General features: G+C 44.0%; 2 protein-coding genes, 1 long non-coding RNA gene and 2 pseudogenes across 3 annotated transcripts; 3 read left to right on the top strand and 2 right to left on the bottom strand.

The window, feature by feature from the left end:
• Positions 1 to 6,276: 6,276 nt before the first annotated feature.
• Positions 6,277 to 8,759, top strand: LOC148639812 (uncharacterized). The gene is made up of 3 exons (XR_015930506.1): positions 6,277 to 6,821; positions 7,062 to 7,169; positions 8,578 to 8,759. It is a non-coding gene; the product is annotated as an uncharacterized LOC148639812 (long non-coding RNA).
• Positions 8,760 to 8,872: 113 nt separating this feature from the next.
• LOC148639811 (maestro heat-like repeat-containing protein family member 1) lies at positions 8,873 to 11,694 on the top strand. The gene is made up of 4 exons (XM_088620274.1): positions 8,873 to 8,965; positions 9,379 to 9,549; positions 9,781 to 9,860; positions 11,495 to 11,694. Exons 1-4 carry the CDS (start codon positions 8,954 to 8,956, stop codon positions 11,529 to 11,531), a joined length of 300 nt encoding a protein of 99 aa, XP_088476400.1. The 5' UTR covers positions 8,873 to 8,953; the 3' UTR covers positions 11,532 to 11,694.
• A 12,259-nt stretch (positions 11,695 to 23,953) lies between these two features.
• Positions 23,954 to 24,899, bottom strand: LOC148639810 (uncharacterized; annotated as a pseudogene).
• Positions 24,900 to 55,779, bottom strand: LOC148639809 (uncharacterized; annotated as a pseudogene).
• Positions 55,780 to 61,999: 6,220 nt separating this feature from the next.
• On the top strand, positions 62,000 to 62,992 carry LOC148639808 (fish-egg lectin-like). The gene is made up of 3 exons (XM_088620973.1): positions 62,000 to 62,105; positions 62,285 to 62,627; positions 62,715 to 62,992. The coding sequence occupies exons 1-3, from the start codon at positions 62,000 to 62,002 to the stop codon at positions 62,854 to 62,856; spliced, it is 591 nt and encodes a 196-aa protein (XP_088477099.1). The 3' UTR covers positions 62,857 to 62,992.
• The last annotated feature ends 9,097 nt before the right edge of the window (positions 62,993 to 72,089 follow it).

Here is a 72,089-nt window from a genome sequence, read left to right as displayed (position 1 = left end):
ACTCCAGCAGGTTAAGAGCTTTTAACCCCCTCTCACTGAACACAGTGTTAACACAATAACCGCTCCATCTGCCCAGGAGAAACAGGTCAAGAACAATCGGATCCGCGATACGGAGCCTCGGCAGGTCCCTACCTCGTCCGTAAACCACCAGGATCTTCAGTGAAAAGACAGAGAATATTGACAAGCCGTGTCGAGCTGAAGTGTTTTCTTCGCTACGAGCATCAGCGCTGAGCGACTCAGCAGCACCGGAGCGCTTTCCCGGACCGCAACTGTTGCGTCACAATCCCGATGTGTCGACGTCACGCTCACGTTTAATAAGTCATTATAATCACTATATTTAATTATAAAATTACATTTTTTATATGCTTTCTGATTTTTCCCAACTCTACCAACAGAAGCACTAATTGTCTGATTTCCAAAGTGTCAGCCGGAAAGTTTCAGAAAACACGGAGCGGAGCGTCTTGCTCACGATATGACGTCAGACACCCCTTCCTCCCTCCATCCAGACTCGCCTCTCCCTCCTCTCTCACACGACTCGCTCATCAGGGCTTCTACTGTCACTCCAGTCTCCTGCCAGACCTCTCCCAGACACAGCCTGCTCATTAGTCCTCCTGTGACCCAGACTCGCCCTGCAGATCTGCTCTCCGGCTCCTCCTCATGGTCACTCCGCTCGCTCACGCACAGACCTTGTGCTCTAACCAGTCCGCAGCGACACATCTGGTCTTGAAGCAGCTCGTCTTGCAGCGCCCTGCAGCAGCGCCACGGTGTGTGAAGCCCTGCGGCCGGGAGCAGCAGAGACCCGTCGCTGGGCCGCAGGAGGTCCGAGACTGACGGTCCTGCAGACCCGCTGGTTCTCATAGCGGCGGAGCGGGGCTGCAGGTCTGCCCTCGGCTCTTCTCCGCAGTGACAGGAGGCAGAGAGAGCCGCGCCTCAGGAGCCCCACACGCCTCCACAGGGATCAGCCGCAGGGAGACGATCGCTCCTCCGACACACAGCCGCTCACAAATAACGGCTGCGCTCCTCTCGCGCCCTCAGCGGAGCGGGCAGCCGCGAGCCGGAGCCGGAGGAGGCGGAGACGCCGAGCGCGCGGACCTGCGACTCAACCAATCAGAAGCCGCTATCAGCAGGGGGCGGGGCTTGAATGAAGAACAAGAATACAGTAGAAATATGTTAGATTATTAATATAATAATAAAACAGATGGATATGAAAATACTTGTCAGATACACCATGAGCTGGAGCCATTTCTGTGTGAAACAGCTTGTTTCCTGTCTTCATGACAACTTGTCCACATGAAATGAAAAAGAACTGAAGTTGAAATGGTTTTTTCCTCATTTGACTATAAACCCAAATGGCTGGAGGTTTAACAGCAGGATATGCAACATGTGTTTCTTCCAAGTGGTCATTTTCCTTCTGCTTCTAAAACCAACTGAACTCTGAGAATTTTTCTTTTCAGTACATTCATTTCACCAGAAGAGTAGTATCAAAAAGCAGCTGCACATAAAATAAGCACTTCTGTCAGAACTCGTCAGTTTCATCTACTGCTGAACAGGCAAAGTAAGCTTTCCTGCAGGCAGTCACTTTCAAGATTCAAGATGTTTTATTGGCCATATACAACAAGTGTGTTGGAATGCCTACTCGTTCAGCTGTACCCAGTAACAGTGGAGGAAAAAGAAATAACAAACAGACATGGGCAATACATTTAGACAATAGACATTATAACACACCCAAGACAGGACATAGTGCAAACAGTGCAGTACCTTAAAGTGCAGGTGCTAATTTGAGCTGTTTATGATGCGGACTGCCCTGGGGAAGAAATTGTTTTTGAATCTATTGGTCAGTGTTCTGACACTGCGATACCTCCTACCAGAAACCAGATTGTGGCCAGTTTAGGTCCCAGTTTCTGTGAGACACCCCCAGACTGTCCTGATTTGAGTCTCCTGTGGGACAGGTGGTGACTCGAGTTTGGCAGCAGAGCAGCTGTGTGCTGGGCTGATTCCTTACCTTGGCCTCGGTCTGGCTCAGAGCCCTCAAGCCCAGAACAGACACACTGACGGTCACACGCAGCTGGAGATCCGCAAACACTATCAGACCGATATCCAGTCCCTGCAAAAGCATCTGGAGACAAAGCGAAGGAGACCGTGAGTGAAGCTGAGGCCAGCCTCACACTGTGAGCTGCAGGTGAGGCTCTCCAGGCCTGCTTCTGGTGAGCCCTGCTATAGCTCAGCCCCAGTCCTGCTCCTGGATACCCAGGGCGTCGGTGAGGTTTCCAGGGGTCTTCGAAGCAGCAGCTCCTGAAGAGCTGGAAGAAGCTGTAAAACTGGTCCAATTAAGCCAATAATGAGCTAATTGAGGTCACTGAAAGTCCAGCTGGACTGAAATCCTGCAGACACACAGGAGTGGGGACCCTGGTCACAGGTTTTCATTCCTGCTGAGCTCTTAGTGTATCGATGGAGCCGTTTGATGAGCTGATCAGCTGAGACTCCAAGTTAGCTCTTCAATCGAACATCTACAGCCCTTTAAGCACCTGAAAAGGGGAGTAAAACACCAAACGGAAGAACAAAGACAGACAGAGAGATGCAGCGAAAGGGAGGTGGATTTTGCCCTGATCAGTTTTGGGGACCAGATTCTGGCTGAGAAACTTGATCGTTTGTTATATCAATGTTGTAAGAGAGCTTGCAGTTCCGTTATTTTAGGAAACTCTGATTATGGAAACATCTGTCCATTTTCACTTCATCCAAATTAGGGTCACAGGGAGCTTGAACCTGTCCCAGCAAGCAAGACGCTTGTCAGGATACACCCTGGACAGGACACTAGTCCACTGCAGGGCAGACTCACACAAACACAAACACAGACACGCACACTGGTGGTAGATTTCAGGAGGAACAAGGTCAAACCTACTCCTGTCTACATCCATGGGAGTGGCGTGGAGATGGTGGACTCGTACAAGTACCTGGGACGATAGACTGGAATGGTCTAAAAACATCCAGGCCCTCTATAAGAAGGGCCAGAGCCGACTTTACTTCTTGAGGAGGCTCAGGTCCTTCAATGTACCGTTTTTTGTGCAATATATGCCAGGTACCCGTGCAATACATTTATATTAATATCTATATTTACATCTATAATTATATTCATATATGTGTTCATATATGTTTTATATGATTTGTCTGGGTCCTGTTCTGTTCTAGTTTGTTCTTTGTGTGTCCGCACTGTGAGTAACTCTTTTAGTGCCCCTTCACTGTACTGATTGTATTGTACGTATTGTATTATTATTATTGTATCATTCGTTACACTGTGGCTGTGTAAAGCTGCTGTTGCACTGCAATTTCCCTCATGGGATCAATAAAGTATCTATCAATCACACGCTCAAACACACTCACAGACACACACACTCAAACACACTCACAGACACACACAAACACAGACACGGACACACACACACTCAAACACACACTCACAGACACGCACACGCTCAAACACACAATCACAGACACACACGCTCTCACACACACACTCACAGACACACAGAGACACGCACACACTCAAACATGTCACAGAGAATATTCCCAGAAGCCAGTTACCCTACCTGTACATTTTAGGACTGTGGGGGGGTGGGGGGTGGGAATGGAGCACCTTGAGGAAACCCACACAAACACCGGGAGAACATGCAAACTCCACACAGACCACAGCTCCAGAGTTGAACCCAGGGCCCCAGCACTGTGAGGCAACAAAGCTGTATTTAATTTAAAATCATTTCAGCATTTCGAACAGTAAAGGTGAATATACATCCACACCCACGCACACAGTACTCACTTGTATCTGTATCCAGGGAGCTGTGCTGCAGACAGTATTTACAGTCTTTCCTCACAGCTAACAAGACACGAGACACATTAATGTTTAGTGCACATGCAAGAAACAGATTAATGTCAATGATGAGCTCTTGAAACATCAATCTGAGCTATCTGGGATCAGATTTAGTGACAATCCAATGTGTTTTATACAACCAAACTGACCTAATCATTGAATTAACAGCTCAAATTCCAGGGCTGTTTGACACGGGTCCGAGAGAGGAAATACTCTGGTGGAGAAGCTGTCCTCACCTCCAGATATAATGAACATCCTCAGCTGAGACATCAAGCTGAGACACTGGCTGTGTGGGTGTGGAAACTCTCACTGGCACTGATCGCAAGGGTGGGCGCGTTCCCCTTGGTGCCCGTTTGGCTGCTGTGTGTCTCTCAGGCTGGTCTCCAGTCCCTGGTGGCAGCACTGGGCCCCACCCTTCCTGTGAAGCGCTTGCTGAAAATGTGAGGCAGCTGAAAAGAGCTCTTCCCATTCACACGATTCTTATCATTTGTGCACCAATAACACACAGAGGGACAGGAGCTGTGCTGCACCAGATTCTTCCAGGAGGAAAACACTCAGCCAAGGTATTGTACCGGTCAGAGGGACTGAACTGCTCGCCCTGCTAGTTCCGTCATTCTCACCAGGATCTACTCCTGGGGACTGCTCACCCACACGCTGCCTGACACTGGTCCACTGGGGCTGGGGGTCCTAACAATGTCAATGTAGTTTACAGGCATGTTCTTGCAGGTGAGAACCCCTCCATCACCTCATGCATCAGGTCCATCTTAAGCAAGACATCCCAGTGATTCTCTCAACGTTAGCGTGCCAGTCCAGATTTAAGAGACGAGTGCCTGAGGTTCAATCTGGAGCTCATACAGGACTGTGCCAGGATTTACTGATCTGAGTAGATCTCACAGATCTCGATTTACCGATCTGGCCTCACTTGTGAGTTTCGGCTCAGTGCTGTAGGGGTTCAGGCAAAGACCTTCAAGCTTGTGGTGGTGGAACGTCTGTTCCAGTGTGGGCTGACCATGAAAGACCTGCTTTGATATGACTGGAGACATAAGACTTCAAATCAGCTTTCTAGATGAAGTGAAAAACAACTGAGCCGCCTTGCAGTGAATGGAACATTTCTGAGCTGCTGTACATATCAGAAAGCACTCTGGATCCTTCTGGATTCTCTCAGAGGTTGACAGCTCAGGGGCTTCATTTTGTGTTGAACACTGTTGAAGAAAAGTTTAGAAATTGTAGAAGAAATGTCTTCACACAGGTTAGGTGTGGTCAAGCAGAGTCCTTTATTCATGTGCATGGGGAGAATATAACCATGCAGATCTGAGAGCAGCCTCTCACACAGATCTGTGAGTAACCTCTCCACCGAGATGATAAATGCTATGAGTTTTATTCAGCAGATTCACACAGGAAAGCGCATTCTAAGTTTCCATATTAGGAGTTGTTTTATCTCTTCAAACACTCACATTCTTCTTAAGCAGCAATTTTACCTTGTAGACAGACAAAAGGAAGTATATAAATAAAAGGTGTAAATGAGCTAGACATTCTGCTATTGTAGCATTAATATCAAAAAGTCAAATAATATGCTTGCAATTGTTCTTTCATACTGTTGCTGGGTAAAAGGCATTTTTCAAAGCCAACTAGTCACTATCTTTTAAACTTTAAAAAAGGTAAATGCTAAAATTCTTCCTCAATGCAGAGTTAGTCTTCTCCACAGCCTTCTCATAATGACCTGATTCTATACCTGATTTCAAATCACAGCGATTGATTGCACACGGGGTAATAAACTGCCTACCATTTATTTTAATTATGGTGCTCGTTTTCCAATAAAACCAAAAAAATAATCAATGAACAAAACATCTGATTCAGCATAATCATGTCTGATGTAATAAAGTTTATAAGTGTCAACATCATTAGAGATGAGGCAAAAAGATTTCAAATAGGATCCTGAACAGTGCTCCCAGGAGAAACAAATACAACTCAAATCTCCCTGAATGGGACGAGCCTTTCACTACAAACATGAATTGCCGGCGTGTTAAAACTGGAAAGGAAGATACAGGAGTCTCTCAAGAAACTGTCCCAGTACATGGAAATGTTATTGTTGGAGTGTGGAACAAGCTGCCCAACAGTGGCGTCTTTCAGGAAACAGCTGGACATGACTCACCAGTCAGGACAGGAGTGAGTTCTTTACACAAAGTATTGTAGGAGTGTGGGACAAGCTACCCAGCCATGTTACTGAAACCTCTTTTAAGGAAAGGAAGGATGCTGAATTGAGGTGTATCTGACAAGCATTTCCACTGGCGCCTGTGTTATTACTGTGTGAATAATTAATCTAAAATATTCCTACTGTACTATTGTTCATCATTCAGGCCCCGCCCCCTGCTGATCGCGGCTTCTGATTGGCTGAGTCGCAGGTCCGCGCGCTCGGCGTCTCCGACTCCTCCGGCTCCGGCTCGCGGCTGCCCGCTCCGCTGAGGGCGCGAGAGGAGCGCAGCCGTTATTTGTGAGCGGCTGTGTGTCGGAGGAGCGATCGTCTCCCTGCGGCTGATCCCTGTGGAGGCGTGTGGGGCTCCTGAGGCGCGGCTCTCTCTGCCTCCTGTCACTGCGGAGAAGAGCCGAGGGCAGACCTGCAGCCCCGCTCCGCGACGGGTCTCTGCTGCTCCCGGCCGCAGGTATTTCCAGCAGCAGTGTGTCAGTCTCACACACTGACAGCGAAGCTCTCAAGAGAGGTTTTGCCTTCAGACTCAGCGAGTCCGGGTTGCAGCGGCGATGGGCTTCAGTTCCCGCAAAGCACTCTGGGAGAGTTTGCTCCGGCCCGCAGCAGTGACGTCACGGAGGAAGGAGAGTTCCGGCGTGTCTGCTCCTGAGAGGGTGTGCTGGCTCTCCTGAAGCGTGTGGAGTGGGGATTGATAACACACACAGTGAGAAGGAGTGGGCACAGTCAGGGAAAGTGATCTTCTTCCTCTATAAGGTAATGTCTAACATTCAAATGCAGTGACAGCTGTCTTGTACTTCCTCTCCTGGGTTGCTGTGGATTCAAGAGAATAATCTCTCTTCTCTTGTTGAGGTGGTCCTGTCATGCTACAGTATAGTGTGAGAGAATCGTTGTCAGTCCTCATAGCTGTGCAGTAATTTCAGCTGCCCAGTGTGGTGTGTGGGTGTGTTTGCTCATTCTCCTGTGGACCTGATTGCCTCCCCTGTGTGTCTGCAGCTCCTCTCTAACACACTGAGCGCAGTGACGGATGAGGTGTGGGCCTGTAGGCTCACTCAGGACACAGTCAGAGTGCTCTGCTCTCTCAGCTCCACCTCTGAGGAGAAGGTGAGTCTCACAGAAGGCTGAGCTACATGAGAAGCTGGGACTTTTACTCACTAAAAGTCTTATTGCTCACCTAGTGTTGTGACGTAGTGGACATAGCAGGTGTGTCTGTAATGTGCTGTGTATTAGATGTTGTAAGGTGTGTGTCTGTTCAGGCTAGGTTCATACGTGTGTGCTGTTGTGTTGATGTGAGCTGTGAGCAGTGTTTGATTGTGCAGTAGCGGGGAGAGCCCCTTCAGGTTTCTGCGCTCTGTGCTCTGCTTCAGTGTGTCGTCTCCACAGCTAGGGATGCTCCCATCAGGCTGTTGAGGGCTGATTCCCTGTCATTAGAATCGGACGCTTTTTTCTGTTAAAATCATTACAATAAGCCCTGTACACGCCTCATGTCCCATGGCTAAGTGTTACCCTGGTTATTTTTTCCAATAATAAAATAAACTAGACCACAGGAATAAATTGTTTATTTTTTATTAACACAGTGAAATGTAGTGGGCTTATTGTTCAATTATCATAAAAGAATTTAACTTGACTAAAATAAGTAATACAATGACTTAAAATAAAGACTTTTTACTCATTAAACATGTACACAAAACCTTTATAAATATTACATACTGTATACATTTGGCACATATATAGCAATAACAAAAAAACAGCTAAAACAACATTAAAGGCTTGTCTTAATCACAACCCATAATTCTAATAAAATAAATAAAATGTTCAATAAGATGTTTAACAAGCAGATTGCAAACGACTACAACCAAGAGGAAACAAGTCAGAATAATTTGTCTCTTTAGCTACTGAGCCTCTTGTTTACTAATCATCGAGGGCAGATTCTTGTTTATGAAGAGGAGCAGCTGTTCGTGTGTTGAAGACAATATGTTCCTCTTCTCATGCAAAATGTGAGCTGCTGTACTGAATAGACGCTCGCTGTCCACACTCGTACAAGGAGCACCAAGGCAGACCTGAGCTGCTTCTGCCAAGGCAGGGAAACGGCTTGGATTGCTCTTCCAGAAAGCCATTGGCTCTGCGCTTCTTGGGATGAGTTGCTGACTGAGGTGGAGATTAATCTCTGATGCTGTTGAGTCATTCCTGTCCCGACCATCACTTCTATCTTCATTCAGAATCTCCTCATACGTCGCCTGCAGAGATCCTGCCCGTAGTTCTTTCGGCTGTCTTGCTGTGCCTGCTGTAAGGCTCCAGTGTTTTAAGTGTTGCCGTTATTGATGGCTGAGCGAGAGTCGGTTTGCGAGTCGCCGCAGCTCTTGCACTTGCTGATTGTTCACACTCTGCGTATTCTTTTTGGTGATGAGTTCTCAAATCTCTGTTCATGGTGTTGAATGTTCTAGCCAGGATCCCCCACGAGAGACTTCTTTTGCACATGTATTGCAAACTGCAAATGTTTCGTCTTTTGTAGAAGTGTGGAAAAACTGCCAGACCGGCGAGGACATGTTGCTACTGTATGTTCAGGTAATGTCGGAAATGTAGTCATCGCAAAATTGTTTTTTGAGATTGGTCAGTTTAGAGAACACCAATCGAGTCAGTTGGAGTGAAAATTGGCTGATATTGATCGGCGGCCGATCGATCAGAGCATCCCTATCCACGGCTTACATGTCCTCTCAGTGCAGCTGTACAGAGCAGCCTCCTGAGCTCAGTGCTCACTGTCCTCTTCTCCGGTGTCACAGGCCTTCCTGTACCAGTGTGTCGGTGTGTCTGCCCAGCACCTCTCTCAGCAGGAGACTGTGAAACAAGCGCTTCAGGACAGTGTGAAAGAAGCAGGGTTTGAGAATCCTATGGAGAGAGAGGTGAGGTGATCTGTTCCCACTCCTCACACAGACTCAGGGCTTCTACTGCTGTTGACGACAGCCATGAAAACTGTAATATCAGCGTATCCTTTCTACATGACTTAATGGACAGACGGGGAGCATCTGGAACAGTAAACTGGAGCACCTGGAGGAAACCCAGGGAGAACACGCAAACTCCACACAGCAATCAACCCAGGACTGGAGCTAAAACTAGTTTTACTGGTCATTTGACCACCAGAGAGGAAGGAAATTTAAAGATCTCAGTTAAGGGTTTATGTTTTAATTTGTAAGAACAGAAGAGCTCATAGTGTGAGCCTCACAACTGCTTTCTGCAGACTTGACTAACCTGCTGGTACATTCTGTAAGGTGTGTGCAGCCAGGATTTATTTCAGTGAGTTTTTCACTCCTTGCAGGGCCTGCCTGGGCTGTCAGTGAGTGAGCTGCTGTGTGTCCCCCTGCAGGAGCCCAGTGTCAGACTGAGCCTGTGCCGCAGTGTGGGCATGATGGCACAGGCAGTGCGCAGCGCCAGTCCCTCCGGAGCTCCCAGCTTCCCTGCCAAGGCCGAGCTCCTGGCGACAATGATGGTCAGTGTGTCTGACGCAGCCGCCTGTCTGCTGTTTTCCCACACGGATGCTGTGACAGTCCTTACTGTCAGTAGAAATCAGAGGGGAGAGAGGTGCCCTCGCTCTCTTCCTCCCTGCAGCTGCACACAGTCTCGGGACTCTCAGCTGTGCCTCTAGATGAGCACAGGCCCTGTCCTGGTGTCTTTTGATGGAGGGAAGTGGGGTTTACATTTCTCTCCCATCTCTTCACAGGCGTTTGTTAAAAAGCAGCCCAGTGATGCCCTGGGCCGAGCTGTCTGTCTGCAGGCCCTGCGCGCCTGTTCCACACTGAGGTACTGTTTCCTGATGAAACTGCCTTCACTGCTTCCATTTCTTCACAGTTACATTTTTAAGTGTGCTTGAGGCAGATGGGTGTTATGTTTGATGCAATAAGATAGATAGATTAGACTTTATTGATCCTGAATGGAAATTGATGTGTTACAGCAGACCAAGAGAAGCAAAACAAAAACAGACATTAGGATTGACGAAAAATTTGAATACGTACAGTAATACAAAATAAATATAAAATAAATATATAAAAATCAATATATGGGTGTGTGCAAAATATGAACATAGTCACTGTAAAAACAATAAAATATGTGCAAAATGTGCATAGGTATATACAGATTGAGTGTCCAAAAAGTACAATGGAGCAACATGCTGTCCATAGACGAGCAAATGAAGGGTTAACAGTCCTAGCCTAGGGCAGCATTATACACCCTGACAGCCGCCGAGAGGAAAGACCTGCGGAAACGTTCCCTTGAACACTGTAGCTGGAGCAGTCTGTTGCTAAAATTGCTCCGCTGCCCAGTAACTGTCGCATGAAGTGGATGAGAGGCGTTGTTCATGATGGCTGTGAGCTTGGTCAGCATTCTCCTCTCAGCCACCAGCTCCAGGGAGTCAAGGCTCAGCCCCAACACAGAGCCAGCGTTCTTGATGAGTTTATTGAGCCTATTTGCATCTCTTGTCATGATGCTGCTACCCCACCATACAACAGATTAGAAGATGGCCGCTGCCACCACTGATTCATAAAAAACGTGTAACAGTGTTCCACACACTCCAAAGGACCTGAGAGTCGGCTCTGGCCTTTCTTCTACAGGGCGTCAGTGTTACCAGACAACTCCGGCTTATCATCCAGGTGTACCCCTAAGTACTTGTAGGACTGCACCCCCTCTATGTCCTCCCCCTGGATGGAAACAGGGTTCAGCAGAGACTTATTCCTTTGAAAGTCCAGGACCATTTCTTTGGTCTTGCTGGTGTTTAGCTGGATATGGTTAAGATGACACCACTCCACAACGTTGGTTATCAAGCTCCTATATTCCTCCTCCCTCCCCTCTCTAATACACCCCACAATTGCAGAGTCATCTGAAAACTTCTACAGATGACATGCCTCAGAGTTGTACCTGAAGTCAGAGGTGTAAAAGGTGAACAGGAATGGAGCAAGGACAATCCCTTGTGGAGCCCCAGTACTGCTAACAATCTGTTCGGACACACAGCTCTGTAGCCGTACATACTGTGGCCTGTAGGTCAGATAGTCTATAATCCAGGACACCAGGGGAGTGTCAACCTGCGCCGCCCTTAGCTTATCTCTCAGTAAAGGTGGATGGATGTTGTTAAAGGCACTGGAGAAGTCAGAGAACATAACTCTCACAAAGCTCCCCATCTTCTCCACTTCAATAAGTGCCATTTCCTAACATCAATATGTGGTGCATCAACTGCAGTACTCCTTAGTCTAAAACAATACATTCAAAATATATGATGTGATGTATTTTCAGACCTTGATAATGGCTTCAATAGGACTGGCGTGTGGTCATGCTTTTTCTAAAAGAGCTATAGTGACAGGTTGTATAGTTCCATCTGTCTACATCATGATAAGCCTTGAGGAAGAGCTGCTAACAGTGTCCTGTTGTTTCTTGTCCCACTGTAGCTGCAGCCCAGAGCTCCCTGCATTGCAGAGCACCTGACTCGTGTGCTTGTGGAGGATGTGCTGCCACTGCCTCTGCAGGATCCCAGAGGCCCTGAGCTCCAGGTAGGACTGCTAGACTCAGCCGCTGGTGTTGGGTACAGGCGGCAGACGGTGTCTTAAGAATAGCTGCTCTTCCATTGTGGAACCTGTGAAAATTCACAATGGCTGTACATCCTTTTGCAGAGCACAATCCCTGACACGTGTGCTGTATCCTTTTCTTTAAAATGACTGATTTCAAGGTTTGGAAAAGGAGACATTATTTTGGAAAACATATGGAAATCTCAGTATCAAAATAATGCTGACCCAGTGAAGTTCACTGCACACAAATATATTGGTGTTTGTGACAGAGATCCCTCTGTCACCGTCCGCAGACAGTACATTACAAGACACTTGTTATCCATCTTGAGTTACACACGACTTCGCATACACTTTCCTGTCGGCTAGCTAGCTCACGAGGGTGCACACTCGGGGCTTGGTTAGCAGTTTCCTATTTTCATACACACAATACATTATCTCCTCTTATTTCAAAATCCGTTTTTGTTACCTGAAGAGACACTAACACAAACTCTGTTTCTCTTCATTTGTACTTATCTGTGTGAGAGCGCGCTCTGTCTGTTTGTCTCTTCCGTCTTGCTGTCCGACTTCCTGGTATGGTGGCCTCTTGGGTCCACACTCGATACCCGTTTTCAGCTTGGCTTTATAATGTCAACATGGAGTGGTGCATGCGCACATCTTCCGGTAAAGGAAGTACCATTTTTACAGGAGGTTAAAAATAAGTAAAATATATTCAGGGTTGGTGTTTTTTTTATACATTCTGTTTACACTATTCTTTAAAAGAAAGAAGGAATTCCCATGTTAGGGAAATTAGTTTATCTGGGGTGAAATGCAGCTCCATAATTTTGTAACAGTGGTACAGTCCAAGGGGGCAGGGCTATATGGGACCTATTTAGGAAGGGGGGAGAGATCTAACAGGGTTTTAGTCTCACTATCGCTACAGTGTGGAGCTGATAGAACCTAAGTGTGCTAGAACTCCAGACCTCTTTCTTAGAGAAAGGGTTTGTTTTTGTTTTTTGTTTTGCTATATATAGTCTGTGGGGAGCATTGTCATAATAAACCATCATCTTTGCACCTAAGTGCAATTGTGGCTGAGCCATCATTTAGTTTTAAAAGGACTCACTTGGGCACCCCTCCTGCCCTCCCTGTGACATTTGGTGGCAGCAGTGGGATGGCTAGCCGCAAGACAGTGCGTCCCTGGAAAAAACGTGCAGGCCTGCGTTCACAAGGAAAGGCACTGCCACAGCTCAAAGCAGATGAGCCTTGGGACACGGTGGTCTCATCAGAGGAAGAAGGATGCTGTGAAGAGCTGGGAGCTAGTCCTAGAGTCACCTCTCAACAAGTAACATGTGTGAGATATGCGTCCAAGACAGAACCTCAAGGGGAGATGGTGAGCCTGCTCCGAGACTTTCTGTCTGGGCAACAAAAGAGAGAGGAGGGATTGTTTCAAGAATTATGTGGACTTAAAACCTCCCTTCAGGAGATCTTAATTGTACCGGCATCACAGGCTCAGGGAGCAACACCTGGAAGCATGGAGACAGCAGAAAGTCCACGGCTTGCTCTTCCTGCACCAGCACCACAACAAGGCACTGCAGTGACATCGGGTCAGGACCAGGGTCCACCAAGTTCAACACCCATGTCTGCTACATGTGCTTCAGCAGAGGGCATGTTCCGTAAAGAGCCTAAGATACCCCCCTACCAGCAAGGTGAGGACATTGAAAACTATCTCCTCCGATTTGAGCGCATGGCCAGAACCTGGAAGTGGCCAAAGGAGGAGTGGGCCTGTAAGCTAGTGCCTCTGCTTACAGGCAAGGCCTTGGAGGCTTACAGTGCCATGGATGAGGACCGATCTAACATATACAGTGACCTGAAGGAGGCGCTACTTACTAAATTTGACATATCCCCAGAAACATACAGACAGCACTTCAGGATGACCACGGTTTCTCCAGGAGAAATGCCTACGGAAACCTACTACCGCCTGAGGGGTCTGTACAGAAGATGGATTCGCCCAGAACAGCATTCCAAAGAGGAGATTGGTGAGGCCATTACTTTGCAGCAGCTGCTACGTGTCCTCCCCTATAACACCAGGACCGATGGGCTGACAGCAGCTAAACTGGCTCTACAATATATCAACGCACGACAAGGGGGCCCTCCACGACATCCATCTTCTGTGTCAAGAAGGACCAGAGATAATCAAGAGCCCAGAGGTAACTCTGTTGAGGCAAGGAGGGCACAGGGGGAGGTCAAGGACCCTAGTTTGCATGGTACCAGTAAGGGCCTGGTCTGTTTTTATTGCCAGCAGCCAGGACATAAAGCTTCCACCTGTCCAGTGCACAAGCCAAAACTGACTGGGTTTTGTTATGTCCCAAGAGAGGATGACATCCCTGGATGGGAAGAAGGAGGAGAGAATATTAGCAGTTTTGCAAATTGTTCTGTTCTAATTAATGGTCAGACAGCAAATGCTTTACTGGACACTGGCAGTTCAATGACTCTTGTAAAAAAATCCCTGATTTCGGATAGTAGAATCAACTTTGAAAACCAAACGTTTGTATAATGCACACATGGAGATAAAAGGAAATACCAATGACAGAACTTACTGTAGGGGTGGATGAACAAATGTATTTGTTAAATGTAGGGGTTGTTCCAGAGTTGCCAGCAGACATTATCGTGGGGAGGGATCTGCCGGTGTTAACAGATTTGTTGAAAAATCTCAACTGTTCTAAGCAAAGTGGGGCACAAACTTCATGTGCGGTTGTTACGAGAGCCCAAGCAAAAGCTGGTTTACACCCACTCCCAGACTTAGATGATAGTCTATGTGAGGGCGGAACCAAAGGACCAAGAAAAACGCGCTGTCAGCGGCGCATTGCAAAATACTTGGGTACTCCAATGCCTAAGATCGATGGGTCTGGTCTTGCTGTACAGGGATGGGAAGTCCCAACTTACATTGCCTCTTTAAAGCGGGATGACTTATCTTTGCAACCCTTGTTTGTAAAAGCAGGTGTGGAGAGTGGGAAACCTAATACAGAATATCACTGCAGGGATGTTTATTCCATTGATAATGATATCCTATATGTCCGGGAGATGGGAAGCAAACGTTTGGTTGTACCTAAAATATGTAGACCATTAGTACTTAACCTCGCACACACAATCCCCTGGGCAGGTCATCTAGGACAGCAGAAGACATACAGGCGCATCAGTTTACGTTTTTATTGGCCCACCATGTACACTGATGTCCAAAAATACTGTACTACCTGTGCAGTTTGTCAAAAGACAAGTGCTGTCCGGAGATCTGATAGAGCTCCATTGTATCCATTGCCGGTGATCTCCACTCCTTTTCAGCGCATTGCGATGGATATAGTGGGACCATTAGAGAAGAGCCATACAGGATATCAATATATCCTGGTTATATGTGATTATGCCACCCGGTTCCCAGAAGCTTTTCCACTTCGCTCTATCACAACACCGAAGATCATAAGCGCTCTGGTGCAGTTATTTTCCAGGATGGGCATTCCAGATGAGATAATCACAGACCAGGGAACTAACTTCACATCCCGCCTGATGGGTCAATTCCACAAGCAGCTTGGCATCACTGCTATCAAGACCAGTCCCTATCACCCACAGACAGATGGCCTGGTTGAGCGCTTTAACCAAACCCTCAAAAATATGCTGAGGAAGTTTGTCTCTGACATGGGTAAGGACTGGGACAAGTGGTTGCCATTCCTTCTCTTTGCATATAGAGAAGTGCCACAGTCCTCTACTGGGTTCTCCCCCTTTGAGCTCTTGTATGGGTGGACTGTCCAAGGACCTTTGGATCTTCTGCGGAAGACCTGGGAAGCCACTCCTATTATAACTTCGGAAAAGGGTATTGTGCTGAATGTGTTGCAGATGAGAGACCGCCTTGAGAAGTATTAGGAAGAGGCTCAAGAGAACCTAAAAGAAGCCCAACAGGCCCCGAAGTATTGTTCTGATCAGAATGCACCCCACCGGGAGTACCAGCCAGGACAGAAGGTATTGCTCCTGCTCCCTCTGCAAACAGCAAGCTGCTGGCCAAGTGGCAAGGGCCTTACACTATCCTCCGTAAGGTAGGGCCGATTACATATGAAGTGCACCACCCAGACAAGGGGAAAGAAAGCAGACGTACCACATTAATCTCATTAAGGAGTGGAAGGAACAGGAGTCTGCGACCTCGGTTATGGTGTATAAAGTGGAGGAGGAAAAGGATGACTTTGCCGGCTTAGAGGCATGGGAGCAGCAGACAGAAATGAACCTAAAACACCTGACTGGGGGGCAGGTAGCAGAGTTGCAGCAACTGTTTGTGGAGTTTCCTGTCCTGTTTGCTCAGAAGCCTGGGAAAACCAGCATCCTTCACCATGCCATTCACCTCAAGAATCCTACACCAATTCGCCAGAGACCACATCGTGTGCCTGAGAGGCTAGCTGGAGCACTGAAAGAAGAGATCCAAACCTTTCAGAGTTATTGAGCCATCGACCAGTTAATGGAGTAGCCCCATAGTCATTGTGCCCAAGAAGGATGGGTCACTAAGAGTTTGCTTGGATTTCCGTAAGCTCAATGCTGCCTCCCAGTTTGATGCTAACCCAATGCCCCTTATTGATGACCTCCTTGAGAAGATAGGGGCTGCCAGTTTCATTACTACCTTGGATCTCTGTAAGGGGTATTGGCAGGTGCCTCTGGATAAAGCATCCAGACCTTACACCGCATTCCGTACACCATTGGGATTATACCATTTTACTGTGATGCCTTTTGGACCACATGGAGCAGCTGCAACATTCCAACGGCTTATGGACCGGGTACTAGAAGGCTGTGAGGATTACAGTGCGGCTTACCTGGACGATGTGGTCATTTTCAGCAACACCTGGGAGAACCACCTCAAACATCTCCGCCAGGTCCTGGGGAAGATACACAGTGCCGGACTGACACTTAATACCCAAAAGTGTGAATGGGCCAAAGGAGAAGCCCGGTACCTAGGATACCACCTGGGGAATGGCCAGGTCCATCCACAAGTTGACAAAGTGGAGGCTATAAGGAATAGCTCTTGTCCCCAGACCAAGAAACAAGTAAGATTACAAGTAAGTAAACCCTTCTTGGGTTTGGCCGGGTGGTACACCTCACTACTAAGGTGTCCAAAAATCCCGTTGTATGGACAGAAGAGTGTGAAAGAGCATTTAACACCCTCAAGAACCATCTTAGCTCTGCCCCAGTGCTTCGTAGTCCAAATTTTCAGGAGAGGTTTTTGGTACAGGTGGATGCCTCCGCTGTGGGTTTTGGAGTGATGTTAGTTCAAGGGATGGAAGGGGAGGAGCAACCTATCTTGTATTTGAGCCGCAAGCTCCTGCCCCGGAAGTCCGGTACTCCACCATCGAGAAGGAATGTCTTGCCATCAAGTGGGCCCTTGACAGTCTCCACTACTATTTGCTTAGACGAGAGTTTGATTTGGACACTGACCACCGAGCACTCACTTGGTTGCAGACCATGAAAGATCATAATGCTATGGCGATGCGGTGGTACTTAGCTTTACAACCATATTGTTTTAAAATTCGGCACAAAGCTGGCAAGATGAACATCACTGGGGACTACTTATCTCGATTGCCGACCTTCGTCAATCTTGAAGAGGAGGGAGGTAATGTGACAGAGATCCCTCTGTCACCGGCCGCAGACAGTACATTACAAGACACTTGTTATCCATCTTGAGTTACACACGACTTCGCATACACTTTCCTGTCGGCTAGCTAGCTCACGAGGGTGCACACTCGGGGCTTGGTTAGCAGTTTCCTATTTTCATACACTTATCTCCTCTTATTTCAAAATCCGTTTCTGTTACCTGAAGAGACACAAACACAAACTCTGTTTCTCTTCATTTGTACTTATCTGTGTGAGAGCGCGCTCTGTCTGTTTGTCTCTTCCGTCTTGCTGTCCGACTTCCTGGTATGGTGGCTTCCATACCAGCTTGGCTTTATAATGTCAACGTGGAGTGGTGCATGCGCACATCTTCCGGTAAAGGAAGTACCATTTTTACAGGAGGTTAAAAATAAGTGAAATATATTCAGGGTTGGTGTTTTTTTTATACATTCTGTTTACACTATTTGTTAAAAGAAAGAAGGAATCCCCATGTTAGGGAAATTAGTTTATCTGGGGTGAAATGCAGCTCCATAATTTTGTAACAGTGGTACAGTCCAAGGGGGCAGGGCTATATGGTACCTCTTTAGGAAGGGGGGAGAGATCTAACGGGGTTTTAGTCTCGCTATCGCTACAGTGTGGAGCTGATAGAACCTAAGTGTGCTAGAACTCCAGACCTCTTTCTTAAAGAAATGTTTTTTTTTTGGTATATATAAATAGTCTGTGGGGAGCATTGTCATAATATACCATCATCTTTGCACCTAAGTGCAATTGTGGCTGAGCCATCATTTAGTTTTAAAAGGACTCACTTGGGCACCCCTCCTGCCCTCCCTGTGACAGTGTTAAACAAGCATACACTCGAGCTGATCTCCGTGTTTCCGAAATCATCCTCCCAAGAAATGCTGGGCTGTTACTCATGTTGGTCTGAGACAGCAGTTGGCTGGGTGTCAGAAAGTAGCTCAACCAGTCAAGCTGAAATCTACCTGTGTCAAGATAACAGAAGGAGGCAGAGTTCATTTCCAATTTGTGATGTTCATATGTATGTAATATTTAAATGATTAATTAAAGATTTGCCATTTGTGCCTGATCACACACACGTGAACACAGTCGACTGATCCCTGCAGCTCACCTTCACAAACAAAGTGTGATGAGACTGTCAGCAGGGGAGAGCTCTCATGATGGTGTAATATTTCCATCCAGTCCTCAGTGTTGTCTGTTGGGTTGAGCTAATATGGACGTGATTTGGACTCATGAACAATAAGTCTTCACAACTGTCTTCTCTTTTAAATTCGATAGTTCATTGCAGGGCATTAGTGTCGATAAGCAGGCGAGCATAAAAACAGAATTGCAGAACCTCTTCAGAACCAAACTAAGCTGTTCTCCGAGAGTCACCCTAAGCAATTGCTATTTTAAATATTTTTATTTGAAAACAGTGATCGGTATGAATTTTAAACTTCGAGACATCTAGCTAACAGTAATGTTTACAATTTGACAGTGACACATTGATGACACAAAGGGTGCAAACGATATTTATAGTTACAGTCAAACCTCAATCCTGCTGGGCAAGCTGATCAGAATTCGCCAGATAAGTTTGATAAAAATGTTGGAAAAAATAATACTACCTAACAGTCATAATTAACCAGATTTTTTTTTGCTAGTAGTAATTTGAGTAATCTAGTTTCTGGGAAAATATATTTAGCCACAGCTAAAAATATGAGTAAATTAGAAAAATGTAAACAATGTAAAATACAGACTAGCTATTGCTGTATTCTAGCTTTAGTCATCAGTTCAATACATCTGAGGAACAAAAGCAGCACAAATCACATTGTTAATACAGCTCATCATACTGGAACTCAGCGTTAAAAGAAACTCACAGTCTGTTCACAGGTAGGGCTGTGATTCCTTGTGACTGGAGCAGTTTTTTACTGTGTAGGCTACTTGGAGTGCTTGCAATAAGGAAAGTGGTGTCTGAAGTGTGTGAATCGTTGCTTTCAGTAACTGGCACCTCCTCAAACAGAAATGACTTAGACAAAAGCTGTCCTGTATTCAATTTCAATTTCAATTCAATTTAATTTATTTTTATATAGCGCCTTTCACAACAAGGTTGCCCCAAGGCACTTAACAAAGCTGTGTGACAACACATGACGTTACAGCAGGGTGCGAATGATATCTTGGCATCAGGGGGAGCTCACCCGTGGTTTGGGGGGGGATGCATCACGTGTGAAAGGCCAGTCAGCTAGCGCATACAAAGTGAGCACTGGATTATATAGTTATAGTTTAACAGGAGTTACTCTGACCTTACAATAGAAGTGTCCACAGAGGTCTGGGCTCAGCTGTCTATGGTGTCCGTCCTGTTGCCCATGAGGTGGACGAGCGGTGGCCTGCTTTACTCCAAGATGATACAAGAGGCAGGGATCGAATCTCCCCAAAGGAGGTCCATTCAGATCAACAAAAAGAAGTGAGGAGAGGCTTTGTTTTCTCTTAGTGTCACTCAGGGCAGAGAACCCCCGCTCACAGTCGGCTGAGGTGGTGAGGCACGTCCAGCCTGCTGTGGAGTTTTCCCAGCGTCTGTCCTGATGCTTTGCCTTGTAATTTCCAGTCGCGGAATTCCTCCGCAGCCTCTCTGACGGGTTCGCCCAGTGCTTTAGCAAGCGCGCCAACTTCCCCGTAAAGAATTAAGACATCACGATCCTGTGGCCAGAAGCCCTTATCCAGCGGTTTCAGCATCTGGACTAATTCAGATTCAGAGTCGCTTTGTAAGGCTATTGATCACAGACTGATAGAAGTGGAGCCGGTTTATCTTTCCTGTACCCTCTGAGATTTCAACATCTTTGAACATACCCAGTGACGAGACCGGTGTCTTTCCTGGCTGTCAAGATATCGAAGGTGTGCTGAATGTGGCAACTGGAGTCCACCAGAGATGTGTCTGTGTTTTGGAGTTTCAGGGAGAGGCCCAGCAGCTCACAGAGAGCGTCTTTCATAGATGCCAAATCAGCAACAGATTAGGAGTTAGTGAGGTGTTTCTGTAGTCCCTTGTGTTTCTGTCTCTCAGTGGCACTGCGTGATGCATCCTCCCTTGCTTGCTGTTTTAAAATGGTGTGCTAATGCAGGGAAATCTTTCCATACTGCTTTCACGGTATTAAAACTGCTTGCCACCCATCTAATATTCAAAATCTGGCCAATTTTTAAAATCTGCACATTTAGATCTGCGGCTGCTTTCTCGAGCATCCGAGTGCCAGTGGCTATACTGATGAGATATTTCTTCAAAAACTCATCATCCAGACCTACGTTACTAAGGCTCCCTCTCAGGCAACTGTAGATTGATTCCGTGTCTGTGCCGTCCGTCAGCTCTGTGATGTCCAAAAATATATTGTCCACGTCCCCAACCGCTAGCAGCAACAGTCAGATCGCGCAGTTTGGGTTGTTTTGTGAACCCAAAATAAGCAAGTCAAGTTCCCTGTCTTCTCTTGTACATTATCGTCGTTTTTCAGAAATATATATAGAAAACTGAATGTCATTGGAAAGTTTCTCTGCATATTTACTGTGCGCCTTTCTTTTTAGAAGACATAACCAAGAGTGACTTGTAAGCTTGTCTGTTTGTCACGTGAAAAGGAACATTGCCTACTTTTGTAACAGCACCACCATGCCTTGATCTGTAATAGTATTAAATTGCTTAGCTATTTCTATGGCAGCAACACGCTCAAAACAGAAACGCAAATGTAGTCTATACCGGAAAAAAGTGACACATACTGTATAAATAGGATTTTTTTTAATTGACAGTTTCCATATTTTAGAGACCCCCCAAAATTTCGCAAATGGTCTCTTCAGGGGAGCTCGTGCCTTATTCAGGGGAGCTAAGCTCCCCCTAGCTCCCCCGTAATTTGCACTATGCGTTACAGTACAGAAAGAGAAGAGGCGAAAACACAACAGAGGAGAGGAACCCAAAACTCATCAGTAAGGATAAGAGAAACCTCTGGGGGTCCAAGGTCAACTGGCTACCCAACCTCTCTGGGCATGCTAACATTATACAATTAAAAAAAAGTACTAAGTGTGGAGTATTAAACCTTCCATCATGTCCTTCTGTGTGACAGTACTCCATGCATATCCCTGTAGACGAGCAAATCCTCCATAAACTAGGGCTGAAGGCTGTAGCTGAAGGCTTTTCCGCCAGCTGTTATTTTATTAATATGTGGATTAAGAAGAAGACCTGTGTTCTGTTATCTAAGTGGGCGTCTTGGAGTATATACATTAATCAGCTCCATCAAACAGACAGGCACCTGACCTCTGAGAACCTTAAGTAAAAGAATTTTGAAGTCTGTCCTGTACCTGACAGGAAGCCAACGGAGAGAGCTAAGTAAAGTTCTTGTCGTACTTTCTACTCCTAGTAACAATTCTAGCTGCCTCGTTTTGAATTCGCTATAAGGTGTTGAAAGTGTGATAGGTGCTCCCTGATAGCAGGGCATTATAGTAATGTAATCTGCTGTATACAAAAGCATGTATTAGTTTTTCTGTCTTGAGTGGAGAGAAAATGCCTTCGTTTTGCAATGTTTCTTAACTGTAGGAAGCACACCTTCAATACTGTTTGAGGCAAACTTTTAAACCCTCAGAGTTGAGTGCTGAGGTTATAGCAGTCGTATCTGCACTGTTGCCTCCAAACAACAAAAACTCAAGTTTTATCAGAGTTGAGTGACAAAAGGTTTTCACATCCAAATCTTTAATTTATTGATGCAATTAACTATAGTGACAATCGAGGAGATGGCTGATTATCACTCTCTACACCAGTTTGGAATAATTTTAGCCTCTTCTTCTTGACTTACTTTGAATTAGGGAGCTGCGCTGGACAGTTTTGGATTAAAACTCCTGCAATGACTGTGCCCTCATCTTTGATAAATTAACTTGTTTTTGACGATGTTGTATCAGAATCACTGTCGGCATAATAAATTAAGAAAATTCTGTTGAAAATCAGACAACAAGTAAAGGTTTTTTCCAGGCTGAAAAGAGAAGAAAAGAAACGTTTTGACTGTGGAGCCTTCTACAGGTGTCAATGAGCTATTAGTCTAGTAACAACAGCTCACCTAATCCAAACGTTGATTTGTGACAGATCAGTGAAATATTGTGAGAAGGTGGAGATGAGCGGTTTGCCCTGTTTCCATTGGTGTCTGTGGGGACTTGGTCGAGGCATGACTGCGCACAGTATCTAAAGAGGGGGCGGGGCCATGGGGAGGTCAGTCCTGCTGGGATTCACTTTCGGGATTTATATTGCACTCAAGCCAGAGGGCTAAATCTCTCCGTGTGGAATTGAGTTGATACACTCCAGTCATCTTCTTACAATTATTATTTATTTCATTTTATTTGAAGTATTACATATTTACTTATTTAATTCACGTTCATAAGTTTATGGTATTGTTTCAGTTCTGCAAAATAAAAATGTGCTTAAAATGTTCGACATGCACTTCAGTTCAATGTGAAATTTCAAAACTACTAAAGGAACAACACAGTAGCTAACCAACAGTTAATAATAACCTAATAGCTAACTCCAGGTAATTAAAAAGTTATACTCCTTTTAAAGCATGTTTTGTTGAAATTATGAGAAAACAATCTATATAGTGATATATATCGTTACCGTGCAAAATTTAAATCTTGCTGGGCAAACAATTTTTTTAAGTTTTAAAAAAAGAAATAAAAAATTTGATACAGTGAAGTGTCCCTGCCTGAGACTTCAAACGCTGTAAAAACCGGGTTTAGATCATTAAAAACCACTTTTTATGTGCAAGAAACGGACGATCAGCTTAGAATATTTGTGTACATTGTACGTTTTTTACTTTATAATTAAACCTTTAAAATACTTGAATCTTATAAATGGCGTTTATAACGAAAGTTAATATCTAACATTATATGAAATGTTTGACAATAACATGACCTCACCTCTCTCATTTCCTTTCACCAAATGCAATGAAAATAGAGTACAAATAATATTCATTAAACACAAGGCGTTCGAACTAATTGAATTTGAACTCATCTGCAATCTTGACGTTTCATAAAAATGTCGGACAAAATCCACAAATAGCCAAACTGGTCAAACACAAATAAAACAATTCAGGTTTTGCAAAGCTACCGCAACCCCAAGAAACGTCTAACTGAAGAGTTAATGACAAAGATTAATTCTAAATCAAGTGCTGACCAAAGTGAGCACTTAGAATTCATCTTTGTCATGAACTGTCCAGTTGTTGTGCAAATACTGTAAACTCTGCTGCCACATTGTGACTAAATAACGTACAACGCAAAAGTTGTTACAGTATTAGACACTAGATGGCAGCAGAGTTCATTGGCACAAGTGCTTGGTAGCTTAGAGAATGCACATGGCTCAAAAAAAGAACATGTTTATCAAACTGCACCACCGTACTTTTTTGAAGGTAAAAAAACATCCATTAGTTTCTCACTCAATATATGAACAATCAGTCTAAAAGAGATTCTTGTACCAAACTGACAAAAATAAAAGTGCAATTTAACCTGAGACTTTTTTATTTCTTAAGTGAAATGATGAACATTCTATCATAAGTACACTCAAAACTCACATTATCATCTTATATGCTTATATGTATAAAGGTACAGACTTGGTCAGATGGCCTTTAAATGCGTACTGTGAATAAGTATACCTTACCAAAAGTTTTGAATGGTGAAAGATGCACATATTTCTAATTTGGGTAGTCTGTAGGTTGACAGAATAAAATACTAAATTATGTCCATTAACCATATATTACTTTCCAAAATTTTGTCAGAATAGCTATCATAATGAATAGACACTCTCAAATACCAGCCACATGTATGTGCCATGGGTCTTCTCTCAAATCCTTGCATATCCGTGAAGTTAACAGTTACAGTCTTGCCAAGAAAGAGATCTGAGCCTGTGTTTCCTTCCATCACACTCTCAGGTATGTTGTAATATGCTTTGATATTTCCTTTTCCTGTGCATTCATTGTGCAGGGAAACTTCAGTGACCGCATGCTTTTCCTTGCCGTTGGCTGCAAGTTTTCATACACAGTTTCTATTTCCTCAAGGGCTTTGCTGAGGGGAGCGAGTACACTTTCCCACTGTTTGATAACATACTGTAAGCAGGCTCTTGAATAAGGGTTTTGTGAGCCAGTTCTTGCAGAATTTGTTCAATGTTGTGTGCATTTGGCATTCTTCGGCAGCTGTAGCTGTCCAAGATTTCCAGTAATTCATCTTGGTCAGAACTGTTGAAGTCTCTGCGACAACATTCCAAGGTATAACGGTCAGATTCTGAGAGATACTTCAGAAAATTGTCAACAAGATCACTCTTCACATATCCAAGAGCTGCCTGTTCCAAGATTACAGGGGCAAGCTTGATGAGCGAATACTTCTCTTTCTGCCAACCAAAAGAAATAATTTTACCTATACTCTGCCACTTTTTCTTGCATTAGTCGTGTCGGAGAAATGGTATCTTGAAAGTGCTGCCTATTGTGCATTGTTCATAGAATTCATGCCAGAATTCAGAGAGGCCATCTCTGAGAACGCCTCCCTCATCATATCCAATCTCATACTGCCCATTTGGTAGTAGAAGCTTTACTTGAATTTCTGATTGAGTATATGAAAGGCGTTCCTCAGTGAAATGTTCAATAAGCTCAGATAGTATCTGGCTGCGATGGACAACAAGGATTTATTTGTCTGGTTCCCTGAGTTCTTGTGCCAGAGGCAAAGTGTCTTCAAGACTTTGTCGTCCCATCTCAGAGAAGTCTCCACTGAATATTGTAATGATATTGCTATCCTCCACATTTTCCCCAGCAGTAGAACTTTGCAGACCTAAACTGGAATCGTCTGTGACATCTGCAGGATAAAATTGTGCCACGTCATCACTGCCTAAGTTCAAATCATTTCCAGTATTTCCAACATAGATGACATCTAATGTTTCTAATTCCAATGGTGGATCAATCTGTGAGTCTGTAGAGGGAAACTCCTGTGTGTTTTCCTGTGAGGGACCTGCAGTGTTTGATTCTTGCTGTGTCTCCACACCACCACTGTCATGGTTCTTTTTGGTTGACAGATAGAACCTCATGACAGTTAATTTGAGGCTTCATATAGAGCTCCCACTGTACTGTCCTCATCTAAGGAAACTTCTTGGTCATTTTTCAGATCCACCTCAGACTCAGAAATATTTCCATGTACATTCTTTCCATTTGGGAAAAACAAACTTATTGCCTCCGCTGTGAGGTCTTTTTTTTCCAGTCCTTTGAAACACTTAACTTTCGTGTTCCACCACCCTTTTTGGGTCTCACCTGGATAAAGCTGTACCTTCATCATACAGCATCCAGCCCAACTCCACTTTCCTTACTTTCCTCTCTGTGTTCACCTCTTGATGAGGAGTGATATTTTCTGGATACTTATACTTTTTTCTTTTATTCAGTTTTGACTTCAGTCTATCAAAAAGCTTTGATTTCCTACTGTTGGGCTGTTTTTCGTTTCTCCTACAATATCCCATCACTGCCAATCTGTCTCCATAAGACGGCAAATAATTCTTCATCTGTTCATCTGTCATTAACATCAGGACACTGGCATCAATCTAAAAATTAATAGTGTATTACCAATTTTCAGTTTCAAAATACCATACTTAAAGCAACATTTTATGTGGATCAATATGCTGATACTGGTTTAAGGGAAAACGTCCATTCTGGATTGTTGAGGTATGAAGTGAAAATATCTACTATACATCTATACATGAAAATATCAATATACTGTAAAGTACTGTGCTGAAGTCAGAGACCACCCTTGCATTTATTTAATTTCCAGTTAAAACAGCCATTCAGTGCAAATTATTTAGTTTTTGGTGTCAGAAAACAATGCAAGAAACATATATTTTACAGAAAAGTACACTAAATATAACATCAGATCTATCAGTATTTAATTTGTCCACTCTTTACTTTTGTGCACCCTTCTGGCACTTTAAGTCTTCCATCCTTCCACTCATTGGGTAGACACTAACATTGGACACTAGCTACCCAAACACACCATACTGTAGCTGCCCTGCACATATCTTTGTCATGTGTATCTGAAAAGGCTAGAGGCGATATTTCTGATAAGATTAGCTATAAAGATAATTCACTTGCGTTAGGAAAATATAAGTCAAAGGAAAATAAGTGAAAGACAAGAGTTTCCAAAACTGGAGTTAAAAATTACTACAATATTTTGAGAAAATGGGACTCCTAACAATCGTGCAAGGCCTGGTAGACATCACCATCACATGGACAGAAGTTTACGCCCTTCCCTGGCGATGGAGGATTGTGAGGTCATACCTCTGGAGCTGTAGTATCATCCTCTGTAGTCTAGGGGGTGCAGATGCTAATGGTTTCCTCACAATGGATTCCAGTGGTTTGTGATCACTTTCCACAACAACCGTGACGACCGTAGACATACTGATGGAAACGCTTGCATCCAAACAGGATAGCATATAACTCTTTCTCGATCTGAGCATAATTTGTTTCACTTTCTGTGAGAGATTTAGATGCATAACTAATGGGCTTGCCTTCTTGTAGCAGAACAGCACCCAAGCCATGCTGTGATGCATCCACTTGAAGTCGGAACTCTTTGCTGGGGTCAAAGTATGCCAGAACTGGACCTGATTCCCTTGTGATAAGGTCCTTCATTTTCTGGAAAGCCTTTTGTCTTTGGGAGGTTCCATGTCCTTCACAGCAGCGATTTTAGCTGGATCTGGCTTGATCCCATCCACGGTGAGGAGATGTCCAAAGTAGCTGACTTCAGTGGCACAGATCATGCTTTTCTCTGAGTTGAGTCGGACTCCTCGCTCTTGGGACCGTAGTAGCATAGTGTGAAGGTTCCTGTCGTGTTCCTCCTTGGTTCTCCCATAGACCAAGATGTCATCAACAATCGCTGTAACACCTTCGAGGCCTTCATATGTCTCATCGATTTTCCGCTGAAACTCATCTTGAGCTGAAATTACTCCAAAGGGAAGCGTAGGAATCTGTAGCGCCCAAACAACATGTTGAACGCGGTTAGTTTTGATGACTCTTCTGTGAGCTTCTGTGAGCTTGACAGCCTCAATAACCTGACCTAGCATCCAGGACACTGAAATAGCACGCTCCAGCCAACTTTGGTGTAATGTCCTCAAACGTTGGCAAGGGGTAGTGTGGACGTTTGATAGCCTTGTTCAGATGCCTTGGATCAAGGCATACTCAGAGTTTACCCATACGAGGTTTCTCCACCACCACAAGTGCATTAACCCATTCTGTTGGCTCTGTGACTCTGGCAATGATGCCGGACTTCTCCATGTTGTGCAACTCCTCCTTAAGACGGCTCCGCAGTGCAAGAGGTATGCGTCTCGGTGGGTATACTACAGGAACTGCATTTGGTTTGAGGTGGATTGTGCATTCACCTGCAAAAAGCCCAATTCCTGTAAAGACATCTACAAAATCTGGCTTTCTCGGGGGGGTGGTCACAGATAAGACCTGTTTAATAAGGTCCATGTCTAATCATGCTTTTAGTCCGAGTACTGGAGGTGCATGTGTGTCTACAATATAAAAGTCCAGACACATTTGTCTGTCCTTGTAATTGCATTTCAGGGTGCATGAGCCTTTTACAGCAAGCTGCTCGCCGCCAGAACCTGACAGTCTGCGAGATGTGGGCTGTAGCACAACGTCACTTTTAAACTTGTCATATTCATGCATATTCATATTCATGAGGAATGACGTTAACTTGAGCACCTGTATCTAACTTAAACTTTATAACCTTTTGTGTGTTTATTTTAATGTCTACAAAAATCTGTTCAACGTCAGAGGTCTGTTTTTCGTGTGACACTGAATCGACGTACAGCTCAACGTTTTCGGATTCACCACTTGCTTTATTCTCTGCCATGGAGTGCACTCCTTTCCCTCGTCTGGAGCGGCACGCTTTTGCAAAGTGGTTACATTGTCCACATTTTAGGCACTGCTTGCCTTTTGCCGGGCAAACGTCCTGTTCGCCGTGAGCCTTATTTCCACAGTAGCAACAGTCTTTTTGGCACTTTGCTCCCCACTCCGGTCTAGCGTCTCCTGCTCGGGCGGGTTTCTCAGCCCTGACACGGCGCACTCCTCGAGCTGTCTGTTTCGGCGCCTGCCGCTGAACTGCGAGTACTGCGCTCTCGCGCAGGCTGCTCGCGCTGCTGCCCATCGTTCTCAGCTGGGTTTGCGCTAAGTCGTGAGACCTAATGATGTCTATGGCCCTGTCTAGCGTCAATTCAGAACCAACATTCAACAGCTTGTTCCTCACTCTCGGTGAATGTATTCCGAAAACGATGCGATTCCTTACCATCTCCTCGCTATCAGAGTAATTACAGTCTTTTTCAAGGAGCCGCAGCTCTGTTACAAATTCTTCGAACGGTTTGTTATCTCATGGTACTCTCGTGAAATTTATATCGAGCAAATATAACATTTGTTTTAGGCTTGACTTGCACTTAAAAACGGTCATAATAGGTTTTGAGTACCTTTGCCTCCTCCTCGTCGAGCGTCCATGTGTTGTATACGTCTCTGCCCTTTTCTCCGACCCACAGGAGAAGATAACTGCATTGCTCTACCTGTCCTGTCTTCTTGAGTGGACCCGAAAACATGAGCTCCACATGCTGCTTCAATTTGCGCCAAGCCTCGGGCAGGTTGTTCACCTCCCAATCCATTCGTGGTGCCGGAATTCCAGCGACATTCATTTTAAATCTTTTGTCCTGACGTGAATCCTATTTATTCTGACACCATGTCTTGTTTCTCGTACACGTATAGTGTAGAAATTAACAAGCCAGGACGATGATGTGACACTTGAACAAACTCTTTATTTCACCTGTAACTCCGAACCCGTTAGCTCCTACATTCACTATAACCTGTGACCCTGAGTAACCGTAATTCCTGCTCAGCCCTCCACCAATCAACATGCAGTTTCACTGCTGATGCACACAAATATTACATCAAATACAATAAATAAGTTATAATTGTAAGAAGATCACTGGAGTGTATCAAGTCAATTACACACGGAGAGATTTAGCCCTCTGGCTTGAGTGCAATATAAATCCCGAAAGTGAATCCCAGCAGGACTGACCTCCCCATGGCCCCGCCCCCTCTTTAGATACTGTGCGCAGTCATGCCTCGACCAAGTCACCACAGAAACCAATGGAAACAGAGCAAACCGCTCATCTCCACCTTCTTACAATATTTCACTGATCTGTCACAAATCCACGTTTGGATTAGGTGAGCTGTTGTTACTAGACTAATAGCTCATTGACACCCGTAGAAGGCTTCACAGCTTCAAAACGTTGTGTTTCTTTTCTTCTCTTTTCAGCCTGGAATAAACCTTTACTTGTTCCTAATAGTTAAGCACCCGATTTTCAACAGGATTTTCTTAATTTATTATGCCGAACGTTGCTTCTGATACAACAACTTCCAAAACAAGTTAGTTTATCAAAGATGAGGGCACAGTCACTGCAGGAGTGTTAATGCAAAACTGTCCAGTGCAGCTCCCTAATTCAAAGTAAGTAAGGAAGAAGAGGCTAAAATTATTCCAAACTGGTGTAGAGAGTGATAATCAGCCATCTCCTCGATTGTCACTGTAGCTAATTGCATCAATGAATTAAAGACTTGGATATGTGAAAACCTTTTGTCCCTCAACTCTGATAAAACTGAGCTTCTGCTGTTTGGGGGCAACAGTGCAGATACGACTGCTATAACCTCAGCACTCAACTCTGAGGGTTTAAAAGTTTGCCTCAAAGATTCGGCATAATCTAGGCATCATTTTAGACACAAGACTCTCATTTAACTCTCATGTCAATACAGTATCGAAGGTGTGCTTCCTACAGTTAAGAAACATTGCAAAACTAAGGCATTTTCTCTACACTCAAGACACAGAGAAACTAATACATGCTTTTGTATACAGAAGATCAGATTACTATAATGCCCTACTGTCAGGAAGCACCTATCGCACTTTCAACACCTTATAGCGAATTCAAAACGCGGTTTTGTGTATTTGTCACTAGGAGCAGAAAGTACGACAACACCTATACTTAGCTCTCTCCATTGGCTTCCTGTCAGGTACAGGGCAGACCTCAAAAATCTTTTACTTATAAGGCTCTCAGAGGTCAGGTGTCTGTCTGTTTAATTGAGCTGATTAATGTATACAATACAAGTCGCCCATTTAGATCACAGAACGCAGGTCTTCTTAATCCACATATTAATAAAATAACAGCTGGAGGTAAAGCCTTCAGCTACAGGGCCCCTAGTTTATGGAACAGTCTGCCAGCCTACGTACGGGATGCCAAGTCAATCTCAGGACTTAAATCCCAACTGAAAACCTATGACTTCAGCCCAGCCTACTCACACCTTTCATCATAGTCCACTGGAGCTATGGCTGCTGGTGCTGCTGTACATGCCATTGTGTGTCTCTGTGTTGGCCCACCAGGTAGATACATCTGTTCTGACCAAACTATCCTATTCTCCTCCCCACATGTCCGGATGGCGCCCGGGCTGGGGACCATCTGAGTCGGATGCTTCATCACTGCCATGGATCTAAGGGGGACATCGCGAGTATAGCTATCGTTTAAGGAGAATTTGCTGGTCTACATGGATCTGCATGGAGTACTGTCACACAGAAGGACATGATGGAAGGTTTAATACTCCACACTTAGTACTTTTTTTGAATTGTATAATGTTAGCATGCCCAGTGGGGTTGGGCAGCCAGTTGACCTTGGACCCCCAGAGGTTTTTCTTCTCCTTACTGATGAGTTTTGGGTTCCTCTCCTCTGTTGTGTTTTGGCCTCTTCTCTTTCTGTACTGTAACACGTAGTGCAAGTTTCGGGGCAGCTAGGGGGAGTTTAGCTCCCCTGAATAAGACACAAGCTCCCCTGAAGAGATCATTTGCGAAATTTTGGGGGGTCTCTAAAATATGGAAACTGTCAATTAAAAAAAATCCTATTTATACAGTATGGGTCACTTATTTTCCGGTATAGACTACATTTGAGTTTCTGTTTTGAGTGTGTTGCTACCAAAGAAATACCAAAGCAATTGAATACTATTACCGATCAAGGCATGGTGGTGCTGTTACAAAAGTAGGCAACGTTCCTGTTCAAGTGACAAACAGACAAGCTAACAAGTCACTCTTGGTTATGTTGTAACAGAAGGAATAAGGTTCTTGATCCCGAGATGAAGTAAAACAGATGAGTTTATTGCATGCAAGGAACAATAAAGCCGAAGTCTTGTTTCCCGCAAGAAACAACAAAACCGAAGTATTGTTCCCCGTACTGTTACAAACTTTTGGGTTATATAGTGTCTTCTTCTCCGTTTCTGACGTCATTCGGTCTGATGATAAAGAGGGGGGTTCATGGTATTTGGCCAGTTTACGATGTTCTGGACAAATGGTCAGTTTAAGATTACACCCAGGGGGGTTCCTAGCTTGCATCTGCAATCCTTATCAGTTAACCCCCTTTCCTGCCATAAACCCCAGCTTGTGACTTAGAAGTCTAAACCCCCTACAGAAAAGATTAAATTCAAACCCCCGTCTTCACATCTTTCTTCATTCCCCCCTTATAAAATATGGCATACGTCAGTGTAGCCTATTTTTATACATACAATGTCAGGGCAGATCTTTCCTTTCTTGGCGAACAGGTATGTATTGCCATGACATTGTATGTTCCACAGTTATAGCAAGATGTGATACATGTTTTTGTGCACGTGATGATAACAATTATACATATAAACAATACTATTCCTACAAATAAACACTGTAAAAAGGTTCCACCCCAGGCCCCAAACACAGACTTTACCCAAGACCCAATTCCCCAATTTTCAGTATAATAGTCCTGATATTTCTGTCCCTCATTGTAAATGTGTTTGGCCAGATCTGAGATGTGCTCAGAATTATCAGGAATATATGTGCAGCATTCAGTGCCAATTACTGCACAAGTTCCTCCTTGGGCCGCCAGTACATAATCTAAAGCTAGTCGGTTCTGCATGGCCACTGTTCTGAGGGCTACCATCTCATCTTTAACAGCCTTCAGACTAGATGAGGTAGAATTTTCAAGTCGAGGCCATTTGAATTAACTCTTGACTCAGAAAGTTCATGCCGGCTTGTGGAAATATTATCCCTAAATAATATTCCCAATCAGCCAATTTTCTTTGTGGTCTGTGGTTAGGTCCGAAGGGGCTGTGGGTTTGAACACGGATATGAGGAACCACATATCCTAAATAACATGAGCCAGACCACTGGGCTGGCAACCATGGGTAGGCTCGTTTTCCACAAATGAAGTATGTTCCATTTGGCGCTCCCCATGCCTCTGAAAATAAGAAGCTTATACCGAATTGTGGGGTGTGCCGATCCCATCCTGGAATTTGGAAGGTAGAGGTGGATATATTTGCAGCGATGGTAAGGTTGCAACGACTCCATCCAACCAAGTGCAGACCATTATTGTGCTGAAAACATATGTTTCCCTCACGATCCTAATTTAGAGTCAGGTATGGTGGTGTATGGCTTCTGTTATATTTAGGAGTGTACGAGCCTGTGAAACTCGTGGGCTCTAAGCCTCGCTCCTGTAGATATTGTAATGTTGTGCAGGTTAAAGTCGTGTTATGGCAACCCCCATAGTTTGTCATATTAAAATCTCCTAAATTATCCCTCCAAATGATCATGCCTATGACTTCCTCGAGACGCCAAGGAATGGCCCCCATAGGAAGTCCTCCCTGTACATATTTGGGTAATGCGGCACACACCTAGCAGGCACTTTGGTTGGTTTTCTTAGCTGTCAGATAGGAGAGGCCTAAAAAGGAATTAATTCCATGTTCTCCTTTGTGGGAGAGATGATCATTAATCCCTGTGGAACATAGTCCTACAGCAATAATTATCGTTATTAACAGAAATGATTTCATTCTGAGTCTGTAACTGGGGATGAGGCTCGTCGGCAGTGTGACGCGTGGATCCAGCGATCTTTTCCTTCCACTCGAACCGCAGACTCGGTTGTCAACAGGATCTGGTAGGGTCCGTCCCACCTGGGCTGGAGAACATGTGAAGGAAATTTCCTGATCCACACCCACTCTCCTGGGATGAGGTTGTGCCCTCGTTCAGGTGGTGGTCCCCACGCCTCCAGGACCTGCTCGCGGGCTCCTTGGGTGGCCTCTGTCAGCAACTTGCAATAATACAAAGGAATGGTTAATCCATCTGAGGAAACTCCAGTCTCAGCACCTGTAAGAGAGCTTTTCAAATTATTACAGGCGGCTTTTGCTGCGGGAACCAAGGCAATCTTGTCCTTGTACTGCACTCCCCCCTTAAGCAGATCTGTTAAGAGTTGTGCTCACCCCGTAAAAACATTGCACCCAGACCCTGTTGAAATTTCACAATGCTAGACACAAAAGGGCCTTATCATAACTGCCATTATTAGACACTCTAAAGCTGAAGCAACTCAGACTTGTGGGTTTCCTCATCAGGGGAAGCACTCAGAATACCATCAACATACTGAGTGATCACAGTCAGTTGAAGCCACGTGATACCCTGTTCTGGATAGTCATTCTTTGTAATGCATAATATTCCAACCCAATAGATCTGGGATAAAACCACCCATTAAAATCTGGTACTCGGCAAGTAAAACTTGCTGTCCCAATACTCCTGTGGCCTCCTGCCGTCTTCCCATATACATTACTCTATAACACACTATTGAACAGAGGAGTGAAACAAGCATGACAGTAGTGCTCCAGTATCCCCTAACAGAGAAACCAACACTCCATTAACAGTACATTTTTATCCACTGGAATGGGACAGACTTAGGGAGGCTACAAGGGATTTACAGGATCTAATCGTTAGGTAAACAGATCTTCTCACAAGACGTTATTCTCCCCAGTCTCGATTCTAAACCTACAGCGTTTCAGCATGTCTGGTTTCGAGACATTCGAATAAACCCAAATTGTTTCCACTATTGCAACTAATTGAATAAAAATACAAAAACTGTTTAACTACTTTTACGTCCACCTGTACTGTACTTATACGTTTCAGACGCTCTTATATTTTCCAATCTCCTTAAGTTGATTTTCGTCAAGTCTCTTTAGTTACGTCTCTAGCCAGTCCCGCTGTCTAAACACACTCACACCGTCGTTTAGTATACAAAAACTCACAGTTACACACATACATGCCGGCACACAAATTCATAAAACACACATACACATCGAGAATATATTTTTCTCTTCGTACTACAATGTGCCGTATTCTTGTTTTACTTCTACATGAATCCTTTTAATTCCTGAAGCGCACTCCGGGTTCGCTGCGTTCCTAATTTCGGGTGCGGTACTTTAACCCACCGGTCAATATCTTCCGGTTTTGGATTTGATCGTATGGGGGAATCAGGGAAGGTAGGTGCGAGTGCGGACCCCCCTCGATGGGGTACGAGACAGTTAGAGTGACGCTGTCATCAACAGCGCCAGCCCCCGCTACATCAGGCCCTCTCCCACTTAGGGTGAGAGTACAGGTCTGCGGGCGCCCTCTGTTTAAGAAGGGAGTTCCTGTTCCGTCTCTATCACACTCGTACCAGGTGTCATCCCACTCAGGCCCCCTGTCTCCATATGGTCACTTTGGGAATTGATCTCAATTATTTTCATTTCCTGCCTGTCTGTTCCCCCATAGGAGAGCAGGATATAACACATTAACTAGTGCAGTGCGACCAGGAACTAATTCTTCTTTTAGTTTCTGATTCTCCTGCACTGCCTCTTTTCGCTTTTTTTTATACCCTCTCGTAGCGAGTAAAGTATCTTTTCTTCCGGGTTTTTGTTTTCCCCGTAAACACACTTTTAAGTCACATCCCAATTCCTTTTTTTTTTTTCCTCATGTATCTGCCACCACTGGTGCCGGCCGTGCACCAGGGTGGGAGCTACATGCTTGTGCTTTTGCCAATCAATACTCATATGCTTTCTTTACATATGCTCATATGCTTTCTTTTTCTTCGCCCCAGACTCCCTCTGAAAAACTCAGCTTTTCCCATATTTTTTTTCTTCTTTTCCGTCAACTTACACTTTTCCGATATATAAACGGACCTTTCCACCACTTTCTCAAACCATCAGTTAGCACACGTTCGGTCTCTTTTACTTTTGTCGTGTGTGAGGTAACAGCTCATACAGTAAGGGGATGCTTTCACTTGAAAAACCTGTGCATTCATGCACTCATTCAGCCAAGGGTTACCTCCAGATCTAAATGCCTCTCCGAGGCTTTAGAGAGGACTTACACCGCACTGTTCACAGGTAAGGAACGAGACCTCGAAAACCCCCTTTCTTGATCAGTAATTCACCATCCCCAGAACGCCAGCATCGCTGCTTTTGCCCCGGGGTGGACTTACGCACTGAGCTCAATCAGGGCGATTCTCGGGTCTCAACGTCCTTTAAATCCTGCTACTTAATGCTTTGCTCTTTTATTATGAGGTGTGTTTATGTTAGTGTCGTGCATGTGTATATGTATTTCACAAACAAGGAAAACACCAAAAACATACATACATATATATATCTCTTCTACTCCTGTTTCCTTTAAAACAAAAAACCACGCCACGCCAATTCGTGCACGATCAAGGCGTAGCTAATCTCAGGACCCCGGGCGCAATTAAGGCCCACACCAATCCTGGATTATACGTGCATTTGATGCACCGCTCAGCTCCAGAACCCCGGGCACAATTAAGGCCCACACCGATCCCGAGCCTCAGAACTCCGGGCGCAATTAAGGCCCACACCAGTCCTGAATTACGTGCATTTAATGCACCACTTGCTCTAGAACCCCGGGCGCAATTAAGGCCCACACCGATCCTGAGCCTCAGAACTCCGGGCGCAATTAAGGCCCAAACAAGTTCTGACCTTCAGAACTCCGGGCGCAATTAAGGCCCACACCAGTCCTGAACTTCGCGGTAAGGGTCCAAAACCCGTTCAAAAACTCCATGCGCAATTAAGGCATACACAAGCTTCGAACGCCTGTACACAATACTGCGGACTGCCTGCCAGACCATATCGTGGGCTTACAGCAAACAACCCATTACGTACATAGGTGTCTTCCCCGGGCCAGAGGAATTCACTCACGTTTACTCCGTCATCTCGGGCGATTCTCGCAGGGAGCAGAGACTTCCCAATCGGTCAGAGAGAGTCGGGACTTTTTTTTAAAAGAGGAGTCCTTACCTCTTAGTAATGTGAGCGCTGACCGTCTCTCCTGCCGATGGGAAGTTCTGCGCCTTCTGGAGCATCCGCCGACTACGCCAAATTTGTTGTAACAGAAGAAATAAGGTTCTTGATCCCGAGATGAAGTAAAACAGATGAGTTTATTGCATGCAAGGAACAATAAAGCCGAAGTCTTGTTTCCCGCAAGAAACAACAAAACCGAAGTATTGTTCCCAGTACTGTTACAAACTTTTGGGTTATATAGTGTCTTCTTCTCCGTTTCTGATGTCACTCGGTCTGATGATAAAGAGGGGGGTTCATGGTATTTGGCCAGTTTACGATGTTCTGGACAAATGGTCAGTTTAAGATTACACCCAGGGGGGTTCCTAGCTTGCATCTGCAATCCTTATCAGTTAACCCCCTTTCCTGCCATAAACCCCAGTTTGTGACCCCCAGAAGTCTAAACCCCCTACAGAAAGGATTAAATTCAAACCCCCGTCTTCACATCTTTCTTCAGTTATGTCGTTGGTTGGTTAAGGCGCACAGTAAATATGCAGAGAAACTTTCCAATGACATTCAGTTTTCTATTTATATTTCTGAAAAGCGGCAATAATGCCCAAGAGAAGACAGGGAACTTTACTTGCTAATTTTGGGTTCACAAAACAACCCAAACTGCGCGATCTGACTGTTGCTGCTAGCGGTTGTGGACGTGGACAATGTATTTTTGGACATCACAGAGCTGACGGATGGCAGAGACACAGAATCAGTCTACTGTTGCCTGAGAGGGAGCCTTAGTAACGTGGGTTTGGATGATGAGTTCTTGAAGAAATATCTCATCAGTGTAGCGGTGAGGCTTATTAATAAGGCAGAATTAAGTGTTTCTGAGCTTTCCCAAATTAGGCCTCATTTCTCTGTTCATCTCTGTGGTGCAGCCACAGAGAAACCATGCAGGGTGATTTAAGGTCCTAGGACAGCTCCCAAAGGGGGATGCACTTAGCTAAGCCTGGCTATCATGATCAATGGTCATCCATTGGCGCCTATCTGTCTAGGGAGTGCCAGTTGGACATCTGGACTGCATTCCTAAGTGTCAGGAGTAAGTGACTCATATCTCACCTTGATCAACCAATCAGGGACTGGTAGGGCCGAGTAACCCACGTGGGACTCTGATGCCCATGGAACTTTCAGCCAATCAATGAGCTGAAGTTCCTCCAGGTAAAAACAGGCAACACAGAGAGCCTGTTAGATTCAGAGAGATTCAGATTCACAAGATTCAGAAAGGATTCAGGAGAATTCTGTGGACTGTTCCAAAGGGAATTCAAAGGAGAATTCCAGGGCAGGACGGCCCAGAAGCAGAAGGCTCCCAAGGGCAGGACATTCTCGCAGCAAACCTTCTGACCATCCTGAGACTCAGCCCGGACAACCACGGAACGGCCAGTGTGTCCGAGTGCCAGAACTTTCCTTTGTTCTAAGAGTCTAGAGTGGAGGTTGCCAGAGAGTAACCAGCAGCAGGCCTCGTGAACAGGTCGGAACTGTGGACAGCTGAATCACTATTCAGAACTAGCTCTTCATCAGGAATGGTCTTAATGAATGATATACCGAACGTATGTCCTCTTGATATGTGTAACTCTTTGTAACTGACCGAATATACCTTTTGTATTCTGATAACCCTCTCGATAAGATCTGTTAGGTTTATATGCATATTCTATGTATTAATAAATGTATCCTCGTGTATTAGTACCTGTGTGTGTGCGTTGTTTGAGTTATGTCGCATGGTTGGATTCTAAAGCCATCAAAAGAATCAACTTTGTGATTTACTGCTACAATTAATAATTGTCTCAGTAAATGCCCAAACCCTACAGAACTGGTGCCTTCAGAGAGCCACTATGATTACATATTTGGCGTCCCTGAGCCGGTTTTCACTACATCAGCATAGCCACTGACGGGGCTGCAGTGCTCACTGGCAAATCCTCTGGACTGACTGCTAGGCTAAAGCTTGACTTTCCTAAAGTGCAGTCCATACACTTTCTGGCACATCGCCTTGAACTGGCAGTACAAGACGCTCTCAAAGAAGTGGCTGGGTGTAACCATTTCGAATTCTTTATCGCAAAACTATATTCACTTTATCACCAATCGACTAAGAACGCTCAGATGCTCGAGAAAGCAGCCGCAGATCTAAATGTGCAGATTTTGAAAATTGGCCAGATTTGGAATATTAGATGGGTGGCAAGCAGTTTTAATACTGTAAAAGCAGTATGGAAATATTTCCCTGCATTAGCACACCATTTTAAAAGAGCAAGGGAGGGAGGATGCATCACGCAGTGCCACTGAGAGACAGAAACAAAAGGGACTACACAAACACCTCACTAACTCCTCATCTGTTGCTGATTTGGCATCTATGAATAACGCTCTCCGTGAGCTGCTGGGCCTCTCCCTGAAACTCCAAAACACAGACACATCTCTGGTGGACTCCAGTTCCCACATTCAGCAGACCTTCGATATCTTGACAGCCAAGAAAGACACCGGCGGTCAATCTGCAGTGAAGGCCGAGCAACGCTCGTCACTGGGTGCGTTTAAAGATGTTGACATCTCAGAGGGTACAGGAAAGATAAACCGGCTCCAGTTCCATCAGTCTGTGATCAGTAGCCTTACAAAGCGACTCTGATTCTGAATTAGTCCAAATGCTGAAACTGCTGGATAAGGGCTTCTGGCCACAGGATCGTGATGTCTTAATTCTTTACAGGGAAGGTGAAGTTGGCGCACTTGCTAAAGCACTGGGCGAACCTGTCATAGAGGCAGTGGAGGAATTCTGCGACTGGAAATTACAAGGCAAAGCATCAGGACAGACGCTGGGAAAACTACGTTTTTTACTTTATAATTAACCCTTTAAAATACTTGAATTTCATAAATGGCGTTTATAACGAAAGTTCGGGAGGGGTGACAACAACCTCGCTCAATCGTACTCAGCTGTCAGTAATTAGCAATCGCTCCCGTCATCCTTCCTCCACCAGACGCTATAAATCCCAGCATGATTTCCTCCTCTCCCTCGTATGCGACTCTCGCACCCCAGCTCCACCCCAGTAGCTGCCCCTTGGGCACCCTGCATCCTGTGGCCAGGAGGTCGGCCCTCAGCCCAGCGGGTTAAGGCAATATCCGCGCCGTAATAGTTCATCACACTTTGATCTCGGTTGTTGTCGCTCCCAGTGAAACACAACACACGTTTTGTGCAGAAACAATCTCCTTCTCTTCTCTTCCTGTGGTGTGTATGGAAGCATGTTTCCACCAGGGAGTAAAAAACAAATGCGCTATGGTATCTCAGAATCATGCTGGGCAAATGATTTTTTTAAGTTTTAAAAAAAGAAATCGAAAATATGATACAGTGAAGTGTCCCTGCTTGGGCCATTGCATGACTTTAAAAGCTGTAAAAAACGTGTTTAGATCATTAATAAACGGGTGATCAGCCTAGAATGTTTGTGTACATTGTACATTTTTTACTTTATAATTCAACCTTTAAAATACTTGAATTTCATAAATGGAGTTCATAACGAAGGTACGCGTTTCGTGCAGAAACAATCTCCTTCTCTTCTCTTCCTGTTGTGTGAAACAGATCAGCGGGTCCGTGTTCCACAGTCAGGCTGGAGAACAGCGCCCCGCCCACTGCGTCCGTCACAGAGGGGGCGGAGCCTAGCAGCACAGACTGAGCGCTAATGGCACCGATCGCGTCTGCATTTTTAACTTAGTGTTTAAAATTAATCAAACAATGTTAGTCATTTCTTTTTACTTCAAGTCCTTTGGTTTTTTAACAAATTAGACTGATCATTTGATAACATTGTTAAAGCAGGATCTTATTGTACTTCCTAATTATATTACACGTGGAAAATAATGTTTTTAATCTTCTTTAATGATTTATATGTTTTGGAAAGGTTTCATCTATACAAAACAGTCTCCGTATAAATTACAATTTAATAATTATTATACATAATAAAAGGTATGAATTCAAATATAGTCATTAATATTAAAATTGCATTGGAGAAAATTGTTGCACTTTTTTCCACATCTTGTAAAAAGTAATAATTTACAAGACTTTGGTCAAATGTGCACTTGATCTGACAAACTAAAATCAAAATATCACAAAATGAAAGTAAACAAGTAAATTATAAATAATTTAAAAAATAAAATAAAATTTGGCACTAGTGAAATAAAATATATCAAATTAAAGTTCTAAAATAATGAGAAATAAAATGTAAAATATACTGAGAAATGTTCCTTTTCCCATCGGCCCTGAGATGAAGCCCATCAGCAGCAAAGACCTGAGCAACGGGCTGCTGGTTCTGCAGAAGCACTCTGTTGCTCCTGAGGAGCTGCACATGGTCCATGTGAGAGGGGAGCTGTGAAAGAGCCCGGGCAGCTTCTTTCACAGCTCCAGCAGCAAAGAGGCATCGCAGAGCCGTGGCAAAACTGAGCAAATTGCCATATGAACCTTACAAGGAGATGCTCTCCTTCCTGCCACAGTCAGTTCTTTTCTAGCTCTGAGGATGTCATAGGAGGAGTCCCCCTGGGCTCTGTTATTGGTCCCCGTGTTAATGATCAGTAATATATCCTCATTCAGGGCCTGGAGGTGGTACAGGTGCTGGTGGGCACTGCGTGTTGTGCCAGGGTGCAGCCACACCTGTTCTGCTGGCATCAGTGTTTCCAGGCCCCACAACATAGAGTCTCTGAGGACATACACTTTCTTTGGACCTGATGGGGAAAAAAGGCATTATCACAGGCATTGCACGGCTACATCATAAGATAAATCTTAAAAGTATATAAACTGTACCTGAACAACATACATATCCAACGAATAACAATGAACAACAGTGTAAATATTATAACTCGCAAGTAACTATAGACAGTGCTGGAAACCAGCTATCACAAGGCACAGGGACGATATTTACATCAGCAGTTACATACAGAGCAGTAATTTCGTATTGCTGGCTCCAGGGATCAGCTTTTCACCAGCCTCCCTGGCACATCAGCATCAGCTACAAGATGTTTTCCTTTTCGTCTTCCTTAAAATTATCTGCATCTGACACACAGTGTAACATTAGCAACTGCCCGGAACTTAAGAAACCTAAGCAAAAATCCTCACCTCATTATCCATGTGATCATCTAACAATGGATACTCAATTAAAGCCACAAATGTCATCATCACCCTCCTCTACACAATCCACAACAAACAAGTCTCCTGTTCTATTTACACGGACTGCCCTGCCTGGCCACCAGCATTCACTCCCATCTTCACTGCTCACAAATGTGCTCCACTTTCTTGCCTACAAAGTCCTCTGCACTAACAGGAAGCGATTCTAAATAACTTTTCATATAATCTTTCCACAAAGTAATTTAAAAACATACTCCTGGCCATCTAGTCTCATTTCAACGACTGTGCCCTTGTACCACACCTTCATATCTTTCTCTTCAAAAACATGTCTAACTCTCTTTCCTAACAAGTGTTCTAATTTAATTAACATAAGAATTCTTAATCTTTCCATACAAACCTCTTTTTTGTACCTAGATCTCCAGCCTTAAAATGCTGCTTAATAGCCTCCTTTAAAAACTCTGCCTTTTCTTCAGCAATATGTTCTGACGATGCCAAAAATGAATCTTTGTCTTCTGTTTGTCTCTTTGTCTGGCCTGCAGACAACACTTTTTTAGTTATCAATCAGCTATTCTAGATTAAGCCTTTTCCCCTCCTATGAAAAATTGAAAACTCCATTTTCATGTTTCATTCCTCACACAAATCTCCTAAACCTCAACTGATTCCCATGTCACAGGGTCTGTGATTGAATCCCACTGGAACCATGACTTTTTTTTTAACAAACATTTCTTTGAAAAAATGAAACGTTTCCCTTGGTCAGAGATTAAATAAAACTTCACTCGCACCAAACAAATTTATATTTCTAAATATCACAACATGATCGAATTTAAGTCATTTTAATAACAATGAATAGTCACCTATGCGTTACAAAATAAACATTTAAATTGATTTGAATCGCGTTTTGATTTAAATCATAAACGCGTGTTTAAATATATGTGTTTTTTTATTCACAATCAGACAAATGCAACATAAATTGATATCTTTGTCTTCGAAGTATCTCAATAAACTTTCAGCATAACTTTCTCCCCGTTTAGATTTATTTTTTGGGGGATCTTGGGATCAAACGTGGAAAGATTAGATAGTAATCGTTTTTATTTTTTAAATACATTTTATAAAAGTGTAATCTATGCTAAAAAGTTGTACACCAACTGCTATAAAGATACATATTGTAATACTTTCGGGTTCGGATAGGACAGACACGAGAACTCAGACTTGTGGAGTTAAAGCAAGTTAAAGCCTTGATCTTATATATCACCTTTAAAAGTGGAATCTCAAAGCAAAGTAAATACCCAACACTGATTGTACCCATCTGTCATGCTAATAAAGCACCTTGAATTGAATTGAATTGAGCGAGAGAGCCAGGACAGACAGGCAAATAAGATACACTCCACAGACATTCACAACAGCGACATATCATAAAACGTTTGCACATATAGTTAAGTTATTACTTGGTTTTCAAAGTGCAATGAAATACAATATTGTTGTTGTTGCTGTTATTGTTGTTTTTATCCTGTAAAGCGTTTTGAGAAGCCACCTTTAAAGGCGATATATAAAAGCGCTGATTCTTCTGGAATGTGTTCCGCCGGGGATTCAATTTTTTTTTTTAATTTCGTATCTAAGGAAATCGCAGTATAACTTTGTTCATGCACAAACAGTGGCATGTTACATTATTAATTTGGGTGTCTCCTCTTGCCAGAAAGCTCTAAATTGCATTTTGAGTGCGGTTTTTGACTTTTTCTAAATTGCAACCCATAAAGCTGATACAGTTTAGACTTATTTTAAACTGTATTACAGCAGCACAATGGACAATGCAATGTAAATTGCAAAAATGCACTTGGAATCTGTCCAAGCCCTACTTTGTCAGGCACTTTCTTTTACTGCAACGGACATAAAAACTCCCTTGCTTTTAACAGAGCGTTTCATAATTTCTAACTACGAAAATTATTCAAACTGCGACACTTATCATTCATTCCATTCCATTCCATTATCAGTCTTCCATTTCTCCCTAAACATTTTGAGCATGAAAGTTTTATGAAACGGTACCCAAATATGCGATTGCTGTATAGAATGAAAAAATATTTAACCCTGAAAATTAAGCTGGAAATCTCACCCCCTTCTACTTTGAAAATACCTGTGAAACCAGTTTAATTCGTCACAGCCAGCACTCCCGCAGAGAGAGGGGTTGTACTCGTTAATGTCTTAGCCGGAACACATCATTATATCTCATTTTGCATTTCTATAAAATAATCGTTTGCCCGGCAACTATTGTTGTTATTGTTTTTATCCTGTAAAGCGCTTTGAGGAGCACAACTTTCTCACCACTTAGATTACTTTTTGATACTATCCTTGCACAAAGCAGAAACTTTTTGTATTTTCCGATGACATACAAGTGGAAAGATTACAGATTTTAATCGTCTTTTTTCTGAACCAGGGAAAATCTGATCATGTTTCTCTATAACAATAATAAAAAACTTTATTTTACATATCACCTTTAAAAGTGGCATCTCAAAACAATACAGTAGATGTAAACCACAGATTACAAAGTAAATACCCAGACAAACGCAAACGTGTTTTTAATAAAATGCTTTTATTCATTCAGCAGAGAGAGAGCGTAAAACCTGGGTGTAACAGCTGTTCCTTTTTCTGATCACTCGCTCTCTGGATAAACGTCTCGCCTGTCCTGTTCTTTGTTTTCCTGGTTTGCTGATTATGCCTTCTGCGATCCACTCCTGCCCTCACACCTAAAGAAGACTATTTTAAATTTCTTTGCGCGGTCCATTGTGCAATTAACCCTTGTATGTGCTGTCCTTAAGGTGATATCACATAAAGGTGATATGTAAAATATTGTTTTTTTTATTATTGTTATAGAGTAACATGATCAGATTTTCCCCGGTTCAGAAAAAAAGATCCTTTTTTTTGTACCTCACCTCTGACTAACGTACTGCTATCAGCCTGCCATTCCTTCAGCTTACACACTAGCTCCCTGTATCTCGCATTCATTTCTAAAACATGCTCCCAGAGCTCTCCACAACGGCTCTGTCACAACCTTACAAATAATTCCCAGTGCTCTGCATCCTGCAACTGAGCTACTCTCAAAACCTTAAACAGTGCTTCTATTAATTTGTTTTCATTACATATAATATCATGCATGAATTCCAGCAATTCAGCTTGCAAAAAATAAACTCCAGCTGCATTGTGGAACATTGCATTAATTCAGTTTCCTTTAAATGGAATCAGAGAGACATGATCAGATTTTACCTGGCTCAACAAAAAAGATCTAAACTGTACAGATTTGCAACTTTTCTCACACCCTCATTCATGGATGGCTTTGCACACTGATCTAATCAATCTAACTGTACCACTCTCTCCAACCCTTCTAGGCATCCAGTCTAAACTAACACTGCCCACCTTTTCGCCACCAACAATCTTCCCAGACAGAAAGTGTAACATTTGCCTCATGTGCCAAGGCATCAAATGCAATTCAGAGAACAACTCATTGATAAGTCTGATCCAGCCTTGTCTGTCTCACTGAGGTCATCAAATCCATATACAATTTCAGGCAAGATATCAGTTCTGTACCGTGCCAGGATTTCATTAATGTTTTTTTCTGTACTTTCCCTGTCGCCAATTAGATTTGTTATTTTGTAGACAATTTCCTTCTCAGAAAGCGTTGCATCCGAATCCCTGCTTCCACTGTTAACAACATCTTGCACCACCTCTCTGCTCTCGGAGTCCGAAATGCATCCTGCTACCCTCCTGGAAAGAAGTCCCTGCAGTTCCATATTTATGGCCATATTAAGTGGTCCCATCTGTGGCAAGGCTTCAATTACTTTCTTGCAACAGTTTTTCTTTTAGATGTTTTAGAAACTTGTCTCTCTTCTAACACAAGATATTTACAAAAACTTTCCCCTGGCAATCTGTCGACCTGAATACCTACCAATTTATCCAAAACTATTCTGACTATCTTAGAAGCCTTTCGTGCACGAATGCCCATGTTTGCTACTAAATCCATATAAGCCTCTCTTACAGCATCACTATACTTTCCTTTTTCACACGTGCTAATATTGTGACTCACTCTCCTGTCTGTCTCTGTTTTCAAGCCTTCATATTCTCCCTGCCAGAACTGCATCTGCTCATCCAGGTCCCTCTCCCCATGTGCTAAATCTGCTTCAGAATCACATTTCGTTTTGTAATACGCAACCTTCTGTGATTCCTTTTTTTGTACTGTATATCTAATCTTTTGCAACTGTTCCTGCAATTCATCAGTACTCTTCTCTAGTTGTGCCTTTTCCTTCTCTAACTCACTTTTCTGCAGTTCATTCAGAATGACTGCCTGCTCACATTCCACAACATTTTGCTCAAGTGTCGGAAGTTTACTATCCCTGCGTCTAAGCCTTTTATAAACATTCCTAACACTTCCATGTCCTAACTTTTCATTTGCCTTGTGTAATTTTGAGTACTTGAATTTCAGCTACCTACCAATTTATCCAAAACTATTCTGACTATCTTAGAAGCCTTTCATGCACTAACGCCCATGTTTGTGTCACGCCCTCTGCAGCCAGAGGGCGCTCCTTCTCTGACCTGTCCATAGTTTCCGGTCTGCTGTCCTTCCTGTCCCTCTCTTTCCCTTGGGCTATATATTCGGGTCTTGCACTCTGTCCTCGCTCAGCATTGATGTTCGGATGTCCTGAGACCCGCCTAGCACCAGGGTGCCCCTCGTCCGCTCCCTGAGGGCATAGGTTTCTATACGGCATTCCTGAACTCTTTGCACTAATGAGCCCGGGCCTTTTTCCCGTCTCGCCGCTACGCAAATGGGTCTTTTTCTGCTCTCCCGCTCCCCACGGTTAGTCCCTTTGGACGTCCGTGACAGAATGCTGAGCCACCTACTGACCCCGCGAGCGGCGCTTTTTTTTTTGTCTTGCCGCAGTTTTTTTTTTCTTGTTCTCTGGGCTGTTTTTTTTTTTCAGTTCCTCTATTCTAATCACTGGATATCACTCCGATCTTCCGTGCCTGTGAGCGGGTCCTGTACCTGGCTTTCCTCGGGTAGATCACTCCGATATCAGTGATTGAGTGTTGAGCTGGCTTGCCTATTCTTATTACTGGATATCACTCCGAGCTTCTGTGTCTGGAGCGGGTTCTCGTGCCTGGCTCTTCCTGGTCTTTCTCTCTCTGATATCAGTGATAGAATGGTAAGCTTTCTGCTGTTCCTCCATGCCTTTCGCTGGATATCACTCCGGGCATCTGTGTCTGTGAGCGGACTTCGGTCTGGCTTTCCTCAGGTTGTCCACTCCGACATCAGCGTTAGAATGTGAACGTGTCATTTGCCCAGTCTGCGGTATTTTTCCCCGGGATTTTTGTGTTTTTTTTTCTTGTTTCTTGCTTTTTGTTTTGATTTTTTTCTTCCTGGTTTCCCCTCCTTTTTGGTCCCCCCTGCTCTCTGTGTCTCGGAACTGTGGTTCCTACCTGTTTTTGGTTCCTATCTGTCTTGTGTGGTTTGTCTCCCTGGTCCTTCCCAGGTTTTTGTCTGTTGGGTTTGTGCTTGTGTACTTTTTTTGTTTTAAGTCTCCGGAGCTCTTCTCTACCCCCCCTTCCTCCACCCAATAAAGGTTTATACCCGGAGGAAGGGGTAGCATTCGTGCATGAAAGGCTTCTAAGATAGTCAGAATAGTTTTGGATAAATTGGTAGGTATTCAGGTCGACAGATTGCCAGGGGAAAGTTTTTGTAAATATCTTTTGTAATACGCAACCTTCTGTTATTTCTTTTTTTGTATATCTAACTTTTTGCAACTGTTCCTTCATCAGTACTCTTCTCTAGTTGTGCCTTTTCCTTCTCTAACTCACTTTTGTCCAGTTAATTCAAAATGACTGTCTGCTCACATTCCACAACTTTTTGCTCAAGTGTCCGAAGTTTACTAAGCCTTTTATTCACATTCCTAACACTTCCATGTCTTAACTTTTCATTTGCCTTGTATAATTTTGAGAGAGCTTGAATTTCAGCTTCAGCCTTATAAAGCAGAAGTCCTCCATTTTTTTCCTTCTCTAACCTAGCTCTTTAATCATCTAGTTTCCTGCATTCCTCCAGAAATCTATGTACATTTTTAAACTGTGCTCCTAATAATAATAATCAACTTTATTTATAGAGCACCTTTCATACAGATAGCAGCTCAAAGTGCTTTACAAACCAAGTGTAAAAACAAAATCTTAAAATTAAGAGATATACTTTTAGTTGTAAAGGAAAAAACGGTAATACAGTAAAGCAACATAAATGTCAATTTATGCTTGAAAAAGAAATAGAAATTAGGAAGGTCGTAATAGAATAAGAACAATAAAAGATAAATAAAAAAGAAAGATAATTAGAAAGAACAGAGAACCATTTTAACTAAAAGCTAAATTAAAAAGTGTTTTTTAAAATAATGTACCGAGCTTGACTACCTGATAAAGAGTGGTAGTGAGTTCCATAATTTAGAAACATAAAAACAAAAAGCAGCCTCTCCACTCTTTCTGTATTTCACATGTGGTATCTGCAGAAGGCCAGTATTTGCAGATCTCAGGTCACATATAGGAACATATAAAGACAGACATTCAGTAAGGTACATAGGTGCTAGGCCGTTTAGAGCTTTAAAAGCAAGTAAAAGAACTTTAAAATCTATCCTAGAAAATACAGGTGACCAGTGAGGATCTTTCAAAACAGGAGTGATATGTGTTCTCTTTCTTGTTTTTGTTAGGATCTGTGCTGCTGCATTTTGAACAAGTTGGGATTTATTGTTTTCTTGGGAAGCCCACTAAACAGAGCATTACAATAATCGATTCTACTGGTAACAAATGCATGGACAGATTTAACACATGAAGCAAAAGAGCCCAATTTATCCTGCAAGAGTTCTTTCTGACTTTTAGTACCCAATATCAGTATTTCAGTCTTGTCTTGATTAACTGTAGAACATTTTGGAACATCTACTGAGAAATATCTAACACACAGACGATTAGTCTGTTGATGGAGTTTTTATCTTCAGATGGAATAGAGATATACAGTTGTATATCATCGTTGTAGCTATGAAATTGATCCCATGGTTCCTAATTACATTACCTAAAGGTAACATACATAATGAAAAGAGCAGAGGTCCTAAAATGGAACCCTGCGGAACTCCAAAAGAAATGTCAAAATGTTTTGATGATTGATTTCCCAAAGCAACAAAAAATGATCTATTCTTCAAATAAGATTTAAGCCATTCTAAAACCAACCCTGAAAGACCTACCCAGTTTTCAAGTCGGTTGATCAGAATCTTGTGATCAACTGTATTGAAAGCTGTACTGAGATCAAGTAAAACCAAATTATGTTTATCGGCACTCAGTCTCAGGTCATTCACAACATGGACCAATGCCCTTTCTGTACTATGGTTAGAACGAAAACCTGACTGAAGTTACTCAAAAAAAATGTTAGAGACCAGATATTTTTTTAATTGAATAAAAACAACTTTCTCCAAAATTTTCTTTAAAAAAGGAAAATTTGAAATAGGTCTAAAATTGCTAATAACATAATAACTCCAGCTGACAGAGAGCAATTTACAATAGTAAAAACATTATCTTGCACACAATCAAAAACCTTCTTAAACAGAGTTGTAGGAACAGGGTCAAGATCACATGTGGAGGTTGTCTGTAACAGTTTTAAGTGTCTGAAGATTAATAACAGAGAAAAGATGTCATAACAGATGTAGGTGGCTGATCAGGACAATTGATGAAACTCGTTGTGGTTGTCTGAGCTATATTCTGTCTAATCAATTATTTTATCTTGGAAATGAATTGCAAACATCTTCACATTTTATAGAAGATACATCATAAGAAAAAATACGAGAAAAAGTAAGGTTTATTAAACTGTCTATAATGGGGAAAAAAGTACTATGAAAAGGTGTTGGGCAATACCTTTCGGTCTACTGCAGTGCTCTTTGTGGCAGCCTGAGCATTCCGAGTGACAGGACCTGCAAGAGCTGATTATTAAAGGTGACGTCTTGGCAAGGTGACGGAAGCCTGTCAAAGGTTCTTCATGCGCCGCCCAGCTTTCCAATAGAATTTCAAAGGGGAACTGCAGTCCCAGTTTCTCAGACCGGTTAGTAAATCTCTGTAGCAAAATGAATTGATTAACGGCATAGAAAACATTGACAAATATCGAATTAACCACAAAATCATGAACGTTTTGAAAGTTCTGTAAGTCGCCATATTGTCACAAACCCCTGTTCTCTCCATGGGGAGAGCAAGACTTCATATGAATTGTGCCGTGAAGCGGCCCTTCATGCTCACTAGTCACTAAAATGATACATGTACTGTGAGGTACGAGTGAATACGTACAGGTTGTGCTGCAGGCATTTGACCACAGAAAGTTTCCAGTGTGATCTGCATTCAGAATTAACAAGTAACTTCAATTTATCAGCTAGACTGTCTTGATGTCGAGAGCAATATTTCGGTTGAATCGCAGGTGTTGGGCATTTCTGGAAATTTTATCTATTTTGTGATGTACACAGTAACTTGTAAAGCCTCCAGCTTACATCTGACTTTTATTGTGGTTTGAAATAAACTCATCAATGCTGATAGTTTCTAAGCTCTAAATATAAAAATGTGTTACAGTTCCCCTTTAAAGGAATACCAGAGATCGATGGTATAATGTTTACTTTCTATTCATATGTTGTCAGTTTCTAGAATAACATATCTCAGCAATCTGTGACTTTCTGAAGAAGGTAGAACCACAGGTAGAAGGTATTGAGCACATCTACAGTACCACTGCACTCAGTGTGTTCGAGAGCAGCTACAGACACACATGGGAGGCAATCAGGTCCACAGCAGAATGAGCAAACAGTATGAAATTACTGCACAGCTATGAGGACTGACAACGATTCTCTCACACTACAGCATGACAGGACCATCTCAACAAGAGAAGAGAGATTCTGTATTTCACATGTGGTATCCGCAGAAGGCCAGTATTTGCAGATCTCAGGTCACGTATAGGAACATATAAAGACAGAAACTCAGTAGGTTACATAGGTGCTAGGCCGTTTAGAGCTTTAAAAGCAAGTAAAAGAACTTTAAAATCTATCCTAGAAAATACAGGTGACCAGTGAGGATCTTTCAAAACAGGAGTGATATGTGTTCTCTTTCTTGTTTTTGTTAGGATCCGTGCTGCTGCATTTTGAACAAGTTGTAAGAGATTTATTGTTTTCTAGGGAAGTCCACTAAACAGAGCATTACAAAAATTGAATCTACTGGTAACAAATGCATGGACAGATTTAACACATGAAGCAAAAGAGCCCAATTTATCCTGCAAGAGTTCTTTCTGAATTTTAGTACCCAATATCAATATTTCAGTCTTGTCTTGATTAACTGTAGAAAATTTTGGGACATCTACTGAGAAATATCTAACACACAGCCGATTAGTCCGTTTGACGGAGTTTTGATCTTCAGATGGAACAGAGATATACAGTTGTATATCATCGTGTAGCTATGAAATTGATCCCACGGTTCTTAATTACATTACCTAAAGGTAACATATATAATGAAAAGAGCAGAGGTCCTAAAATGGAACCCTGCTGAACTCCACAAGAAATGTCAAAATGATTTTGATGATTGATTTCCCAAAGCAACAAAAAACTGTCTATTCATCAAATAAGATTTAAGCCATTCTAAAACCAACCCTGAAAGACCTACCCGGTTTTCAAGTGGGTTGATCAGAATCTTGTGATCAACTGTATTGAAAGCTGTACTGAGATCAAGTAAAACCAAATTATGTTTATCGGCACTCAGTCTCAGGTCAATTTGCTAACAACAGGATCCATATTAGTCTTTTTTAGTAGAGGCTTCACCAAGGCAGTCTTGACCAGCTGACACAGAGCAATATACAATAGTAAAAACATGATCTTGCACACAATCAAAAACCTTCTTAAAAAGAGTTGTAGGAACAGGGTCTAGATCACATGTGGAAGATGTCTGTAACAGTTTTAAGTGTCTGAAAATTAATAACAGAGAAAGATGTCATAACAGATGTAGGTGACTGGTCAGGACAATCGCAGAGACTCATCGTGGTTGTCTGAGCTATATTAAAAAATATAAAATAACATCCGGCGATGCGCTCAGTGTGTTAGAGAGCAGCTGCAGACACACAGGGGAGGCAATCAGGTCCACAGCAGAATGAGCAAACACACCCACACACCACACTATGCAGCTGAAATAACTGCACAGCAATGAGAACTGACAACAATTCTCTCACACTACAGCATGACAGGACCACCTCAACAAGAGAAGAGAGATTATTCTCTTGATTCCACAGCAACCAAGGAGAGGAAGCACAAGACAGCTGTCACTGCATTTGAATGACATGCCATTACCTAACAGAGGAAGAAGATCACTTTCCTTGTCTGTGCCCCCTCCCTCTCACTGTGTGTGTTAACAATCCCCTTTCTCACTACATACCACAATCAGCCCATCCTGCCACTGCTGGAAATTCTGAAACACAACACACGAAAAACTCAGCACTTAGATAAGGGCTGCAGCAGCTCAGAGCTTATTGAGGGAGAACAGCTGTAACTGAGCATAAGAAAACACTGATGAGTGACATTAAAGACATCCTGGTGTTGATAAATGTAAATCTCCCATCTGATATGCTGTATCCTGTACAGTTCTGGACAATGGGATGGAGATCTGCTCAGGTAATGCTGCCATTGGGACAAAACCTGTGCTCTTCAGAAGATATGACACTGATTCTAATGCAACACTGAAAGATTCCAAATCTGATTAATCCTCTAAACGCACCTAAAACTCCCAGAGAGAAATCATATAATTCTGCTACAGACTTCGTGGTGTACTCTCGGGAGCAGCTGAGTGCTCTCTCAGACATATCTCTTCGCAGATCTGTCCTGTTGTGCTGTGGGGTACCTGAGAGAGCCTGGCCAGGGGCGGGATGAGAGGCTCCTAGACACTGGGCAGCTGGGGGTGGGTCACTGGGCCCAGGGACTGCAGGATGCTCAGGCACTCAGTCCCACCTCTGTGCGGCTGGGATGCTCCAAGCTGGCAAGCAGATGTCAGCACAGAACTTCAGCTCGGGCCTGCACATCACTGCTGGGTATCAGTGTACACGGCTGCTGTCTACACTGAATACTGAATCACTGGCTTCACTGATGCACTTTTTCCCCCAGTTCACACTGGATCAAGAAAGGAATCACCCCCACTGGCCCAGTCTTCCCACTCTGGCTGGTTGTGGGTAGAGAAGCTGTGCACTACTGTTCAAGTCTTACGTTAGGGGGCCTTGTGTGCTCTGCTAGTTGAGGCCTCACTTACCAGAAGTCTCACCATGAAGATGTCCGGTGAGGCCAGGAAATCTGAAACACACAGACATTGACATCAAAAGGGAGCACATTAAACCCAACTAGACTCAGCGCATCCAGTTTCTGGAAATAAGAACTTTAAGAAATAAGTGGCAACATGTCCACTTTATTACACTGACTCTCCCCACCTAGAGAGAATCTGTTCTCTAAATGATGTGGCATACTTTCTCTAAACTGAGGAAATCTCAGGTGTCTCAATGCATTTTGATAAAAATTCAAGATTTAGATGAAACTCAAGACTGGGCGAACACCCAGAGGAGGAAATTTCACGTAGACAACTGCAGGGCACTTCTGTGCTTTGTAAAGACAAAATATAAATCCTAAATGGGAAACACTGAGCTAGAAAAGGCTACCGCTGAAAAAGACTTGAGTGTTAATGTTGCCACATCATTTGTTACTTCTAGATGATGTGGAGAAGCCAAAAGGAGAGACAAAATTTGGAAGTACATTTCAGAACGAGTTCAAGAGACACTTCTTCACCTAAATCATTGTGGGAGCATTGAACAAGGTTCTCGAACTTGTAAATGAAGCCTTCTCTCGCTTATAAGCTGATAACTAAAACAACTTTTTTTTTAATGTGACACAACTATTCTTGTTACTGACCCCTGATATAGGCTGACCTGATACAGTTTTTTTCACAGTTAAGGATTTAAAATGCTTCAAAATTCAAAACGTGGAATTTTTATATACTTAAAGCTTTTCTTTAACTTGGCCATTCAGCTATCAATTTTAGAATTTGATGAAGTGAGGGACACCCTCTCCCTTGTGGCTCCACACAGTCCCAGAACCAAGGAGCAAATTTGCTCTGGACTGGACTGCAACACTTCATCTGATCCCCAATACTAACCAAGCTCATAACTCCTCCAGGTGAGGAACTTCAGCAGGTACGACCAAAGCAGCACCACTTTCTAAAGAAACACAGTGAAAGAGGAAGAAAGGATACGGGAAGAGATAATAGACAACAACAGTCTAACAACATTCTGCCTGAGCATCGAGCTGGAAGAGGTTTCCAGTCTCAGGTGGCAGAGACTGTAGACAGAGGCACTTACTTCAGTCACACTATCATCGGCACACCAGCAGGCCAGCACAGCCTCAAAGCTCTGCCTCACAGTGTTGCTGCTCACACTCTGCTCGGCCTGAACACACAGAAACACACACATTATCCCACTGGGTGTGGAGCAGGGACGTGCTCATGCTGTGCAAGAAGAGGGAAAGCCAAACACTTGGGATGGACTGACAGTTCTCAGGGCGCTGCTCAACAGGAAGTCCAAGGTTTTATTTCATGTTCATTCTGGAACATTACTGACAAAGAACCGTAAACTGCAGCTCCATACCTGGGTGGTGTCGTCTGCAAGGGCACAGTTCTTTACTATGTACTCCAGAGCTATGAATGTGCCCCCCAGCCCCAGGTAGCCCTTCTGCCCCATTGCAATCAGGACCTGCGACTCCAGATACTTCACCTGAGGACAGGAATCACAGCACATCGTCACAGAGGACCAGTCTGCACACGCCGAGACACACAAACACCCTCACACCTTCCACACACCTCAGGAGTACTTCACACATTCCCAGGTGCAGCAGAATACAGAGCACAGACACATGGCAGCACAGTGAGGCCATCTTCTTGCCTCATCTCTAATGATGTTGACACTTTAAAAACTTTATTATATTGGACTTGATTATGCTGAATCAGATGTTTTGTTAATTGTTTTTTTTTTTCAGTTTTATTGTAAAACAAGCACCATCATTAAAATAAATGGTATGCAGGTTATGACCCCATGTGAAATCAATAGCTGTGATTTTAAATCTGGTATAGAATCAGGTCATTATGAGAAGGCTGTGGAGAAGACTAACTCCACATTCAACACAAAATGAATCCCCTGAGCTATCAACCTCTGAGAGAATCCAGAAGAATCCAGAGTGCTTTCTGATATGTACAGCAGCTCAGAAAGGTTCCATTCACTGCAGGGCGGCTCAGTTGTTTTACACTTCATCTAGAAGGCTGATTTGAAGTCTTATGTCTCCAATCATATCAAAGCAGGTATTTCGTGGGCAGCCCACACTGGAACAGATGTTCCACCACCACAAGCTTGAAGGTCTTTACCTTGAAGGTTCAGTGCTGGAGGGGTCTTTGTAAACCCCTCCAGCACTGAACCGAAACTCACAAGTGAGTTAATGGAGATCCAAGACAGACTGTGAATCCCATGATTGTGGCACAGTCCTGTATGAGCTCCAGATTGAACCCCACGTGCTCATCTCTTTACATCTGGACTGGCAGATCAACGTTGAGAGAATCAGTGGGATGTCTTGCTTAAGACAGGGGTGACCTTCTACCTTAAACAGGGTAACAAGCAGCTACAACGCATCTAAGAAGATAGTGCTGTGTTAGTGGCAGCCTGCTACAGCAGCTCTGTGTCTTTTTGTTGTCTTTTTGTTTCTTTCAGTTAGTTAATGGTAGTGTGTTAGTGTTTTTTCTTCATACCCTTGCCGGCAACTAGATTTGCGATCACAACATGATGGATGCTAGGAAAGCGGAGATACTTTTTCTTGTTTTTTCTGATACTCGGACCACTGTTTCTATTGGGTTGCAATGCCGATAGCTACAAAGGCATTGTCTACACGCGGAACCAGCTGATCGCGCTAACGCATCCGGCTCTACTCACTGGAGAGAAGCCATCAGTTCCAGAGTAGCTGAGGAGGAGAAGCCGAGGCTGTAGGGCTGGTGTGACGCGAAAGGCAAAGAGAAGGAGATTTAAACCCTATCTTCCTTCGATCATCATGGGAAATGTGAGGTCCTTAGTGAACAAGATGGACGAACTGGGAGCATTGGTGAGGAGCCAGAGGGAGTATAGAGATCATGTGTTTTACCGAGACGTGGCTGCAGGAACTTATTCCGGACTCGAATGTTACCATCGGCGGCTTTCAGCCGGTGCGGGCGGACAGAAACACAGAGTGCGGTAAGAGGAAAGAAGGGGGCTCGCTCTGCTTCTCAACAACAGATGGTGTAATCCTGGACATATTCATGTAAAGAAGCGCTTCTGTAACCCGGACATTGAACTGGTTGCCATAGGACTGCGTCCATACTATCTGCCGCTGGAGTTTACATGCACCATCTTTGTTGTTGTTTACATTCCACCAACAGCAAACGCAGAGGCTACAAACAAAGCACCCTAGTGCTTTTATAGCTATTTCAGGGGACTTAAACCATGTCTCTATTTCCATCACATTGCCTACTTTCCACCAGTTTGTTAAGTCCCCGATCAGAGAAAACAAAACACTGGACTTATTATATGCCAATGCTAAGGATGCATATAGTTCCAGAGCCCTTCCCCCCCTTGGCAGATCAGATTACAACCTTGTCTTGCTTACACCACTATACACGCCTATTGTCCAGCGCCAACCTGCGGGCATTAGGACTGTGAGGAGATGGTCTTAGGAGGCTATGGAGGATCTACATGGTGGTCTGGAAGCTACCAACTGGGATGTGCTGTGCGACCCACATGGGGACAACATAAACAACATGGTGGACTGTGTCACTGACTACATTAACTTCTGCGTACACAACACCATCCCCACCAAAGATGTACTGTACACTGCTTTTCCAATAACAAACCCTGGATCACCAGCGACCTGAAGGCTCTTCTGAATGAGAAGAAGAGAGCCTTTAGGAGGGGGGATAAGGAAGAGATCAAGCGTGTACAGAGGGAACTAAAGCAGAAGTTTAGAGAGAACAAGGACGCCTGCAGGAGGAAGGTAGAGGACAAGCTGTAAAGGAATAGGGTGAGGGACATATGGAGGAGCATGAGAGAGATCATTGGCTTCAAACAGGCTGGGGGTGCAACGGAGGGGAACCTGGAGATGCCCAACAAGTTGAACCAGTTTTTAACAGGTTTGATTCAGGGTCCTCTGTGGCTCAACACCCATCCCTCACAGCCACACGCTCCCTAAGCCTTCACAGCTGCGACTGCCCAACACCTCCTCCATCCCCCACAATCATGGCCGCCTACAGCTACAACCCCCGACAGCAACTCAGCCCCCCATCCCCCACAGCTGCCACTCTCCAACACCTCCGCCGTTAACACCTGCAGCACCTACAGCGCTATGAGCACCATCCCCCAGGCCAGGCTGACCATCACGGCTGACCAGGTGAAGAGGGAGCTGAAGAGGCTTCACCAGGGTAAGGCCACAGGTCCAGATGACGTCTGTCCCAGAGTTTTGAGGGCTTGTGCGGATCAGCTGAGTGGAGTGCTCCACCGACTGTTCAACTTGAGACTGCGCTTGGAGAGAGTCCCTGTGCTCTGGAAGACATCATGCCTGGTCCCGGTACCAAAGAAAGGGTGCCCCTCTGTCCTCAATGACTACAGACCAGTAGAGCTGACTTCTCACATCATGAAGGCACTGGAGAGGCTGGTCTTATCCCACCTGAGATCTCTAGATATTTTATCACTGGACACCCTACAGTTTGCCTACCAGCCCAGTTTTGGTGTGGAGGTTGCAATCATCTACATGCTGCTAAGGGCCTACTCACACCTGGACAAGGCTGGCAGCACTGTAAGGATTATTTTTTTTTACTTCTCCAGTGCCTTCAATACTATCCAGCCCTTACTTCTAAGGAGGAAGCTGGAGGAGATACAAGTCGGTGCCTCCATGATCTTGTGGATCACTGACTATCTGACAGGCAGACCACAGTCTGTGAGACTTCAGAACTGTGTGTCTGAACAGGTAGTAAGTAACACAGGGGCTCCTCAGGGACAGTTCTTTCTCCATTCCTCTTCACCCTCTATACTTTGGACTTTAAATACAACTCAGAGTCATGCCACCTGCAGAAGTTCTTAGATGTGGTGCAATTGTGCAATTGTGGTGTAGGCATCCTCTCATGAGGAACCAATAAATGTAGGGGTTTTATGCATTTACTGGGACAATTATTAATTGTAGCATTAAGTCACAAAATGATTCTTTGATGGCTATTATAAGACCGACCCAGAGGGATACTCAGCAACGCACACACGGATACTAATAAACGACAATACATTTATTAATACATAAAATGTGCATATAAACATAACATATCTTATTGTGAGGGTTAGCAGAATACAAAAGGTATATATTCAATCATGAAGAGTTACAAACCTAGAGGGAGATACGTTCAGTATATCATTCATTTAGACCGTTTCGTAAATGAACTTGGATTACAACTTCTACACTAAATACTCAAAAGCAAGTACATCACTCATAGGAATTAAATTGATATAATCTCAGGTTGAGTTTAACAATTGAATTCTCGAGCTGTAATGCAGAATGTTGAATACTCATCCAATCTGTGTGGATTCAGATCTCCCGCGGACACAAACAGCAGCAGGCTTGTTGCTGTGTCCAATCGGCGTTCTCTGGCTCGGTGCCAGGCAGTGCTGGTTCAGCGAGAGAGAAGTGGGAGAGATTTCTGCTGCGGTGCGCTGCTGATGCTCTCTGAAGACCGGCTAGTTAGTGTTGGCTGAAACTAGCAGAGTTTGTGCACAGGAGAAAAGTGACTGTGGGTCCAAGCAGGTCACACTCTTTAGACATTAAGAGCACCGGTTCGTTCCTGATGTAGCGCAAGTCCTGAATCCACAGATTCAGCTGTCCGTGGTTCAGTTGTTGATCAGGCGAGCTTTCACGGTGGGTTCACGAGGCTTGCTGCTGGGCTAACCTCGGGTGGATCCTTTGGTTACGCACTGGCAACCTCCGTTCTCGACTCTTAGAACAAAATGAAGTTCTGACTCTCGGACACACTGGCCGTTACGTGGTGGTCTGAGCTGAGTCTGAGGATGTCCAGGAGGAGCCCCGAGGAAGCCCTGTGCTGCCTGTTTTACCTGGAGGAGCTACGGTCGTTCATTGGTTGAAAGTTCTGTGGGCATTCGAGACCCACGTAGGGTTAACCTGCCCTACCAGTTCCTGATTGGCTGAGGATGGGTAACAATGCACTCTGACCTTAGGGTTTTAAACAACTTTGAATAAGACTCTCCCAGACAGTAAGACGCAAGAGATGACCATTTATTAGGGTTGCTGGAGAATCTCAGCTTTGGGAGTTGTTCCTTATCAGGACACTCTATCGGCTAGAAAAACACCTTGAATGTGAACCAACTGGAATGGCCTCTCTGTATCCAGCACCACTGAGATGAAGGAGAGAGGGACTGGCAAGGGAGCAGCAAACTTAATTCCTGTATTTTAATAAGCCTTGCCGCTTCAGTGAGATGTATCAAGAGTGGGCAGGAGGAAGAGTGCAGAGGAAGAAGTCAGCAGCTTTGTGGAGTGGTGTGGGGAGAACCACCTGCAATTGAATGTAACAAAGACGAAGGAACTGGTGGTAGATTTCAGGAAAAAAAGCGTCAAACATACTCCTGTCTATATCCATGGGAGTGGCGTGGAGATGGTGGACTCGTACAAGTACCTGGGAGTGCACATTGACGATGGAATGGTCTAAGAACATCGAGGCCATCTACAAGAAGGGTCAGAGTCGACTTTACTTCTTGAGGAGGCTCAGGTCCTTCAATGTATGTAGTAAGATGCTACATATGTTCTATCAGTTGGTGGTGGCAAGCGCCATTTTCTACGCAGTGGTATGCTGGGGCTCTGGGACTAGAGCAGGGGATTCTAACAGGCTGAACAAGCTCATCAGAAAAGCAAGCTCCGTCATTGGGTCTGGCCTGGACCCCCTGGAAGTAGTGGCCAAGAGGATAATGGTGTCCAAACTAGAGGCCATCATGGACAACGTCTCCCATCCCCTCTATGACATGCTTGTGAGATTGAAGAGCACGTTCTGCAATAGACTGATCGAACCACGGCGCGACAGGGAGCGCTACAGGAGGTCATTCTTGCCTTCTCCCATAAGACTGTACAACACATCCACTGTGTGTCTGGGCAGGGCCAACATTGACAGGGACCTGTTTCTGGACTGAACAGTAAACGGATACAGCTGTGCTTTTTCTTTTTCCTGTTTAAAACCGTTTTTGGGCAATATATGCCAGGGATCTGTGCAATACATTTATATTCATATTTATATTGTGCAATACGACTTTTTTGTGTACTGTTCTGTTCTTTGTGTATTCTGGACTGTGAGTAACTCTTTGTAGTGCACTTCTCATTGTACTGATTGTACTGTATGTATTGTATTATTATTATTGTATCATTCGTTACACTGTTGCTGTGTTAAGCTGCTGTTGCACTGCAATTTCTCTCACGGGATCAATAAAGTATCAATCTATCTACTTCTTTTGAATGGCCACACTTTCTCCAACTGCAATTTTTTAATCATTGACATAACTTTTTACATCCATGTAAACTACTTTGAAAAGCCAGGATGCCTTTCTAAATTGGTAGCAAACTGGTCCCTGTCTTGGAATTTAATCAAAGACGAGCCAGGAGAGGTGTTCTCATTCACTCAGTAAGGCATTTATTCATATTGCGCAATAGGGAAAAACAGCAACCACCAGTCTGTGCAGCAAGTGAGAGCTGATTTTCAAAGTAAAATAGGAAAAGGTCCCTTATTTTACACACTTAGCTGATGCAACACCTCAACTTGTTTACTTCATTATGGTAGGTTGGTAAAACAAAGACAGGCGAGACAGTCATTTTCCAGTCCTTATAGGTCTTAGGCTTAGGACAGAGAAGACAGCTACGTGCAGTTACCCATCGCCTTTTTGCTGGGACAGAGATCAACATATTCTTAGAACATCCCATGGCCTTGACTCGCTGGGTACAATCACACTTTGTTCTAAGAATCCAGCTGCTTTTACAACACAGCTCAGCTCTGGACATATTTAGGATAAAACACTTTTTTTCAGTAACTTTCCATTACATCCCATAGAGAAAATCCGCATGGAAGACATGCAAGCTCCACACAGCAGGAAATTCAGTTGGACATCAACCGCAGGAACTGTGAGGCTGCAGTCCTTAATCCACACCACTGTGCTGGTCACTTGTGAATTAAGTGCTTTAAGAGCTACACTATCATTAATTCCCCATTCTGAATGCAGGAACTTGTGCTTTCATAGATTTTAATTATCACTAATCCTCTCCCACATGACATTAACTGAGAAAACAAGACTGGACTTTGAATATTTCAATCTAGTACCCAGATATTTTCCTCTAAGTGCTCATAAAAATTTAACCTTTAATCTGGGAGATCAAATCTGAAATGAAAAAAATATCTCTTGCCAAAGAGCAAGAGTAACCAAACATTCAGCTTTACAATGAAACTATTTGTCTCGTTATCTAATTTAGACCATCCCTGACCTGCACTAGTGGAGGATGTCACTGCTGGTATTAGTACTAATCCAGCTCATGACTATCTGAAGCACTGGGCTTCAATTTCAGTTCTTGTTGCCATGATTCCTAAACCCTGAGGATAAGGTCTATGGAAAGAATTTAATTAATGATGTCTTCTGTAATTGATACTTGAGTGATTCAATCAGCAGCTCATTATGGTTCAGAATTTAACACCTTGTTAGACAGGTGTGTGTAGGAGCTGAAGCCCAGCAGTCTTGAGTATATAAAGGCCACTGTGGGGGTTTATACCATACATGAGGTTTGTGTGGTTACTCATCAACATGGAAGGGAGAGGCTGTGTGTTGTGTTTGCTTGTAGGATTCTTTCTATGTAAGGTTTGGGTTTATTACTTTGACTGAAAGGAGCAACACAAAGGTAGATGGGAGGATTAACTGCATGCTGCTAGTATTTAAGGATTTCAGTATAGTTATTTGATCTTGAGTATGGTGTTAAATCCATGACTTGGATGTTTTGTATGCTCTTGAAGTTCTGCAAACCTTTGAGTCTCTGTACATTGAGCTCTGTTCACTTGTGGTCATTTCTGATTCATTAACGCCCTATTGGCTTGTTTCTTCTGTCCTCATATGTTGACTTAGTCCCTCAGTGTTGGATGCTCATGGTCCTATGTTGCCCTCAGCCCAGGCTGCTTCCACATGATCATTGACCCAGTGGTGTCCTCTCCTTCCCGGTATCTGTGGCTGAAGCCCTGCAGTGTCGGGCTGTGCCTAGCAGTCTGAAGCAGATAGATGCTGGTGCGGGAAGGGTGTGTGGAGTTGACAATGCAGACAACCTGGTCAGCTACCAGGGCAACAGCTGGGTCTCTCTGGCCATGAAGGGGAAACATGTGAGTGTGGGGCCAGCAGGGCTCTGGAGTGTGAGTCTCGCCAGTCTTGTGTTCAAGTGGCTTCGGGGAAGGTGGATCCCAGTGCAACCAGGTGAGGCTGCAGCTGATCTATATGGGTTAGAAATGATGGCTTTCAAGTTTATCCATGGGTAGTGGCTGCTTTCAGCCAGAACATCTTTCACTCGTCAAGTGTTCATGACCTCGTGCTGAGGAATGAGCACTGCACTGCCCCTTGCTGAGAACAGCTGTATTTCTTGCTCTCCTCTGCAGGCTCCCTCATCCAGATTGATGCAGGTGGAGACAAGTTTGTGGTTGGTGTCAATGCTGCCAATTCCATCTTCTGCCTGAACAGTGGGCCTATGCTGCAGTATGCTGGCCAGGGCAACATCCCCTGGATTCCTGTTGTGGGCTCCCTCAAGTACTATTCCTGTGGGCCTTTTGGCTGCTGGGGAGTGAACAGGTTGGACCGGATCTTCGTCAAGCTGGATGTGAGTGGGGATTCCTGCAAAGGCTCTGACAGGTGGTACCCCATTCAGGGCTCCCTGTCCCTGGTGGAGGTGGGCTCAGATGGCAGTGTGTATGGGGTGAACAGGAATGGAGTGGTCTTCAAGAGGTGAGCTGGGGGAGGGTTTAATGCACATGGTTGCCTGAATGACTGTCCTAATTCTGGGCTGCTCTAACCCTGAGCCTTTTCCTGCAGGCTTGGTGTTGATGCCTGTAACCCCTTTGGCAGGAGCTGGTGGGCTCTAAGGGCAGCTGGTGTGGCCAGGCATGTGTCCTATGACCGAGGGATCCTCTGGGTTGTGTGCAAAGATGGCCGAGTCCAGAGGTGCCAGGTCTGAGCAGCCTGTGTGGTCTGGTCCTGAGTGGAAAGTGACCGACATGACTGGGCTGCATGAAGGATTCAGAGTGGAATGAGGCACTAATGCCCGTCTGGGGTTTTCACTGTGCTGCAATAAAAATGCCTGAAAGACCCTGTTCTTCTGTGGTGTCTAATTCTGTGACTTCAAATAGTTTAATGAACTTAAAACCAGTCCTCCTGATTTAATGAGGAAGACTACCTGGGATGTTACATTAAGCATTAATATCCAGACCTGTAAGCCCTCTTCTCACATGGTCCTTTGCCTGTAATAAGCTAATAATGAAACGTATCCTGTCTCTTTCCACAGTGGCTTATGCCCAGTTTTGGGCATGACTGGATTAACGAAAATGCTACCATGTTTCTTGGGGGGCATCACTGATCGGTCTTTTCCAGTGGTCCTAAACAGGGATGTGAGTTAAGGCTGTGACTGGGGTCCTCAAGGCCTTTCACTCTCTTAACCCTAAACCACTCCAGTGTTATGTTTGTTTCCATCATGTGTCAGTGCAATGCACTTTCCATTACATCCCTAACCATGTTGACTGGGTGCTTTTTTTTTTTTTTTTTTTTGCAGCCGAGTTTATCTTCATGGTTGAACCCTCACCTGAGGTTTAGCTCAAGTTCAGGTGTAATACTTCATTGCCTGTAACTAATCGAGTGGGATGGGGCTTGGTGAACTTGTACAATGAAAAATGCAGTTGCCATATGAATACCTACAACACATGTTACAAAAATAACACCTATTCGTACTTTACTGAGGTGTGTGTGTATTTGTAATCATGTGAACCAGTATTGTGTACAGTCCACTCAACTGTGACTATTTTCAGGTGCTTGTTTACGTTTTTATTTCTGTACTTGTAATCAGTTTTGCCATTTATCTTTAATGTAGAATTAAACTTTAAAAGTAGGCTGAGTATGTAACAATTGCTGATACAATGTCATTGAGACACTTGTTTTTGCAAAAGATCATTACCAACTGCAACAATATGGTTCCATACAGTACTTTTGACCACACTTTGCACAGATTTGACTCCTGTTTCCATACAGGAAGGTGAAGGTCATACAGTAGAGTTGTTGTTGCCCTTCAGGATTTTCAATACTTAAATTGGAACCTAAACAGTGCAGGACAATCACTTGAACCTGAGAATGTATCTGGTCACTCTTCAGTTTGGGCTGATTCCAGAGCAAAATCATTGTTGTAACAGACAGCAAATTTAAAATGAAGCATTACTAGTGGTACAATTTTTATATAGCATCTCGTGATTTAAATGTTACACTTAACTATATATCCTAGCATTTGCTTTATAATTTTCCCCACATTATCCCTTATCTCGTTATAGTCCTACCCGTCTGTGCTCAGCTTTCTGACCACTAGGTGGCACTGCTGCTTGGCTGACTGGCCTCTGGATAGACTTCTCTGGGATCTTCAAAAAAGCTTTGATATTTTTAATGAGAAACATATGAAAAACAGACAATAGATTAAAAATCCTCAAATTTGCTGATGCCTTTTTAAAAGTTTTCTTGTTAAGTCAAAATTTGTGACAGCCATAATCACACAATTAATGGTTGTATAAAACTATCAGGGATATTTAACAAAGCTCTATGTTTTTAAAAATATTGAGGAAAAGGGCCCCAGATCTCATGGAATGGCTCCAGATTGCTTGTGCTATAGAAGCAATTTTGTTCAGCCACAATTATTCCAACCGCCTAGTGCTGTTGGTTAATGTGAACATTGTCTCTGAACAACCAGAGAGTGCTTCAGGGTCTGGGGTATATTCTTCCCAAACACCTTTGACTACCACTGAAATATTTCTACCCAAAGTTTATATAACTTGGGGCAGAGCCTTCAGAAGATCTGCACCTGTCACATAAAGGAGAAACAGATATATCTTCAATTTAATTTGAGATTTTAGTCAAATTAGTTTTAAAATAATGCAGTCGACCTACGATCTTCTATTGCAATATCTGGTGTCTAACATTATTAGAGCACCAATGGATATTTTTCTAACCCTCGTTAGTTCCTGAGATCAGGTTTCCTTCATATGTTTAACACACAGCCCTGTGTGCCTAGAAAAGCAGGAAACAAACTGTGATATTAGTTGTCTAGAGATGTGGGGTCATTGCACAAGATTGTAGAACAGATCAGCTCTTGTAAATTGATCATAGAACAGCTCAAATTTTCAAATTGAGAACATCTTGCTGAACAACGTGTCTGACCTGTAAATAAAAAAGCATGTTTGTGAGAGGTCAACACTGTGGGATATTCTGCCTGAACCTCAGCAGTGAGTTAGTGAAGTCTCTGTTGATCCCATTTGAGAGCTGGTCCTCAGTTCTACTGGACTGATGTCAGTAGAAGAGGTCTTGTCTCATCCCAGCAGCTCCCCAAATAAGCTCACAAATATAGACTTGACTGTGGCTTTGAAATGCATATAGAACTAATGGTGGCTTACAATGAGCTGAACAGCTGTATAAGTCACTGAAAGGAAATATCTATGGTAAATAATACTACAGTTTTTATTTTTTAATTAAATATTTTGCTTTCTTGTTCCATGTTAACAGACAACAATATGTTACTGCATATTTAACATGTTACTGCATGTTAAAAGCTTTTGCATGTGTAAAGTATAGACAGTGCCTGTGTATGTTGACTTTCGCTTTTGCAATACTTTAAATGGGATTATTATATGGTATTTTAGCCTATAAAATAACTTGACCTACAGTGTATATGTGCATGTATAAGACTCTTGTAAAACACATTGTGTGAAAGAATTAATTGGCGCCCTGGAAGACATACTATTCTGTACAGTTGTTGAACACATTCCATTCTGAATCACAGGTGAGCTGTGTATTGGGCCGAGCGCAGTTTAGTTTCTGCCATAAACCCTCAGATGGAGGAGGTGGATAGAAATGCCCAAGTTACAACACCCAGCTCTACTTGGGAGCCTCGTTGACTAACTGCTGAGTAACAGGGCTCTATCCAGCCAATGTTTGAAAAAAATGCTCCTTTGCTACAGTACTTGTTATGATCCCCGCTTCCCTGTTGCATAGACCACGCTGAATTAGGCAACCTACCGGATCACTCATTCACCACCACACCACCATCTCATTATACACTGAAGCACAGTCTTCCCTGACCTCCTCGCTCGGTGTCCATGTGAGCTTTATTATTGCTTTTTGCTTGTTCTTGTTTACACCTTTTCGGCTTGGAATTGCTTGTCTCTGTTGGACCTGCGGCTTCTGGATTATGGAAAGTACACTCCTCGGTTTCAGTTCCAGGCTTTGATGTAGTTTTTTCGAATTGAGGAAAAGATCGGTTGCAGGATTATTTTTCAGCTCCTGCATTTATATTTTATAATCTAAAATATTATTTTATATTTTACTATTTTATAGTTTATATTTTAGTTTCTGTTTTATTAGCTGGACTCGTAGCACTACTTGGAACTGGAATTGAATGAACTGAGTCTTTATTACAACTGTTGTTTAGTAGGTTTCTTTAATGGTCTTCATCCTCTGTCTACATAATTAATTCAGACTGATGAGGTGTCTGCTGTAGAGGAGGCTGCAGTAACATGGGGTATGGGAGATGGGTGTGTCTTTATTAATTATCAATCACATGGGAGACTCCTGGGAAAAAACTATAGTTGCTGCTGGAAGAGGTGTTAGTGGGGCCAGTAGGGGGCGCTCACCCTGCGGTCTGTGTGGTTCCTTAAGCCCTAGAATAGTGACAAAGGTGCCGTCCTTCAGATGAGACATAAAAGTGAGATCCTGACTCTCTGTGGTCATTAAAAATCCCAGGGTGTTTCTCGAAGAGTAGGGGTGTCCAGCGACGGGTCTCTGCTGCTCCCAGCCGCAGGGCTTCACACACCGTGGCGCTGCTGCAGGGCGCTGCAAGACGAGCTGCTTCAAGACCAGATGTGTCGTTGCGGACTGTTTAGAGCACAAGGTCTGTGCGTGAGCGAGCGGAGTGACCATGAGGAGGAGCCGGAGAGCAGATCTGCAGGGCGAGTCTGGGTCACAGGAGGACTAATGAGCAGGCTGTGTCTGGGAGAGGTCTGGCAGGAGACTGGAGTGACAGTAGAAGCCCTGATGAGCGAGTCGTGTGAGAGAGGAGGGAGAGGCGAGTCTGGATGGAGGGAGGAAGGGGTGTCTGACGTCATATCGTGAGCAAGACGCTCCGCTCCGTGTTTTCTGAAACTTTCCGGCTGACACTTTGGAAATCAGACAATCAGTGCTTCTGTTGGTAAAGCTGGGAAAAATCAGAAAGCATATTAAAAAATGTAATTTTAATATCAAATATACTGATTATAATGACTTATTAAACGTGAGCGTGACGTCGTCACATCGGGATTGTGACGTAACAATTGTGGTCCGGGAAAGCGCTCCGGTGCTGCTTAGTCGCTCAGCGCTGATGCTCGTAGCGAAGAAAACACTTCAGCTCGACACGGCTTGTCAATATTCTCTGTCTTTTCACTGAAGATCCTGGTGGTTTACGGACGAGGGAAGCACCTGCCGAGGCTCCGTATCGCGGATCCGATTGTTCTTGACCTGTTTCTCCTGGGCAGATCGAGCGGTTATTGTGTTAACACGGTGTTCAGTGAGAGGGGGTTAAAAGCTGTTAACCTGCTGGAGTTTTAGTAAAGTCCAGAGTGCAGATCTGAACAGGAATTAATTGCTGCTTCTGTTCCTGTCTCTGCTTTCACTGATATGAAGAATTTGCTTGTGTTCTCAATATCCCCTGTCTGCCCTTCAGCCTGTCAGGTTGTATTCCAGTAGGACCAGCTGGTTAGAGAGAGTTCTGTGGTGTCTAGTGGGTCTGCTGTTGTCCTGTCAGCAGTACCTTGACTCCCAGTGTGTGAGAAGCGCCGCCCAACTCCCTGCTTCACTGTGCTGTTCTACTGGCTGACTGACAGGTCCAAGATGAGCCCGAAGGAGTGCAGCTGTGAGCCCAGCAGGTTGAAGTGGTTCTCCTCCTGTGTGCAGGGCACAGCTTGCCAGTGCCCAGGGCCAGGTATGACACAGCTGGATCTAGACCAGTGTCCCCTGAAGCCAGTCCCCCCCCACACTGACTCCTGGCTTCACTTTCCACTGGGACTCCATCCCTGGGCTCAGCTCTGACTGACCTGAGGGGCTCTTCGCTGTCACCCTGCAGGTCTCCTCAGCTCGAGGCAGGGAAAGCAACAGCAGTCTCTTCATCTTTTCAACTAAATGATGATTTGAGCAAAAATAAGTAAAAGATATAAAATAAAATAATAAGATATGAAATAAAATAATTTAGTATGAGAGTATTTTTAAGAAGACTAACATCCATGTAAGGTATGAAACTATTGAAAGTGTTGAAAATGACTTATTCACAGTGGTTATGAAATGAGCTGTGTGATGTACTGCAATTATTCTTTCATTTACATTTAATTGTAAATTTGGGAAAAACAAATGTATATTTATGAAGATCTGTCCAAGCCATTTTGAATGGGTGTGAGAGAAGCTGAATTAGAGGCTCTAATCCCCTTAGAGCAGCAGAAGGAGGTTCTCCACCTGGGAGCAGAGCTGCTGCCCTGATTCTTCTTCAACACTGAGATCCTCTGTTTGTGGAGGAGCAGCTGCTAACAGGACTGATGTGACCAAGAGAGCAGCTCTCTTTGTGGACTCTTCAGGGTTCAGAAGTCCCAGTGGCTGCAGCTGTTATTCAGGACCACTGATCTGAAAATGACACAAAAACAAAACCCTGCACTCTGAAGCCTCCTGCCCTTACAGCAGATCTGTATTCCTCTCTACTGGAAAACTGTCCAGGGTGAAAGAGTCCCAGCTTTTACAGGCTGTGCATCAAAAATCATTTTGATCTCTATAATTCTCAGACATGTGTCAGCAGGGTTTTAGGTCCCTCAGACAACAGGTCAGTTTAAGAGTTTTCTCCCTAGAAGTCTATGCTGCGGCGACACCAGTGTTTCCCCTGTCTGTGTGTCTGCTGCAGATGAGGTCCTGGCTGTTCTGGAGGGAATGAGCAGCTCTGATGAGGAATCTGGGAAGCTCCTGATAGAAGAGCTGCTCTCCCTCCTGCAGAGGAACACCAAGGGGACACTGCCAGTCATCCTGGGATTCCTCGAGAGCCCCCAGGTAACATGAAGGAGCTCCCTACACACCTCCTGACATACTCGTTGCAAACGCACTCTAATCAGGAGCCCAGTGTGCTCCAAGATACTGTCTGTTCTGTTTCTCACAACTAGAAGTCAAAAGAAAATCCCTAACGTTTTGTCGTCTTGACAGATGTGCTTGAGTGGAAGCCTGGGGTTTCTCTGTGTGCGTTTCCACTCCCTTGTGTGGTGAGCTGGGGTGGTTCTGCTGTTTCACCCTCAGTGCACATTCGCCAGGCTGACTGGCCCTGAAGGAGAAGCCTTTGAACAGACACTCTTGGTGCTGTGATGAGAGCAGCAGTCTCACCCCTGGCTTTGGTTCTTCCCTGCTCTAGGTGACAACTGCCCATCGCTCTGCTGTCCTCCAGGCAGTGGAGAAGCTGCTGCGCAAAACATCTCCGCAGCATCTGGATGAGTCCTTGGCCAAGAGCACCGTCTCGATGGCCTTGAATGAGATGACGATGTCACCGGTATGTAAACCCCTTTTATTCCTGCCTATCGAACTGTTGTCTTCCTGTAGTGCTGTGGTCTGTTTCCTTGCCTGTAGCACACATTGTTACATCTAATGGAAGCAAATCATTGTATGTTAATTTGTGTGCTCATTGGCTTGATCCAAACTGCAGCTTCAACTCCAATACTATTGACTCCCAAGACGCTCTGATCTCTTTTTACTGTTGTTTCAGAAATGGCTGCCTGACTGGCAACAGCCAGCCAGCAACATTGTCGTTTGTGTGGTGAGAGACCACTACGTGAGTACCATGGATATGGTGCTGTCCTTCTTCCAGCCCGGAGTGCTCCCTCAACAGACGCTGCTGAATGCTGTAGGAGATATCTCCCGCAACTGCAGTAAGTTCTGTGCTGCTAATGGGGTGTGATCTGCACAGATATATTCCAGATTTTGTACTGTGCTGTATTTCAAACTTCATGATACTGGTTGTATCTGTCCATTCAAGCCCTGATACATGAGCTTATTATGAAGGCTCAGTGTTTGTTACTCATGCCGCTGCTGAGTCTCCAGTGTCATCATGAGCCTTGGTCCCTACCCAGTGTGAAATGTGTTTTCTTTGAAGGTCGTGACATAGCAAGGGATATAGTGAGACTTCTGGACCTGCTGGTGCCTGTTCTTCCCCTTGCTGAGACAAAGAAAATGAAGGCAATGATGTCTTTTGGTAAGTGCGCAAGCTGTCTCATTTAGGGGGACAGTTGTTATGAATGCTTGGTTCCACTGGCAATCCACCGACAAGGCCTGTTCAGACCGCTTCCCACTGAACTACAGGACTGCTTTGATGTAGCTGAGGAGTGTAGCAGGCTGTTCCTCTCTTGTGTTGTCAGCATTAGAAGGCCTGTACGAGAGCTGGGCAAAATTCCAGGGTCCCAGGCAGTTTGTTCAGGACTGTTCAAGCCATGTCATCACTAGTTTTGATATAGTGCACAGATGGCTGCCGTCTTATGAGTCAAAGTTATGGGATTAATCCAGTAGAGGTTATTTGACATCTTATTAATCATCTTGATTTCTCAGATGTTCTGGAGGAAAGAATGGACTTGAATGCCAAGAAAAGATGTGTCCATGCAGGTATTAGGGAAGGGTATCAGGGTCCAGGGTTCAGATCACAGTAAGCAAAGTTGAATAGGGTGCCTTATGAAGCAGGTTTTATTCATTGCTCAAAGCTGTTTTAACTGTCTGTGGTTTTAGACAGGTTTGCTTTGCTGTGACTGAATCCTTTCCTTGAGGATGATGGTGTTTGAGTTTTGCTCTGTCTGAAGGTGACAAGAGGCCATTGTCTTGGCCCTGGCAGCTATGTGCTGCCTGCTCCCTGAGGAGAAGTTTCAGAGTGAGCTGCCAGCAGTTTTACAGGCCTTCCAACCACTATATGCAGCTGAGCTGGACATCAGCTACTCCAGAATCAACAAGGTAGGGCTGTGACCGACGATGGGGCTTTAGGTGTACAGGTTGTGGAATGCAAGGTTCGTTTCTTTTAGAAAATGGATTTTGATTCCTTAAATTGTAGATCCAAACAATCACTAGTAGCACTTTCCCAGTGTCCCTTTGTCCACAAGCTCCAGTGATGTGCTGGTGAGGCCCAGTGCAGAAGAGGATTATGGTCTGTGGTGCCCCATGTGATTGTGGAAGGGTGTGAACAAGATGGATCTGCCAGGGGTAGTGTCCAGGGGAGGCATTATCCTGCTCTGTCAGATTTTTGTGTGTGATCAAACTACCAAAATCCTAATGCTAACGTGTTATTGCATACACTGAGAGAGTGAGGCCTCTTGATGAAGCAGCAGTGCCTCTCCAGATTGACTCCAACGTGCTCTTCTTTCAGAGTCTGAGTGTGCTTGTGGAGGCAGCAGTGCCGAAGGCCAGACCAGTGCTGGAATCCCAGCTGGAGCAGGTGCTGACCATGGTCCACGCCCAGGTAATGGGGACAGCAGCCCGCTCACCTGCACAGACAGACGTCACAGTAGCCAGTAAATTATTAATGTCTGTTTTGAGGAAGTGCCCACAGTATTAGATATTGCCATGTCCAGTTACTGTCCCAACTAAAAGCACTTCTATATTAATAGTACCCAGTTTGTCAGCACGTGCAGAAGATGTGGCTGGGTTATATAGTAAATGTGCTTTGGAAATATTTTGTCTCTCTCAGGTTTGTGCTTCTTTCAAATGTCCTGAGTAACCAGAGGAGGAGAGGAGCGCATCCTTAGTGCAGACGTTCTGCGTCTTAGGTGCTTTGTTTTTATGAGTCAGACACAGAAAGATGATTCCTTCATGTGTTGCAGGGAGGAACAAAAACAACTTGACGTGAGGGCATTGTCTCCATGAAAGAAATTCACAGTTCATTAAAGGTGGAAACCTTTTCAACACCAGTGTGACTTGGATCACTAGATGCCACATCCAACAGTCACAAGCCAGGGAGCTCCGTTGTGTCCCTGTGGTAGAGCAGCTTCAGTCAGTGGCTCTACTCTTCTGTGCTCAAGATGTCCAAGATGAACCACTTCACTAAGAATGAAGGCACCAGTCGTTAAAGGGGAACTTTTTATATTTTAGGGTTAGAAGGAATCTACATTGATGGGTACATTTCAAACCCCAATG

The sequence above is a fragment of the Lepisosteus platostomus genome, chromosome 26 (genome assembly GCF_059453375.1).
Source record: "Lepisosteus platostomus isolate fLepPlt1 chromosome 26, fLepPlt1.hap1, whole genome shotgun sequence".
NCBI lineage: Eukaryota > Metazoa > Chordata > Actinopteri > Semionotiformes > Lepisosteidae > Lepisosteus > Lepisosteus platostomus.
This window is presented reverse-complemented; position numbering and strand designations above follow the sequence as displayed.

What these genes read in the sequence shown, in the direction of transcription:
- LOC148639811 (XM_088620274.1), top strand. An exon ending in AGCTCCTGGCGACAATGATG is followed by an intron (nt 9,550 to 9,780) that starts GTCAGTGTGTCT and finishes ATCTCTTCACAG; the next exon opens with GCGTTTGTTAAAAAGCAGCC. An exon ending in CGCGCCTGTTCCACACTGAG is followed by an intron (nt 9,861 to 11,494) that starts GTACTGTTTCCT and finishes GTCCCACTGTAG; the next exon opens with CTGCAGCCCAGAGCTCCCTG.
- LOC148639808 (XM_088620973.1), top strand. Translation starts at nt 62,000, where the DNA reads ATGAAGGGGAAACATGTGAGTGTGGGGCCAGCAGGGCTCTGGAGTGTG. An exon ending in GTGGATCCCAGTGCAACCAG is followed by an intron (nt 62,106 to 62,284) that starts GTGAGGCTGCAG and finishes TCTCCTCTGCAG; the next exon opens with GCTCCCTCATCCAGATTGAT. An exon ending in AATGGAGTGGTCTTCAAGAG is followed by an intron (nt 62,628 to 62,714) that starts GTGAGCTGGGGG and finishes CTTTTCCTGCAG; the next exon opens with GCTTGGTGTTGATGCCTGTA.